This window comes from Balaenoptera musculus, chromosome 5 (assembly GCF_009873245.2).
Source record: "Balaenoptera musculus isolate JJ_BM4_2016_0621 chromosome 5, mBalMus1.pri.v3, whole genome shotgun sequence".
Classification (NCBI taxonomy): Eukaryota; Metazoa; Chordata; class Mammalia; order Artiodactyla; family Balaenopteridae; genus Balaenoptera; species Balaenoptera musculus.
In genome coordinates, this window is record NC_045789.1 from 88808428 (window position 1) to 88880516 (window position 72089).

The following is a 72089-nucleotide window of genomic DNA, read 5'->3' on the forward strand; positions in this document are numbered from 1 at the left end:
TCTTTTTGAAATTCAAACCTGATGATGTCACTCTCTTGCCACTAAGCTGCCCTGTCTTCCTGTTGTTCTTAGAATGATGACAAATATGTATGGCATCAAACATGTACCAAGCACTGTTCTCAAGTTTTACACACACCATATTAATTAATTTAATCCTGCCATTAATATCGTCATATTTCACATGAGAAAACAGAGAGATAAAGTAACACAGCTAATAAGTGATAGAATGGAGGGACTTCCCTGGTGGTCCAGTGGGTAATACTCCATGCACCCAATGCAGGGGGCCCGGGTTCGAGCCCTGGTTGGGGAACTAGATCCCACATGCATGCTGCAACTGAGTCCACATGCCACAACTAAGAAGTCCACATGCCGCAGCTAAAGATCCTGCATGCCACAACTGAGAGTGGGAGCAGCCAAGATAAATAAATAAATAGTAAAAAAAAAAAGTGATGGAGTGGAGACTTGAACCCAAGAAAATAGGCTCCAGAATCCGGACTCTTACTAGGCCACTGTTCTGGACAATGGTCTAGTGAATTTTGAAACCCTCCATGATGCCCTTGCCATCTTGCTAGCCTCCTCACTCCCTGCCCTTCAGTGACACTGGCCTGCTTCCACTCCCTTGTACCCCTCCTGCTCTCACTCACCACAGGGCCTTTGCACACACATTGCTCTGCTGAGCATGCTCTTCTTTTCTCTCTTAGAGGAAGCAACTCTTCCCAGACCATGTTTCAGGAAGGCCATCCAAGATCTCCCCCAGTAGATCCAATCCCCCTAGATGGGCTTTCAGGGCATTGTGAACTTCTCTGCACAGCACATACCCACTTCTACCTCTTGTTGGTTTGGGTGATTACTAGATAATGCCCCTGCCTCCCTTCTTCCCACCTCCTCCAACCCATGGGTGAACTCCATGAGGACAGAATTCCCTTCAGGACCCAGCATGGGGTCTGGCTCACAGTATTTGCAGAAGAAGGAGATGGATGAGGAGGATGTTGATGAATCAATGATACCTGATACCAGGTTGTAAAAGAAGTCCTTATGATGCAGATTATAGAAAAGCTAACCAGAGACGGAGAGGACTAACCACGTGGTTTTGTTGTACAGTCATGGTACTAATTCTAGTTCTCAGTGTAAGCTGCAGTTGTTGGTCTTGATACACAGAGCAGTGAGCTAGTGGGCTGTCATGGTGAGAGCTTGGTCTTGGGACCAGAAAGACCTTGAAATGAAGCCCTTCCTCAGGGCTGATGTTCTGTCATATTTCTGTATATTTCAGATGTTCTTTTTTCCTTTCAAATTTTAGTGTTTTTGAAAGCACAATTGATCTTACAACAGAGCTGTACATTTAACGAAGTGTGTTTTTTGTGGGTCCCTGTAAAGCAGTTATGAAATCAATGGTGAGTCCCATGTCAATGGCATTTTGGAATTGAGGTAATCTATTTGTGGCCTTGGGTAAAGTCTTTGCTCTTCCGAGTCCTAATTTCCTTATCTAAAAGGGCAGGGCTGTCGTAAATATTGGAGATGTAAAGCATGGCCTCAGCACAGCGGCTGGTAGCTTTAATTCATCAACAGGAAGTTTATTAGGAGTTTCATAAAATATGTGTCAGATTAGTGTTTTGCTAGAATAACCCACATCCTTGCATGATCAGTCACATATTTGGCTACTCAAAAATTTAAAAAGGAAACAAGAGAGAAGATTTTAGAAGCTCTTTCATCTTTACATTTTAATTAATGCTGTACAAAAACTCTTTCTAGTATACTATTAGTATTCTACTTCTAGTAAGGCTTCACCAGCTCCAGCCGCGGAGAGAGAGGCACAGTTTAACCAGTCACTAGGGTGTGCTCGTAAAGCTCAGTTTTTTCCTCTCCTCCACGTTCTAAAGATTCCACAAATATTCTCCATAGGACCTTGCTTCTCCCTCACATTAAAAATTATCTGAAAGTTGACTCATCGATGAAGCACATTTTTTTTTTGACTCAGAGCAATTACTCGTTCTATTTCTACAGCTAATGCTCTTCCTAGTTTATTCTTGGTGAGCATTAGTCAGTACAGCATATATTTTGTTAAAGGATTCTATTTGCTTCAAGCCAGTAACTGGAGTATAATCTCAGTAAAATCCTCTAAAATCTTCATTTACGTCACTGTTTGTCATACACCAACTTGAGCCAGGACACAACGATATAAATTAAGCCTTCAGATGATTCTGTGAAAAATTATGCCTTTATGAAGGACCTCCCTTTACCCTTAAAAAGAGTCAGAGGACCAATAAATAGCTGTCTTGACCATATTTAACTTGGCAGATGAATATGTACTAAGAATAAACAAGAAAACATGTATTTGGATTAAAAACAGAAAAAAACAACTGCTGAGTGAGGGCAGAGAAGAGTGTGAAGTAGACTGAGCAGATTTTTCAAGTACAGAGACCCAAATCCCTCTTCTGCTGATTGGAAGAGTCAGCCGTTGTGAAAGACTGTTCAAAGCACAACTTTTCCATTGACCAACTTTTGTGGATGTTGGCAAATCACTTTTCCCCTCTATTTATGCTGCTATGATAAGGTTTTCCATTATTTGCTGTGGAACACATTGCTTATCTTTCAGAGTTGATTTAATTTTTGGCAACAGCAAAGAACACTGAGAGCTAAGCTGAGTGAAGGAAGTTGATGATCAAGCAGGGTAATGAATGTGTGTGTGTGTAAGAGATTTTCCTAATTGACTATAAAGCAATGAAGCTAGTTGTGGTGGGTTAAATGGTGCCCCTCCCAGAGAAAGTATGTATTTGAGGAAAATACATAATTCCACTGGTAATTTGAGGAAACTGTGAATGTGACCTTATTTAGAAAAAAGTCTTTGCAGAGGTAATTAATGTTCTCAAGATGAGAGCATCCTTGAATATTTGGGTAGGCTTTGAATCCAATGATAAGTGTCTTATGAGAAAGAGGCAGAGGGAGATAGGAGACAGCAAAGAGGAGGAGACATTGTGAAAACAGAGGCAGAGATTGGAGTGATGCAGCCCTGTGCCAGGGGCTGCCTGGAGCCCGTAGAATCTGGAGCTAACAAAGAATTCTCTCTTAGTTCCTTCAGATGCAGCACTGCCCTGTTGCCACCTTGATTTCAGATTTCTGGTTCACAGAACTAAGAAAATAAATTAATTTTCTTGTAAGCCACCATGTTTGTGGTTATTTGTTGCAGCAGCTCCAGAAAATTCATACTCTGGTTTTATTTTTGGGGCTTGAAAACTTGGTTTTAAGACAATCCCCAAAGAGAAAGGAATTTCCGAGCTAATTTGAGCAGTGACAGTATCGCTGAAATGTGTCTCTTTTCCCCCAAAGTCTACTTAAAATAATTCCTCCCCATCTCTATCAATCAGGGCCTAACTAGGGAAAGATAAATCACTTTGGGTATTTATAGAGAGGGAATTGAATGCAGGAATTTGTTATACCACTGGGAGAGAAGTCCAAAGGAGACAGGGCGGTAACCCCGAGATTAGCAGCAACAGCAGGAAGCTATGATCGCCTGTAGGGAGGGAGTCAGGATCACCTAGAAGAAGCTGGAACCATGGTGGGGTTATGTGGGAGGAGCTTGGGCCGCAGGAGACACGATCTGAGGTGGAGAGGGAGGGAAGAATTACACGCGCTTCTCCCTTCCTCCACCCTCCCATCCCACTCAGCCCCTCTCATGGGCTGAACTCAGTCAGCAGCTCCCTGGCACAGAAGCCCAGAAACTGCCTCTAGGGGACAGAGCAGGGGAAGGCCAAGGCACAGACTGAAGACAAATCTGCCCAGGACCTGGAGCCTGTCATGGAGATACACGTCAAGAAAAATGCTCTAGAGGGTGGAATGGCATTCTACTTATTTCCTAGAAGATTTGGAGTCACTCCTCTCTCTTTTTTGTTTTATTTTCCTCTCTGTGGCAGACAGGGTAACAGTCTCCCAAAGACGTGCACATCCTAATCCCTGGAACCTGTCGATATGTTACCTCTTTTGACAAATGATGTGATCAAGATGTGATCTAGGTGTGATTAAGCTGAGGATTTGGAGATGGGGAGATCATGCTGGATTACCCGGGCTGGCCCAATGTCATCACAAGGGACCTTATACGAGGAAGACAGGAGGGTCAGAGCCTAAAAAGGAGATGTGATGATGGAAGCAGAGGTTGGAGTGATGTGCTTTGAAGATGAAGGCAGAGGCCACCAGCCGCGGGATACAGGCAGCCTCTAGAAGCTGGAGAAGGCAGGGAAAAGGATTCTCCCCGAGGTCCTCCAGAAAGGAACGGAGCCCTGCCAACACCTCACCTTAGCCCGTGAGACTGATTTCAGGCTTCTGAACTCCAGAACTGTAAGATACTAAATTTATGCTGTCTTAAGCCACTGAGTTGTGGTCATTTCTTACCGAAGCAAAGAAAAATTAAGCTTTTTAACCTTCTACTTCAAATAGTAAGATGAAAACATACAACGTTATTATCTCTCCAGCTGTCACACCCTACTTTTTCCACTCACTTCTCAATATACCTCTTCACCAGGAAAGTTCAGAGTAAAGTGAAAGAGAATGTAAAGTTAAAGGCAAGAGAATAATTGCAGTGATTTCATGCAATCCAAAGGATTACAAACCATAGTTTTTCTAGTAAATGATGTTACAATTATTTTGTGTCAAAGTTGGATTTACATCTATAGGGTGGTATTTAATCCAATACCTGTACTCAACAGGTAATTACATTGCATTCTGACAAATGCCCTTTTTCAACACTTGGGCATAATCCCTTTACTTTGGTGGTTGGTTAGCATTACTTGGTGATATTTATTAAAGCTATAAAATGTCTTCTGCTATCACTTTAGTGTCTTCATTAAATTAAACAGGCTTGATTCTGATAAATTAAGTGGGAAAGGATATTTTCTAAAATAATAGCTCATGCATCTGCAAGAATTTTTACAACCTAATTAATGGCAGAGCCCATGCCACCGACATTATTTCCTTTCTTCTTTCTCCATTCTAGGGGGAAACAGAGAAAGAAAAAGGGAATAATAAGGAGCAAGATTCTTTTCAGACCAAGTGATAGACTAATAATGATGTAGCAATAGCAATAATAATTCAATTTAATTACATAGAATCTATGAAGGAGTGATTTTGCATACTCTTTATTTATTTATTTTAATTTAGAGGTTCTTTTTTAAAAAATATATTTATTTATTTATCTTTGGCTGTGTTGCGTCTTCATTGCTGCCCAAGGGCTTTCTCCAGTTGCGGCGAGCGGGGGCTACTCTTCGCTGCGGTGCGCGGGCCTCTTATTGGGGTGGCCTCTCTTGCTGTGGAGCACAGGCTCTAGGCACGTGGGCTTCAGCAGCTGTGGCACATGGGCTTCAGCAGTTGTGGCTCGCAAGCTCTGGAGCACAAGCTCAGTAGTTGTGGCTCATGGGCCTAGCCGATCCGTGGCATGTGGGATCCTCCCGGCCCAGGGATCGAACCCGTGTCCCCTGCATTGGCAGGTGGAGTCCTAACCACTGCACCACCAGGGAAGCCCTGCATACTCATTTAATTTAGCTCTCACGACCTAATGAAAGAAGTATGATTAGCCACATTTCACAGCTGAAGCAGTTGAGTCTCGGTAGACCAAGGTCATCCAGGTAGTTAAGCATCCAAACTGGAACTCCTGAGTCAAACTTTTTAAGTGATATATTCAGGTTTTTTATATTTTCCCCCCACCTTAGCTTTCTGTTATTTGGAAAGGGGAGAATGCCTCAGCTCAACAGTAATTTATACATGGTATGCAGTTGTTAAATATTTATCACATTCATATATGAATAAATGAATGAAAATTGTCCACCCAGACACTGCACACCTCCAGGCAAGCTATATGCTAATCCTATTCCTGAGCAATGTGTTAAAAAAGAGTCAAGGCTGCTTCTGGTTGAGAAAAGAGTGAATGGCTTGAGTTTGTTCATTCATTCATTCATTCATTCATTCATTCTTTGCCCCATTGAACAGACATCACTGAAGACTTACCCAAAGCCAAGTACTATGCTGGCTGGTGGGAGTTACAGGTGAAGATGACAGTTTCTTCTCTTAGGGATGTTCCGTGGCCTCTTCTTAGCGCCAGGAACCTCTGCCCACTCTGATAACTTGGACACCACTGACTCATGAAGCCTAGACCGGAAAGGAAATGTGGAAGGCATCTTCATGTGAAAGAGGAATCAGCTGACCAGCTGGACTGTAGCAGAGGGTCAGATAGGTCTGGCTTCACGTCCTGGGTCAGTTACTTACCAGCTAGACCTCATTTGCTGCACTTGCCCACTTGGGGATATTAGTACATCTGCTGGGGAATTGGTTCCAGAACTTCCTGAGAATACCAAAATCCCAGGGTGCTCAAGTCTCTTATATAAAATGGCATAGTATTTGCATATAACCTACGCATATCCTCCCGTATACTTTGAATCATCTCTTGATTACTTATAATACCTAATACAATGTAAATGCTAGGTAAATATTTGCCAGTGCATGGTAAATTCAAGTTTCATTTTTTGGAACTTTCTGGAATTAAAAAATATATATTTTCTATCTGCAGTTGGTTGAAACTGCGGGTGCAGAACCCGTGGATGCAGAACACACAGATACAGAGGGCCAGCTGTACACACCCCGGAGGGTTGAGCTGAAGTTCATATGAGATGATATCCAGTGCTTAGCTCAGGATTTCCCCATAGGAAGCTCTCAACACATGTTTATATGTCACTGTCTCTGCCATGCTTTGAGTCTGTATGCACTGCCTCCTGCCATTATTGAATATTTAATGTCTGTGTGTCATATCTGCTTATCTATATTATAAGTGCCTTCCAGATTGGTTAAACAACGTGCGAATATAAAGTGATGAGACTGAATATTTTGGTAACTATTTAAAATAGAGAGGAACTTATGTACAAAACAGAAATAGACCCACAGACATAGAAAACAAACTTATGGTTACCAAAGGAAAAAGAGGGGGAGGGATAAATCAGGAGTTTGGAGCGTATACACACTACTATATATACACACTACTATATATAAAATAGATAACCAGCAAGGACCTACTGTATAGCACAGGGAACTCTACTCAATATTTTGTAATAACCTATAAGGGAAAAGAATCTGAAAAAGAATATATATACATATGTATAACGGCATTGCTTTTCTGTACAACTGAAACTAACATAATATTGTAAATCAACTATACTTCAACAAAAAAATAAATTAAATAAAAATAAAAAATCTAAAGTTTCAAAAAAAAAAATATAGAGATTCCAGACCTCAAACCTCCTGGTACCACGACTTGTCCAAGCCCCCGTCACATCTTGCAGGGACCCTTCTACAGCCTGCGCCCCCTCTCACTTGCTATGTCCAGTCTCTTCTTTACATGCTAGATCTGGGCGCTTCCTGCCTTCCAGTGAGTGCCCATTGCAGTTAAAATGAACCCAAGCTTCCTACCGTGGGCTGCGAGGCCCCTACTGACTCCTCTGCCTTCAAGCCAGCCCGTTCCCACTTTGCTGCCTCTGTGCTGGCCACCCGACCTCCCTTCTGCTCCTGAACACATGAAGCCCTTTCCTGCCCCAAAGCCTTTTGCCTTCTGTCCCCTCTACTTAGAATGACCTTCGCAACCGTCCCTCAGCTGACCCTCCCATATTAAATGCCACCTCCTCAAAGGCAGCGCTCCTTCCCTAACTCTCCAGCCCTTGTCTGGTTGTATGTCCTTCCTGGTACTCATCCCCGGGTTTTTTCTTGTTTATCGTCTGCCTTCTGCACAGGAAGGGAAGCTCCAAGAGCACAGTCTGCCTCACTCCCCGCTGCATCCCCCCGGCCTAAGACACAGGTTGGCGTGTAGCAAGTGTTCAATAAATATCTGTTGCATGAATGATTAAATCTCTCACGAGAGTGACTTTTCCAATTTGGGAAAACACACTTTTGTAATTCAATAACAAATGATTAATATCTAATTTTTCTATTGTGCATGATTGAGTCATGACCACTTAACAACAACAACAAAAGTAATAGATACTTATAATTCTTCCCTCCCATTGCCCTTTGGGCCACACTGGACAGAGTAGCAGGAAGATACATGTTTATGGACAACATTCCCAATACACCAATGAGGAGAGCGTGTCCTTAAGGCCCATGACTGCCTGGGAAAAGTCCAGGAGGTCAGAACAAACCAGGAAGAGTGCCAGCACCAAGGAAATAAATTCCAAGCCAGAAAGGGCAGCTTCTATAACTTTTAAAAGACGTACAGGATGTGTCATATTCAACATACACAAGGACGTGGCTCAGCTGTCTTCAAATCTGCCCCCATGTTTCCTGGACCCTTGAAGAAGTGATTTGGGAGAAAAGTGGCTTGTTCAGTGGGTTCTTAGCACTGATGGTTTGTTTGCCTCTGAAACTTTGATTCAATGGATGATAGAGAAAGATGATATAGGATGGTACAGATCATGCATTCTCAATGTGAAAATTGGTTCTTGGATGATAAAAAAAATCTTATCGTTTTTATGTATAAAGCACAGACATAAATACACATTTCATGGTGAGGGGTGATTAGGAAAAAAACTGTCTAAATGTTACATGTAATTCACCTAGCAACAACCCCTGTGAGGTTAGGACTCTTTAGACCGCTTTAGAAACGAAGACACTGGTTCTCGGATAGAGTGAATGGTGAGCTCAGGTTCACCCTACTGTAAATGGGGAAGCAGAGACAGGAAGCTCCAAAGTGCCATGTTGTTCCAGAAAAAAAAAATTTCTCATAAAAACCCTAGAAGGTGCTTAGGTTCACTCAGTGCTACTGGAATACTCTGTTAACAGAGCAGGAAACAAAACTGGGAGCTGGGTGTCCTTCCAACTTCCCATCAAGAAGCTCTCTGATGTCTCAAGGGTTCCAGAGCCTTTCATTAGGGACTAGTTTGTAAACACATCTGAGACTCAACACTTATGTCATCAGTGTTCACAGGTCTTCCTATGAGAACACAAGGTAGTGAGGCCTGGAGGAGTTAGACTGACAGAACAAAGCACTCAGGGAAGCTAGAAAGGAAAGCAAGAAAGAAATGCAAAAAGAAAAACCATTAGGCTTCAGAGATTTCTGAGCCTATGAAGGACAGTGAAGCCCAGCTCTGTCCCCTGTGCGCTGTGTGAGCTGGGCAAGTTACTTAACCTCTCTGAGCCTCACTTTCCCCATCCAGGAGAAGAGTGTGAGGACTCGTGAGATCTTCTATGAGGATGGCCTCCCAGTCTCTGCTGGAGAAAGAGATACATCTCCCTGCCCAGCCTGCCATCCTCCAGGACACATGGTTTCCTTTCCCCAGGGTTCCTCCACTTCACTCTGAATCTTGGTATGTCCCAAATAATCCACCGGGTGGTGGGACGAACCCCACTGAGCCCCAGTGTAAGTTTTCAAATGGATCCACCTTCTGTGGGTTCCACAAAGGGCCATCGGTGACCACAAAACTGCTGGTTGGGTAAAGAGCAAATCCAGGGAGAATGCTAAAGTCATGTAAAACCTTAAATTGTTTTCAATACTCTCCAATACTTTACTCTCCCCTGTTTACCTGCAATTGACATAATTTCTAATTATTCTTCCCACTCATTAAAGCACATCTCTTAAGAGCCTTTACTTAGTCCCCCTTTTTTAGTTCTTTTCACCCCACGTACATGAATGTAATCAATTTCCAATTTTTGATGCACTGGAAATAAAAACCTCCCTGTTATACTTTGCACTTTGACATTGTCATTCCACAGCCTGATTTACCATTTTCCTGGCTTTCCTGCTTTATCTAGTTCTTACGTGTCTTGTGCTTAGGAGGCAGTGTGGACTGTTGGAAATGCCACCCCCATTGGAGTCAGAAAGAAATGGGGGTGAACCTAGTGTTGCTACTTCCTGGCTGGGTGACCTTGGGAACGTTACTTCACTTCTTGTAGCCTCAGTTTCCTCATCTTTTGAATGGAAACGGAGATTCCTGACATGAGAAATAAATGAGATCTTGTTTCTTGTTAGCATTCTTAGTAGCAAGTGGCAGAAAACTCAGCTCAAATTGGCAAAAACCAAAAAAAAAAAGAATTTATTGGCTCATGGAACAACAACAACAAAAAATCCAGGGATATATAACGTCAGAGATTGGACTGATATGACAGCAAGGGACACCCCTCACACATGCAGTGGGACAAAAAGGAGGGGCCATGACGGACCTGGGTTACTGAGTCTTCACCACTTTTCACATATTCCTTCAGGAGCAAAGACCTGCTGGGTGTTTGCACTCTGCAAACATCAAAGGAAAATGAGTCTTTTGGTACTCATTTCAACTATTAGAAAACTTTAAAGTGTGTTTTGAAAAACTTGGATAGGTGAATCTGTTTTTCAACTGGAAATTTTATGAACTCTAAATACAGATAAAGTATTTGGGATGAAAATGTAATGCTATAAGTATAAACTATTATAAAATATACTACTGTATACTATACTCTAAGTATAAAATTCAACACTAAATTTCAGTCTTAATATGAAAAGTCAAAATACCTCAATAATTTGTATATTGATTACATGATGAAATGATATTTTAAATATTTTGATGTTATAGGTTGAATTGTGTCCCCCCAAGATTCACATGTTGAAGTGCTAATCCTCAGTACCTCAGAATGTGACTTTATTTGGAAACAGATCCATTGCAGATGTAATTAGTTAAGATGAGGGCATACTGAAACAGGGGTGTTTCTAATTAAATATGACTGGGGTTCTTATAAAAAGAACACCAGGTAAAGATAAAGAGACACATACAGTGGGAAGACAATGTGAAGACCCAAGGAGAATGTCATCTACAAGCCAAGGAACACCGAAGATTTGCAGCTAACCATCAGAAGCTAGGAGAGAGGCATGGAACAGATTCTCCCCTCATGGTGCTCAGAAGGAACCCACCTGGCTGACACCTTGATTTCAGACATCTGGCCTCCAGAAATATGAGACAATACATTTCTGATGTGCAACCCATGCAGTTTGTGTTACTTTGTTGTGGCAGCCCTAGGAAACTAATACACTGGGGTTGAGTAAAATATATTGTCAAAGTTAATTTCCCCTTTTTTCGTCTTTTAGTTTTTAAAAATGTGGTTACTAGAAAGTTAAAAATTACATCAATAGTTTGCATAATCTTTCTATTGGGCAGCTCTTCCTAGAAGAAAATTACAGGTGTTCTAAGCATATAAGACAGCGGTGGGGTGAGTCCTGACCTATTGAGGGAGCTCAGGAAAATCTTCCCTGAAGAAGCCATGTTTGGGCTACGAAATAGAGGGTCATTAGGGCTTAATTAAGTGAGGGAGAGGGCGAGTGGGAGGTGGAAGGGCAGAGAGCTCCAGGCAGAGGGGATAGTTTTTGCAGACATTCAGGCAGAAAAAAGCACAGCTCTTGCGCGAACCCTCCGCAGTCACAATATGCCAAAAGTTGTCCAAATGAAACACTCTTCTGGTGAAAGTCATTCAACCCTATGGGGTAAATTACTCCCTGCAATCCCATCCTTGGCTGCTGATGGGCGCTGTAGAACAAAATCATGGACATGGAATAGTAAAGAAGAATCAAAAAAAAAGTCAACAATTTAGGGGGGAACACCGCATATCAATGAAAGCATAGGATAAATAATTCGTCTAATAAACACGGATGTAAACAATTCAGGCACACTGGGAAGGTGAGATGAACCTCTTACCAAATTTAATGATTTCAAGTTACTAAAACTTTCCCTAGCCACCACTCAAATGACGCAGCTCCACTGTACCCCTTGACACTCCTCACAGCAGGCAATGGGACCAGTTTTTAGTGGGTTATCAGAGATAACAATCGCAACAACTCCACAAGGATTTCTTTGAGTAGAAGCCAAGCAGGATCCACCAGATTCTAATCTCTGTGCCCAGAAGAGGTACCTGTCCTCCATCCAGTCCGATGATGTGAACCCAACACCCTGAGCTGAGGACACGGAAGAGGTGAGAACTTTACCCAAGAAGATGACAGAAAGAAAGGAAGGGGAGAGAGAAGCAGATTCACATATTGATTTCCAGGCCAAGCCCCCCTGCCTTTAAACATATCTATTTCTTAACTTGTGAAGAAATTTCCTTTACACTTTGAAAACTGGGAATGTAGATGGTGAGTACTCGAAGCACATCTTTGAGGCCATCTAATTTTGCACGCGATCTAATCCCCTTCCACCTCCATACTCCACTGAAAGTTCCTACAGCATCATGTTACCATTCATTCACTCATTCATTCAAATAACCATTTACGGAGCCCAGAGGAGCTGTTAGGCAATTAAAGTCCCAGAGCCAGTTAGTGAGAGAGCCTGTCACTTTTGGCTGAAGTATCACTGCTCTCACGAGCACAGCATTTGAGAAGCCGGCCTTCACACTGCATGACCTCCTCATCTTACACCAGACCTCCAGATGACTCCAGGGGTCTAGAGCATCTTTGGCGCCTGACTTCCCTTTGTACAGTGTTTCCTGTTCATTAGTCCCACTCCAGGCGCTCCAAATCCCAATGCTGTTCAGGACACTTCCTCAGTTACCCTACGGGGATGCTGGGATGGACATTGGTCCTTCTTTCCTTCTTTCACTTACTCATCCAACAAATATTTGAAAGTCTGTGATGTGTCAGAGACTGCGCTAGGCAATGCGACTAGAAAGGTAAACCAAACGAGATGCCGTCTGCCCTTGGTCTCCCCCAGAAACGCACCGCCTCAATGCCGTCCCCTCGTCCGCCCATTCTCCACTATTCATCAAGGGACTATTCACTGCCGGGGGCTCTTCTAGGCCTTCCAGAGACAGCAGAGAACAGGCCAGGCAAGGCCTCCGCCTTCATGGAGGTCACATTCTAATGAGAAAAACAGTATTAAACAAATAAACCAGCCAGTGAATATACACTCTGTCAGGCAATGGGAACTGCTTACAAAGAAAAAGCTGCATGAACTGACGGAGGGTGATGGAGGGTCCGTTTTAGATGGGCTGGGGGCAGGGGTGGCCTTGCTGAAGACGAGACACCTGAGAGAAGATCCGAATGAAGTGAGGGGTGAGCCTTTGCCGAGTGGAGATGAGTGATGGGTTATTATTCTTCCCACCGGCAGAACCGACAATGAAGGGAGCCCACATGGGCTCTGGCTCTGTGGCCTCTGAGCGGGGGAGGGGGTTTTGGAGAAGTGGGGGGTCTTCCCAGCCTCCCTTGGTCTGCCCCACCCACACTGGGCTCATGAATTTGTGTCTGAAGTTGCCCAGTGACAGCGAAACCAGGGGACTGTGGAGAGTCAGCTGGGATAGTCAAAGTCAGAGGGGCACAAAGGAGACACACCGCGTGAAATCGCATGCCTCCTGCCTCCTGGGACTTTTTCATCCGTTCAGGAGAGGGGAAGGCATCATTTCCCAGAACTGCTTGATCAGAACCTAATTATCCCTGGAGCCATGAGTTTGAGCAGTGGGGTTTTTGTCACCTGGCTTTGGGAAATGGGTCAGCAGCCAGGACAGACTGTGCCACCCTCACCAAGTGGGCAGCCTTGCCAACATGCACATCAGGACACAGCTTCGGTACAGGGACACTTTCCCAATGGAGCACGCTTAGGCTCAGCACCTTTTACAAAAAGGAATTGTGGACACAATCTCCCAGACAGAAGAAGGGCACTCACCCTCCCCAAGGGCACTGCCCCTCACCGCACCCACAGCAACTCTAAGTCCACAACCTTCTCCGTCTCCACACCTGACAGCACAGGCGGTTGCCTCCCTGTGACTCCCCTCTTTGCACACAGGACATGCAGCTCTTTGTGGTGTTCCTACCTTCTGCCAACCTTCCTGAAAGCCCACAGGCGTCATCAGTTGGAAAGCTCTGGGGTCCTGGGGTCTGGTGCTCACATATGGGGACAGGAGACCCAGGGGCGCTCTGCTGATTTATCCAACGCCCGACAATTGCCTCAGGGCAGAGCCAGGCCCCATGCCCTGTCTGCCCAATGTCACTCCAGCCTTTCTCTAGTCTGCCCTTTGACTTGCCCTTTACTGGATTTGGTCTCCGCTGCAGCTTCTTCAGTGGCTGAAGTGCCATCCTCAGCGTGTTTTCTCTTGGCCATGGCCCCCTTGCTCTGTGGAGAACTTGACAGATTTGACTTGAATCTCCAGCCTGTGAAAGGCCGGAGCCCCACCCATGGTTTCTACGAATTCCTGGGGCTTCGGTTGTCAGGGTCCCTCCTCCTTGGGCCTCTGCTGCAAGCAGACAGACTCTGTTGGACTCAGTGTGGGTCTGACATGAAAGGCTCCTTTGCTGGCTTACACACACACACACACACACACACACACACACACACACACACAATCACTCATTGTGAGCATGTGTGCTTTTGGCAGTTTTCCCAAAGACTGGGCAGCGGTGAGGAAGGGCTCATAGCTAGCAGAGCCCCCCTCCTGTCTCTGTGTCTGTCCTTCCTGCTCTCTCCCTGTCTCTCTAGCCCACTCTCACCCCCAACAGAGCATATGCTGCTCCTCTTCCTCTGCAAACAAGGCACTTAGCCAACCTCAGACCCACTGCTCCCCTTGGTACATAAACAGGTCTCCGCCTCCTAACACAGCAATATCCTCTCCCCATGTCTCTCCCAGACCCTTTTCCAACGCCAGTCTTTTGTCTGCATTTCAGATGCAAATTTCCACCTGGCCCTTCGGCATGTCCACCTGGATGTTCCACAGACAACCCAGGGCTGGACCCACTGTCCTTCCCTAGAATCCTCCCTCCTTCTCCTCCTCATCCTGCTCTGTGCCCTCCCTGGCCACCGGTGTCATTAGTCTCCAATTTACCCATGTTAGGGGACAGCGTAGGGTTGAGAATTGACTTGCAGGTCAGATGACCTGACTTAGACTCTTGAATCAGCTACTGCTTATGCAACCTTGGACAAATTACTTAACCTTTCTGAGACTCAGACTCTTCTCCTGTATGCTGGGGATATAAACACCTCCTTGGCAGAGATGTTTCAAGTCCTAAGTAAAATAAACTTATACGAAGTGCCTAACACAAATAGGTATTAGAAAAGTGTTAGCTACTATCCTTGCTGTCGTTCTTAATCGGTAGCTTTGCTCCTTTTATTTCCTCCATGCAGAATGTCCCCCTCTGTATCTGTCTTCTCAGATCCTACCCATCCGTCAGGGCCCAGTGAGAGTAGGCCTGGGAAGGCTTACAAGTTAGAAGAAATCACTCCCTTTTCTGTACATTTATGGCACTCTGTGTTATTAACTCCTGTTAAGCAGTGAATTTAGAAGAAGAAATCACTGCTAATAGTGTCTTGGGTCCAGAAAGACCTGAAGATCTTCTGTAACAACTTTTACCGTGTTCCTCTCAGTTTTTGTCAACTGATCAAGCCCCAAAAGCTTTTCTTTTCAATAGCGATTGTATGATCTCTTACATTTCTTTAGTTATTTATCTGCTGCTTAAGTGCCAGCTCTTTGAGCGCAGGGCTTAAGCCTCAGGAATATTTGTAGCCTCAGTCCTTCACTCCAGTTGCCATATTCAAGGACCTCAATAGATAAATATTGAAAGTGCTCAATAGATGCTTATTGAATCAACCAGTGAAATATGAAAGCATGGAATTCAATGAGCAGCAGTTATCAGCTCCTCTTAAGCAGTACGTTTCTCAGAAGAAATCACTGCTAATATTCTCTTGGGTTCAGAAAGGCCTAGAGATCTTCTGTAACAGCTTTTACCAAGTTCCTCTCAGTTCATGTCAACTGGCAAAGCCCAAATATCTTTTTCACTATTTTTAGCAGACCCAGAGAATCACAACTCAGATGTCTCTTCGTCAAAGGCCTGGTTCTCCAGCGGCCAGGGGTGGGCTTAGCTGACAGTCTCCAGCTGCCAGCTCCTTCTAGATCCTTCTCAGCTTGCAAGCCGAGCTCACTCTTCTCTCAGGGAAAGTCTGCACTATGACTGAGCAAAGTGGTGGTACAAGGGCTGGCCATTTCTACTGGAAGTTGGACCCCTTTACCAGGCAGCAAGGTTGGCTGAGCTTGGTGGGGTCTGTATTGCAGTCTGATACTCCCCTGCCCCGACCTGCTTCTCCCTGTTTTCTTTTATAGGCATTCCTCCCTAATAGAGCTTTTGCAATTTCAACTTCAGCTCAGCCTCTGCTTCCTCCAGATCCCAAATAGCACACCACTGCAGACCAGTGTCCCAAAAGAGCCTAGAAAGAGCCAGAAGGAAGACTGACCTCATCTTCCAGGAGAGATGCACACTTATGGCAGGTGAGGAAATACAGAATATTGAGCTGATCTGACAGTATCAATATTGGCCATACTCTGACCATTGGAAGCCTTTTCCAGTGGCCTGCCCAGATACCACAAAGGACACCAAGGGATCTTTGGTTTTTATGGGGAAATCCAACTATAATTACATTGTCCAAAATATTATAGTGAAATCGATCAGAAAGAATGCCATCCTCATGGCACATTTTCTGATTTCCCAAGCGAGTCTAAAAACAAGACATTATTGATGAATTCTATTATTCCTCTCAGAGGACAAAAGATAAAAATAAATAGCGCTGTCTGGATTGTACACTCCAGGGAACTGCCTCAGCTTGTACTGGGATGGAGAAGAGTGTGGAGGGTCGCTGGGGGCAGTTTTCTCAGCTGGCCCTTTTTTGGTCTGGAGGCTCCAGGATTATTCATGATCTACAAAGGTGACTATGCCTTTTCCTCTCTCTGCCCTTGTCACCCTTCAGCAACTCTCTCTTGGTTCCTGGGGATTTTTGCCTCAAGCCAGGCCTCATATGCATCAAGGGGAAATTTGTAGAGGGCCTTCATTCTGCCTTCATTCTTGTAGGTCACGTATGCCTAAACATCATCAAGACCCACCCTCTGAGGGCTTGAGGAACGGTTATATTTAACATTGCTTTTGGACAATAGTCCAACATAGAGATATGCCTTCATCATCGGACACTTAGATGGTTTCCATATCTTGGCTATTATAAATAATGCTGCAATGAACATGGGACTGCAGATATCCCTTCAAGATCCTGATTTCATTTTCCTTTGGATATATACCCAATAGTGGGACTACTGGATCATATGGAGCTCTATTTTAAGTTTTCAAGGAACCTCCACACCATTTTCCATAATGACTGCACCAATTTATATTCCCATCAACAGTATGTGGGGTGGCGGGAAGGGGGGGAGAAGATATACTTTCAAATAACGGGGGGGCAAGATGGAGAAAGGAATGCCAGGGCTTCTGTTTTCTAGAATACTGTGAAAGGCATTGATATGTACTTTTTCCCCAACTTATCCCTAACACTCTCCCCAATACCCTCCAGCAGGATTGTGATGGGATAGGACAACTCCGTCCACTGCACTCTTTGACACCCTGACGTTGGCTGCCTGATCTTGGTCAGGACACTTAACCTGTCCACGCCTCAGTTTCTTCCTCTGAAAATGCCTTCTGTTCATGAGGCTGCAATTGAGATCATGGAGTGTGAAAAGGCTTTGTAAGCTGTGAAACTGCTGTGTGAATGTCAGATCCTATCACTGCACCCTCTTTTTTTTAACGTCTTTTATTGAATTTGTTATGATATTGCTTTCGTTTTATGCTTTGGTTTTTTGGTGGGGAGGCACGTGGGATCTTAGCTCCCCAATCAGGGATCCAACCCGCACCCCTTGCATTGGAAGGCGAAGTCTTAACCGCTGGACAGCCAGAGAAGTCCCCTATCACTGCACCCTTAAGAGGTACTTTACTTCTCCTGCCTGGGAAGGTAAATATCCCTACACAGGGATGCTTGAGTTAGAAACACTTGCAGACCTTTTTTTTCAACAGAGGGCAAGCCTTTGTCTGACATGAGCTAAGGTGGCCTGCTGAGGACAAACTTGGGATTTACTACTGCCCTCTTCCCGAAATGACTGCCCCTGTGGGTCAGCATTCGTGCCAGTGGATACACCCCCTTGCCTTCCTTAAATGATGGATCCCCTGTTCTCCTACCAAATTAGCAGTCTTCAGGAGCCACATAAATTCTAAGCTTCAATGTCATCCTAACGATCGAGAACAAGGAGTCATGAGGTTTAAGGGATGCGAATTTATCTCAGCGCAGTGGCAGGTCTGGTCTTGCCCTGGTCTTGCCCTAGTGTAATGTGAGTGTGTGTGTCAGGGAGGGGAACAGTGTACTGGAGTCACCACCATCTTGCCCTTTGGCCAGGCTCCTGAGATTCTGCCCAGTTGCCTGGGGGCTGCTAACCCAGGCACGCAGGACACCCTCCCAGATTTACTGCATGTGCAGGGCCGGCCGAGGGCAGTGGGAACCCACAGCTGGACCACATCTGCCTTGTCCACCACTGTAGTCCCAGGGTCTAGCACAGTTTCTGCTCAATAAATATTTATTGGCCAATTAAACTAAGTTTTCCAGCTTTCAGATAAATGCACAGATTCTGTCTCTTGGGATGTGGAAAGAAAGTGGTGGGGAAGAACTAAGACCCTTCTGAGTACCAGCAGGCTTTTTTGACATAGAAAAGTCTTATTTCTTTGGGTTTGTTTTAAGCTCCCTGAGGAGAATCTATTTATATTTAAATCTATATCTATCCATATCTATATCAATTTTTATTCATATCTAAAGCTGTATCTTAACCTATTGTGATTTGTGGCTCTCAGTGAACAGGTAGAGACCAACTAGCTAACCATGTAATTAACCATGTAATTAACTAACTTCCAATATGAAGAATTTTCATATTCTTCAACTGATTTCATCCTTCAAGCAATCCAGGGTGATGTGCATCGTCCTCTCCCATTTGCTGAAGAAGAAATCAAGGCCCTTTGAAGATGAGACCTGCCCAGGTTTCAATGGTGATAAATGGTGAAACTGGGATCCATATCAGGACCCCTGACAACACATTCCATGATGGTCCCTCTTCACCAGTGGGTCATAGTACTAGATTCTGAAGACCTCAGGAAGGAAGTCATGAGGGAGGACTCTGAAGATAAGTTCTGGAAACTCTTCTTCAGAGCAACTCTTCCTATAAGACATGGGTGCGTTGAAGAGGGGAGACTCATAGCCAGGTCTGCAGGTAGCAGTGGAAGACTTAGTCCGTTTTCTGATTTCAGGGAGTCTGTCTGAAATTCTTCTCTTGGTGTTGAGCTTACTCCTGAAAGCTATGTTCAAACACAAACATCCCTGGGAAGGGCAGTCCAGTGAATTAATAACCATTGGGATTAAATGTGGATGCATTTCAGATACTTCCCTCAGAACATATTTTGATGTGGGCTGGGGTGGTTTGAGCAGAGGGCGTAAGATCACAGAATAACTCAGATTCTATTGAATGAAAAAAAAAATAAGCCCCAAATATCTTTAATTTAGTCTTATTTAAAATTAAGTTGAGACCAGAGGCCACAGGCTTCAACAGCAAGAAACTTAAGAGGCTCTATGTCCTTAGAGAATGCAAAGCTTTGAATTAGCCATGGTTTATGGATTAGAGAAGAGCTTAGAGGATATTTAAAGACCCATTATTATACATTGAAGTTAAATCCGTACTCATTTTGTAACTTGTTCTCCTAAAGTAGAATTTCTAAGTCTGTTTGCTAAGAAGAGTGAAGCGATTTCCCATAAAATTATTATATTGACTTGTAAATTTGAGACTGGGAAAGTTGGTTATATAGAAAACCGTCCTTGTCTTAGGAGATTGACTTTACTCACAGACCCACTGTCTGTGACTCACAGATGTACTTCTAATCAACTCAACCCAGCTAAAAGGTCGGGGACCTTCTCCTAGAACTAGGAACATAGTTAAAGGCATTCTGATATAAATATAAATAAAGTGATGTATTCATCAAAGTTCTCCAGAAAAACAGAACCAATAAGATATAGATGAGAGGATTTATTATAGGAATTGGCTGATTGCAGTTATGGAGGCTGAGAAGCTCCATGATCTGCTGTCTGTAGACTGGAGACCCAGAAACACTGACAGTGTACTTTAGTTTAATCCAAAAGCCTGAGAACTGGGGAGGGGTGGATGGGTAGGGCACGGACGTGATGATGTAAGTCCTGGTTTGACTCCTCTAACCTGAGAAACAGGAGCACCAATGTCTGAGGGCAGGAGAAGACAGATGTCTTAGCTCAAGCAGCGACAGCAAATTCACCCTTGATCCACCTTTTTGTTCTATTCAGGCCCTCAATGGCTTGGATGACGCCTGCTTGCACTGGTGAGGCTGGTGAGGGTGATCTTCTTTCCTCAGTCTACCAATTCAAAAGCTTACTTCTTCCTGAAACCCCCTCACAGACACACCCAGAAATCATGTTTTACCAGCTAGCTGGGCATCCCATGGTCCAGTCAAGTTGACACATAAAATTAACCATCACAAGTGACTCTTGTAAAATAAAGTGACTTGTAAACTAACGTTATTCTGATTAACTTTTTTTAAAAAGGTGCAAAATTTCAGAATAAGTAGTAGAAAACAGATGAAAAAGATTAAAATGTAGTAATGACATAGAGAACAAAGATCAAATAGAAAAAAATCAACAAAGGCATAACTTGATTCCTTGAGAAAACTAATAAAATAGACGGAATTCTGGCAGTATTGACGAGAAGAAGAAAAATGACAAAAAAAGTATAGAATTTCAAAATTTCCCTGACAAAGGGGAGGGAAAGGACATCACAAAATTGGGGAAAGAGCAAAACTGGGGAAAGAGGGAAAAGAGTTTTTAGAGGCAAAGCTGGGGACACTTACTGAGTCTTACCTGCTTCTCAGTTTCATCTTGAAGGTGCTATGTATTGTCTCTGATGTCTGCATGGACTAATGATGTCTGAATGAACTAGTGATGTCTGGATGGACGAGGCAGGATTCATCTTGTTGCAATAAACCAAAACCCATACTCCGACTAGTTAAACAAAAAAGGGAAGTTATTATCTCACAAAACTGCAGAATTTAATGGGTGACTTGATCTGAGACCCAAACGATACCATCAGGATTCCTCTCCTGGGCGGGCGGTGGGGGCACCTTCTCAGGAACCTGTGTGGGTTTCCAGGCTCACACCACCCCAACTCCTCGGCCAGTGGAAGAGTGAGACTGCTTTCCCATATGTCAAGCATAGGTCCTGTCAAGCAGTTTTGTTAGCCCTGATTGCTCCAGTTGGATGAGGTATTCACCACAAAACCAGTCACTGTGGCTGGGAGAGTGGAATGTTCCGGAATGCTCTAGTCTAGAGCCATGTGCCATGGGAAATGGGAGTATTCATCAAGTGAGCCACATGGATTGTATGTTGGGAAGGAATGATTCCCTCCAAAGCAAAATTGTGTCCTGTTGTCACGAGAAGGGGTGGCTCACGCTGGGCAGCAAATCTCCCACAGGTGTCCGTCACGCTGGTGGTGGGGAGGAGGTGGCAGAGATCACCAGATACCACGGCCAGCGTCTTGAGGGCCTTTCAGCTGATTTAGGAAACTGCGTGAAATATCCACAGGCAGCGCTTCAAGAACATGACTGAATTCAAGAGGCCAATCTGAGGCAGATTCAGAATGAATTCCAGACTTGTGACACCCACTGAGTTTATGAAGCAAAGAAACGATGGGAAGCCAGAAACGGCATCTACATTTGACCAGCAGCCAACCACAAGAGTGGTATATTAGGGTGATGTGGTCAAAGAGGGATTGGCAAACTCTTTGATTAAAAAAAAGAGAGAGACAAGACTGTGTTTTGTGTTTTTTGGGTTTTTTTTCACCAGAGAATCCAATTTGTAGCCATTCAAACCAAGTGCCTTTGAGGTTTGGATGAATAAGTTTTCTTCGGTTGTTACAGCAAGCATCAGAGCCACTTAGATGTTAGTGAAGGCTTTCCAAAGCTTAGAGCTCTGGTGAGAATACCAGCAAGGTGGGAGAGGGGTGGGTGGCGCGGTGGGGGTTATTTGAAAAATGGGGGAAGGGGATGAGAAGCATGATGAGGTCTCTGAGATTCTTACACGATTTACAGTTTGGTTTAGAATTTGAAGATTATGCTTGGTTTAAAAATAGATCCCCAAACTGCAGTATTCTTAGATTTGCACTCTTCTGCAAGATTTCTGTGATTCCTTGCTGATTGCACCTGAGAGATATTTTCTCTTGAATGTCTTTAGTGTTCTTATGTACAAAATATCTTTCATTCATCTTCTCATTCATTCATTCAATCAACCAACATTACATTGAGAGCTTACTGAGGGAGAATCAAGGTTTCATCCTGAAGATTTCCTACCCAGCACCCCCATATCCTCCTTACCATTCCCACTGGTCATCTAGCTGCCAACTCAGCATTGGCATGTGGATGGCTCATGGGCATTTCAGAGTCAACACCTCCAATACCAAACCGTTGATACCTCTCTCCCAGCCAAACCTTCTTCTCTTCTAGGCTTTCTCTTCTAAAGGAATGGTGCTTCCATCTACCCACTGGCTCCAGTCAAAACCTGGGAGGAGGCATTTTCGACTTTTCCTTCAACTTCATGCCTAAATCCAACCCAGCACCTAGTAGGCTCTGAATCAATACTCACCTAATGACAGGTGGTTGAATGCAAAGTGAATGAATGAACAATGCTTTGAGCTGCCTACACATGCTACTCCAGCCTGTGTCATTTCACCTCCCATAGGAATGTGTGCTCCTGCCATGGAGATACAGCATGAGTAAGTGTACATCCGAACAAGGATTTTTACATTTTGAAAAACTTGCTATTTCCTGGAAACAGATTGTGTCTCTCTGATTGTCTATTAAGTTTTTTTTTTTTAACCACTGAAGATCTTGGAATCAAACCAAAGTAATCTGCATTTCCATTTTTATATCTTAATTTATAAACTGCACCTTATAATTTACAAGCATTCACTTAGTGTCTCTAACGGAGCCGAAACAAATACCAACCGTGCCAACTATACCACCCAAGTCTTCTCTCTGCACCCTTCCTATCAGGAACTTTCTAGTTTTTCAGGTTGGAGGGAATGGTTTGGAGCTAGACCTAGCTTGGGGAGGGTAAGGATAGAAGTAATAATGATATGTCACATTTATTTAGGGAAGAAAGAGGAAGGTCTCATTATACCCATTTTATAGATGATAAAATATAGGCTGGAGATGGGAGCGACATGACCAAGAAGGTTTGCTTATGAGTGATGGAGCCAGGCCTAGAATCTGCATCTCTGGAATTCTTCATGCCAAGGGTCTTTCTAGGATACGAGATTAGGATCTCTCCACTTTGGCACTGGTGGTATTTTGGGCTGGATCATGCTTTGTTGTGCCTTGCAGGATGTTTAACAGCATCTCTGGCCTCTACTTATTAGATGTCAGTATCACCCACCCCACTGCAACAATCAAAACTGTCCCCAGATGTTGTCAAGTGTCACCTCTGATTGAGAACCACTGTGCTAGCCTGTGTCCTTGTCCTTGATTAAAATGGAGGCACAAAGGTTAGGAAAATTCATCTCCTTTCACTGCCTCTCACACCCCACCCACCACCCATTCCCTCCAATCCCAGGGTTTATCTGAGAATTGCCCTGCCCACAATATCACACAGATCTCTGAACAAATACCTAGTACCTCTTGTGTGGCATTGGGTCCTTTAAAGTTTTGCTCACATTTAGCTCCCAAAGGTGTATACAACTATCCCATTTTACAGGTGAGGAAACTGAGGCATTGAGAGGTCATAATTGCCCACAATTACACAGTTAGTTAGTAAGTGGCAGGCTGGGTTGCAAACCCACAGCTGTCTAGCTCTGGGGACAGAGAGTTTACCTTCCCCACCCTTTTTTCCTTGCTCCACTTCAACACAGCTGAGAACCTTTTCCTGGGTGAGCAGGAAGGCACTGTGTTTGAGAATCCCTGCCCCCTCCTCTCTATAAAGCAGTAGCCCATCTCACTTAAGGCAGACATCTTTCAGGATGTGCAGGACACACACCCATGACTGTGGGTCCATGTGCCTATCACCCTCTCCAGACCGTGGTCTGCGGCCTCAGTGCCAGCACCGGGCCTTGCTGAGTAAGGCATGTGGGCAATGCGTGTCCACACAGCAGTGAGGGCTACGCACAGCAGCCAGTTCTGGAGTAGGATTCTCCTGGCTGTGTCCTGTGTGACCCTGGGCAAGAGAAAAAACATCTCTGAGCTCAGTTTTCCCATCTATAAGATGGGAAGACCCATTTCTCAGGGCAGATGTGAATTGTGTGATGATAAATGTTCACCGGTTCCCATGGATGCTAGGTGCTGGCTAAATGGTGACCTGTAACGAATGTCAACTCCCTCCATGAAGTTACCTGCAACAAACTGACTTTCGATTCCTGAACCCCTTTTGGTCAATCTGTGACCCCCATGTAGCCACGTGGAGTTACTTCTTCAGCGCTATCTGCCAGCTAGACTTCAAGCTCCCTGAGGAGCTTTGTTCCCCCGCCCCCTCCAACCAGTGGCCAGCCACATGTGCTCCAAATGACTGCTGAAGGAGTCTAGTATTGGTGATTCCTACAGTAATAATAACCTTTTGCATTGGTCACTGCCTTTTCGGGGTATAGCTTAACATATGAAATGGTTTTCCTTGGTTAGTAGCCGGATGATGGGCCCTTGATTCCCCACTCTGAGCAGCCCTGGTTTTTAGCAATTTTGATTCTGCTTTGGCCATTTTCTTTGATTTCTCCAGTTCACACTACCTTGTGGTAAGATTCAAGCTCATTGCACCAAAGGTGCGGAGAGAAGAGGGGCCCAGGAGGGTCTGGTTACCAATCCCCAGCCCAGGCTCTCATCCCCATCTCTCCCCAGCCATTTACTCCTTGATCACCGGCCAGTTACTGATGCTTTCGGTGCCTCAGTTTCCTAATCCGTAGATTAGGACCTGGCTCAAAGGGTTAGAAGATTACATATACAGAGCCTAGAATGTATCACACCATTGATCTCTACTAACAGTTGCCCCCTGTCCTTTAACTGGGGTGGGTGCGGTGCCTAGTGAGCCGCTGAGGGAGGGAGAAGTGGTACGGGCGTTTGAGCTCTGCGGCAAGCCGGCGGCAGGCCCCAGAGCAGCCGGGCGTGCACTGCTGTAGCAGCTTTGCTTGCCTACATGCCTTCAGGAGGGAAAGGGGGCTGGCTTCAGTGAGCCCAGCGCGCTGTGGGAAGGGAGCCAGCCCCATCGCGCACCGCAAAAGACAAGCAAAGCCATGCCCGCTGAACTCAATGGCAGCATTCACGTCTTTTAAACATCAATAAAGGCTGCTCAAAATTCCGTACTCTTCAAAGACCCGGGACAAAGTCTCCCTTCCCAGTCATGAAGCCAGTTCCCCAGGCTCTACTCTTTCCGCCGCCAACCCCTCACGTTTTGGCCCGGCTAAAAGGAGCCCAGTGTCTCCCCAAAATTATTTCGAGTCGGTGGAGGGACTGCGGGCATCTGATCCCCAACCGCTCGGCCGTGTCCACAGAGGGGCTCCGTCCAGGCCGGCTCCTCCCCTAAGGTCACCCAACTTTCTCCTCTCTCCGCAGCTCCTGGGAAGGGTCCGGGAGGGGCCGGCGGGGCGCGGCGGGGGGCGGCGCGAGGCCCCCTCCCCCGCGGGCGGGCGCCCGCCCCGCATTATTCATTGGCCAGAGCGGGCTGCGGGCTCGGGTGCTGATGTCAGGCGGGCGCGGGCGAGGCCCGGGCGCCGGTGGGGGGGCGCCGAGTGGGGGTGACGGCCAGCATGCTGCTCGGCTGCGGCTCGGCCTCCCACACCCGCGGCGCCCTCGTCCTAGCCAGCAGCGGCGGCGGCGGCGGCGGCGGAGCAGCGAGCGGCGCCCGCGTCTGCAGCGGCGCGGAGTCCGAGCGCGCGGCGCGGCAGCGGGGGTCGCGGCCGGGGCGGGGACCGGGGACGCGGCATGGCGCTGCGGCGGGGCGGCGGCGGGGCGCCGGGACGGCTGCTGTTGCTGCTGGGAGCCGCGTGCCTGATCCCGCCGAGCGCGCAGGTGAGGCGGCTGGCGCGCTGCCCCGCCACTTGCAGCTGTACCAAGGAGTCCATCATCTGCGTGGGCTCCTCCTGGGTGCCCAGGATCGTGCCGGGCGACATCAGCTCCCTGTGAGTGAGTGGGACCCCGGCAGCCCCTGCCCCGTCCTGCCCCACCCGGCGCCCGCCGCCGCCGGGGAGTTGCCTCTGGTGCCGGGACAGCGCGACCCTGACCCCACTTCCCCGGCCCCTTCCTTTGCGTTTGGGTTGGGGCGCGCGGTGGGACGTGGGTTGGAGTCTCGGGGCCCGGGGAGGATGAGGGGAACCCGAGATCCAGAGTCTGGGAAGCCAGACGAGTCCCTGGGGCAGTGTTTCTCAAAGTCTGGCCCGCGGGCCACCTGCATCAGATCTACCTTGGGGGGCTTGTGTCAATGCAGATTCCGGGGCCCGCACCGAATGATGCAGGGTCTGAGAGTGGAGCCTTGGAGTCTGCGTTTGGCCTCCCCAGGTGATTCTGGGGCGCATTAAAGTTTGAGAGGATGTGTGTTGGGGGTGGGGAGGTTGTGTGGGGGGCATGTGTATGCAGCCGAGCATGACTGGAGCGCTTGCAGAGGGATGAGGCCTCACCGTCCCTCCTGAGGTCTGAGGCTGTGGTTTACACGGTGCCCTCCTCTGGACCTGTCCACACGGCAGGTGGGGCAGAACCTGGGAGAAGGCATGTCACCTCTAGAAGTGGAGATGCCGCCGCATGTGGCCCGGAAGAGGGAAGCACAGAGGACCTGGCGGAGCATTGGGGAATGTGGGCATCCAGCCCAGTGGGCAAGTGCTGGGAGTCAGCCGGACTCCTTGCCCTGAGTTCATAAGGGCTTCTTGCCCCCCTCCTCACCGCGCGTTGTGCTGGCTGCTTATTCAGTGCTGGAGGAACGGACAGGAAAGGGCTCCCCATTATTGGTCCACCTGCTCAGGAGCTTTCAGCCTGGCCTCACACAGCCACTCAAGCCACATGGCCAGCTCTCATAATGGCTGTGGAAGGGGCTACTGGGCAATGTCTTCACTGCCGGGAAATGTTTCCTGCTGAAATGACTCCCACATCCAGGCCAAGGTGCTGGGTGATGCCCACGCAGTCGTAGAGGCAGGGATCCCCATGGGGGGCAGGGGGTTGCTCTCACTTGCTCTTGTGCTCTACTTCCGCGTCTCCACCCCAGGCAAGGCGCTGGGGCCTGGACCCAGGAGTGAAGGGCTTCCTGTTCGCATGTATCGGAAGTCAGGAGAGTCTGGCTGAGCAGGAACAGAGGGCCTGTTTGACGCCTAATATTGCTAAGTCGGGTGACCTGGAGCATTCCAGAAATGAGAATTCCCCTGGTTAAATCCCTTAGACCAGCAGCTGCTTAACGGATCTGCATATTAACTGAAATAATTCTGCAATGATGTATTGAGGTCCTACTGCGGCCAGAAAGGATAGGGGCCCTGGTAGCTAAAATAGTCAGGTTCCTTGTTCTGATTGGCCGTTAACTCTGGCAGATGGCGTGGCCTCCCACCACACGTTCAAGTTCAGGTGTCTCTGGGTTGTTTCCCAAGGCTTTCACAGTGCATTTAATCAGAAGTGCTCTGAGCGACTTTCAGAGATGTGCTCCCAAGGGGAACGCTTAATCCTACCCTTGAGTTTCGTCGGCCAACACTAATGCTGTGTCTACACGAACAGAATCATGGGCAGAGGTGAAGGAATTATCCATCTTCAGCTGGGGCCTCCTGTAGTTAAGAAAAGGAAGTGAGGGTTTATTGATATAAACCGTCTGAGATAATGTCTATGCAAGGAGCTAGACTGATAGTAACGGTTTCTATTATTCAGTCCAGTTTTCCTATTGATCCAGTTCATTGGAAAATGGCTGGACTCATCTTGTTCTTACCCCTGAGAAGACCCTGGCCAACCATTTGAAGTCTCATTCCTGAGTGGAGGAGTTTAAAGCACAGGTAGAGGATAAAGCCTCTCGTCCATCTTGCCCGGCACTTCCTCAAAGCAAACTAGTCCTTGTTTTGTTTCTCTCTTGCCCGTAGGAGCCTGGTAAATGGAACGTTCTCGGAAATCAAGGACCGAATGTTTTCTCATCTGCCTTCCCTGCAGCTGCTGTGAGTATGGGAAGTCCTCTCTGGAAAGGGCGGGCCTGGAGGTGCGGTCCTGGGAAGAGCCATCTCTGTCTCTTGGGTATCAGTCCTTCCCAAGATACCCAAGCTCCACAAGTAACCTGTGGCTGGCTCTTGGTGTTTACTTGACCCGTTGTGTCCCCACTGAGCTGAGTCCCCAGTGTTCAGTGTCTTTTCCTTCTTTCAGCACGTGTTTTTCTCAAGGACTTTATTTATTTATTTATTTTACCATCTTTATTGGAGTATAATTGCTTTACATTGTTGTGTTAGTTTCTGCTTTATAACAAAGTGAATCAGCTATATGTATACATATATCCCCATATCTCTTCCCTCTTGCGTCTCCCTCCCTCCCTCCCTATCTCACCCCTCTAGGTGGACACAAAACACCCAGCTGATCTCCCTGTGCTATTCGGCTGTTTCCCACTAGCTGTCTATTTTACATTTGGTAGTGTATATATGTCAGTGCTACTCTCTCACTTCTTCCCAGCTTACCCTTTCCCCTCCCCGTGTCCTCAAGTCCATTCTCTACACCTGCATCTTTATTCCTGTCAAGGACTTTATTGTAGATGCCATCTCCCATATCCAGCAACTGGGGACAAGATTACATTGAATTATGACCTGAATTTCACGTAAACGTACCATTTTCCAAACACCTCACTTTAAAAGAGAACCTCCATTTTTAACCTCTAAATGTTATTATGGAAATAGGAGCTCTCAGATCATATTTACTGAGACCCGTAGGGAAGAAAGGTGAAGTAATGGGGGTGACCAGAAAATCTGGCCAAAGGGAATCCACTTGCCATTGTCCATCAGTGTCTGTGAGTCAGGTCGCACACCGAATGGGCCAGTTTTACACTGAGAAGAGCCCATGTTTGCCCACAGATCAGAACATAACAAAAGAAACAGAAATGGCTTCACCGTGTGACTCAAATTTTACACTTCTGCATTGAAACCTAATGTCTCTTATTTTCAGATTGCTGAATTCTAACTCATTCACAGTCATCCGGGACGATGCTTTTGCTGGACTTTTTCATCTTGAATACCTGTAAGTTTTGTGCTTTGTCTATTTGCTGAGTGTTTGGCATGCCAGTGGAATGGCTGTATTGCTTTCCAAGCTGGAACAGCATCTCTTAGAGAGCTTAAGGGTGGAGAAAATTCAGAAAAGCCCATTCTGTTTTCAGCGCTGACCTTTTATAGTTTACTTGTGTATAAACATGCTGAGACAGGAGGAGGTTGGAGACAAAGAGGGGGAACGGAAACAAAGAAGGAAAGGTATCCATTCATTCTCTGCTGACATTTAATTTGTCATGTCATAAGCACAATTGGAAATTACATTGGATATTTTTACCTCTCAAAACTAGACGTGGATTTGCTGGTCAGCCAGAAATAAAGCTGAAGGATTCTGAGGGTTACATATTTTTAAGAAAGTCTCCCTATTTGGGGATACAGCTTCATGTTTTTAGTTTACCTGTCCTATATCCCGTTTGCAGTGTCTCCTGTGAGCTGCAGCTGAGGGTCTAATTTTGTTTTTTCTCCTTTAAAATAAAGGTTATTTTTCCCTTTTCAGTTGTGCATATTTCCCACCACCACCCCCCCACCCCAGCAATGCCTGGCTCTGATTTCTGCCTCTTCACACTTTCACGTCGTCTTTTTTCCCCTTAAGTTCTTCCACCCTTGTCTTCTGTCACTTTGTAATAATATTAATCCTGCTATCAGATGGGATTTCCTTACTTAGCATTCAGGGAGATTTTTTAAATCCATGTCTCTGCTTTCTTATCTGAGGTTAACAGGTAGATGTTTGAATTCTAAATACATCCTGGGTCTAAGAAAGCTCTCTGCTGATTTCCTGTCCTCAGGAAAGATGTCTCTGGAGAAATTCTTTCTTCAGAGGATACATAATATAGGTACTCTCATAATACTTGATAGTCTAGGTAACCTGGGAGGAGTGGTCAGGCTGAAGTGCTAGGCCAACTAGGTTCTCTCAAAGCACATCAACAGCCGATGGAGGTGGTGAACAAAGAGCCATCCATTCTCTCTTTCAAGCAGCACATCTTCCTGTCAAGGTTACTGAGGAGGAAGTTCGCTTCTCAGCTTATACTGAAGTCTATTACTGAATAGACCCCTGATTTTTAAAAAAACCAGGCACCAGATCATTCTCAGTGTACGAATCAAGAACTGTTTCACTAACAAAAAACATCATGTTGCAAAGTCTCCCTTGGACCATCTCATCAGAGACTTTCTTACATTTGAAGAAATGTGATGCCGTAAACTAAAATTTAGTTCACTGTGGCCCTAGGGAATAGTCGTAGTGCATTCACTTCATGTATTTCCCATTTTAAAGCATGGCTGAAGTTATTACTGCAAGGTCCTGTGTACAAGCCCTAAGACATCTTAGCACAGAGAAAGAAGTTTGGCCCATGCTCAACTTCCTTATACTTTCTATTTCCAAGTAGCCTAGAGATCTTGAGAATATCCTTGCCTTGTCACCCACTTGTTCAGAGGTGACACTGTGTAGGACATGATGAACTCAAGCTTGCCGGAAGCCAAGCTTAATGGAATTCTCCCTGGGCAAAGACTTTAATATGAAGATGTAAAACAATGGGCTCCCCTCAAGGGGCAATGATATTAACAGAAGTATTAATAGCTAGGCACTGTGAAATGTAAGAAGGTTGGAGGGGGGAAGATGTTTGGAAGCGTTCCAGTCTTGCGGAATTTGAGAATATCTTGCCTTTGTGTAGGGCTTTCTTCTCTTTTTTCCCCCCAAGATGTTCTTACCCATGCTGCCAATTCTGACTTTGAAGACTTCCAGGCTGCTTCTGGAAGGAGTGCAAAAAGCACATTTGTGTGGAGGCACTCTTGCACACACACCCAGCTCCCACTTGGAATCTGGTATAGCTGACCTAGCCTTTGGAGATGAATTTCTGAAATTCATAAATGCTTTTAGATTTCATCCTGAAAGCATCCCAATATCGTTTTTTTGAGATATTAAGCAGAGAAAATTCAGTTTAATTATATGGCTGTTCTCCTTAGGTTCATTGAAGGGAACAAAATAGAAACCATTTCAAGAAACGCCTTCCGTGGCCTTCGTGACCTGACTCACCTGTAAGTCCTGTGAAAAGTGTTGTAAGTCCTATTTAATGTGTAGAGTGAGGGTCACTTCCCAGTGCCTATCTCTTTCTTGACTGTTTTGTACATATTGTAATAGCTTCTGAAGGAAATTCATTGCCAGATTGCCCGAGCGGTTTCTGTATTGTTGATCAGACACCAGCCCATTGTGATCGCTCACACACTCGACTTTTTTATCTTCTCTGTCCTCCCGCATTGCCGTTATGGTCCACATGACTGCATGTGAAGTCAGGAGCACTCTGAGCTAGGAGTGATGGGCGAGGTGGGAAGGAATGGAACATGTATCATATACCTACTCTGTGCCAGGCCCTGGGCTGAGTGCTTAGTGAGCCTTCTCTTCTTTATATTTCACCGTAATCTGTGAATCCCCATTGTACAGATTTGGGAACTGAGGCTTACCTGTCTCACTGAAGAATGTTTGTTGAATGGAGGATCAACATTAGGATGAAGTAGAATAGAGACATTTTTGTGGTTCGTTTAATTTGGATGCAAATAGCTTTTTTTTTTAATGTTGGATTACTCTGTGGTTTAAGCTCAGCTCTCTGGGTTCTTTAATAGCCTTCTGGAGAAAAAAATTAAACAAATTGATTTGAATTGGCATATCAAATAAAGCAAGCACACACACTTAGCAAATTTAGAAAACTGGAAAAATAGTGCCTGTGCTTATGAAAATGTGAACATCGTCATTGTCTTGGCAGGAGCAATTTATTAACCAGGAACCAGTCCCATTTGCACGCTAGAAACTTTGTGTTTGAGTAGGATAACATGTCCCATCTCCATAGTCAGCTTATCTGTGGTAAAAAGACAATTGAGGAAGTTAGAGGGCTTTGAGTAGGGGTATTAGGCAGGGTGGCAATACCTCCAGGGTGTGTAACCGTAACCGATACAGCATCTAAGGAGATAATCATTCACATCAGACCCTGATAGAGGCAAAGGTGTCTGTCGATAGGCTCAGTAAGCACTTGATTCTGGAATCCTACCAATCAGAAGTCCTGCCTAAGTTACAGCTCGTAGAGTAAGGAGATGAGGGAGTGGAAATGGGAGTCTAAACATCTGGAGCCGCACAGCCCATCCTGGACAGCATCAGACTCTTATTGGCATTATTCCTCCATGTTTTCTTTCCTTGCTATAAAAGTCTTGATTGGTTTTTCAGATTCAATCTAGATGCCAAATCCCCACGTTCTTGTAGAGGCGAAGACAATGGGCTTTGAGTCACAATAGACTTGAGTGCAAATCTCAAGGCCACCATTTGTTAGCATTACTTAGCCTTTTTCGAGCCTCACTTTTCTCATCCTTAAAAATGGGGATGATTACACAGACCTCATAAGATTGCCGCACGTAGTGGGTTAGTGCTTGCTTGCAAAGCATCCGGCCCATTATCCACGGCAAATGTTCAAGGTCTGATTGGCGTTTTTATCATCATCGTCGTCATCGTTCACAACAATAGCATCATTCCCTCCCTCTGCTAATGAAGAAGCCTCAGTTTTTTCCAGGGGCTGCTGAGTAGCCTTAGCAGTTTGGGTGGCTAGACAGGGTCTGCTAGGAAGACAACTGTGGGTGTCTGGAGAAGAACAGCTGTGGCAAGACAAATCCAGTTCCCAGAAGTCAGGAATGAGGCCTTTGTTTTTGAGCAAAGGCTCTGGGCAGATTATGCACCTAAAGCAAAGCCTGTGTGACTGGTTGAGTTCGCCCAGATGTCAGCTTTCATCTGACCAGTTGGCTGTGGGTCCTTGGTCTGAAAACAGATGTAAATATGCAGGTATTGTGCATATGTATTTGCATATCTTTGTGCATGTGGGCCCTTGGGTACATGGACTTCTATTCATGTGTGCACATAACTGTGTGTGTGTGCTTGCACATTTGTACATACAACCACATGCTGTGTATTACCCATATGTGTGCAAGAGGCACCTCCTTGTCTGTGTGACATGCAGGGGGCACACACAGAGGGAACAAAGGAGTCCTTTGTTTGGGTCCAGAGCGCATCTGATGCATTAGAGGAGATGTAAGCCCATCCAGCGTGGGTTCCCATCCCACAGTCAAGCCTATGGGGCCCTCCTCCCCCCAGCTCTCCAGCTCATTTCCCTGAATGTACTCACAACACTGGGCTCTCAGGGCGCCCCTGTGCACACCCAATTCACCCCGTTACTGGGCCTTTCCCTTACATCCTTTCCCTTGCCCAGGATACGGTTTCTTCTGCCCACGATCTCCTGGAATCTGCCTTTTCTTTCACAGTCCAGATTAAGTTCTGTCTTTTCCTTGGAGCCATTCCTGATCTCCCCTCCACACCTCTTGCAGCCCTCCCAGCTGACTCCACACAACCGGCACTTTGCTGTAGACACTGGCCGTATTGGTTGGTGCCGTTTCACGGATGTTAGTTTCATCTCCCCAGCTGTGTTGAAAGCTCCCTGAGGGCAGGGCCCCTGCGGATCTTCCATTAGCTCTGCTCTTCCCCCAGGGTCTAACACAGGACTAAGCCAGCAGGACATTCTTTCTGATTCACTGACTGACCAATGAGCTACTAAGCTGGGTTTTCCATATGTGCTCTACTGCAGGGCAAGTCTTATGACTTTTAAAGTTGACTCCTCTGGACTGGAGATGTACGTAGTAATAAAAACATTTAATACACTGTTGAAAGAATGAACTGATCCTCCCAGCCTACCCCATCCCCTTTTTTTGTAAACTTCTAAGCAAGAAGAACACATCAGCTCTCTAAAGTTCACTCCTGTGCTTAAGGAAGTGACTATCTGGAAGTTGCTTGCTTAAGTATCTGCTTTTTACCTTTATGAACTTTTCCAACACCTGCAGACTCACATCCATGCGTAAAGAAACATAGATCAGGTTTCAAAGCATTGAAGGAGCAGTGCCAATCTGTAACTAAAATCTAGGACATTTGTTTTCCAGCGGTCCCACAAAGCCCAAGGGACCAGTTGCTGTTAAGTAGTTTTAGAAATGAAGTGCCATGAACTTGTACACAAAATGAAGTGGAAAGTGAGATGTTATGCACAGAGTCTGGGCGGGGTAGGGGTGGACAGTCCATCTAAATATTTCAGCTTTCTGAAATCTAAATTGAACACTTGGAACAGTTACTAAACATTCTGCTTTTTTTTTTTTGGCCTTGACCTTTCTGTATATGCTTATCACTTCAATCCAATGCATTTCAATTCACTAAAAATGTTTAGCTAAACTACTAACCTTTAATTAGCTAAAAAAATTGTACTTTACTTTCCAGAAAAAGTGACTAGCAGCCAGGAAAAAAAAATCAAAACTGTCTCCTTTTTAAATTTCAAGAAGCTACTTCTAGAGAATGTTCAGTCTGATTACAGTCTGTAGTCTATAATCTACAGTCTGTAGTTACGATTTCAATCTGTTCAGCCTGTTTTCCAACATCTTTAAAATTGTACCAATAAATCATTTAGGAAAGGAAGGTAAAATAATACATGAAATTGTATTTTAATCCATTCGTGGTTAACTGGATGGGAAAAGACATAATTTAGAAACTATATAGGTCTCCCTGTATTCCGTTGCTATCGTGCAGCAAGAATGTTTGGATTTAAAATGGGCACAAAGCTTTCTACCCTAGCTGACTCTAAGGAGGAACACCCTTTCATTCCTACTTCTGGGATGGGTCATTTTGATGCTACAAAAGATTAATTTCATATATATTTTTAAAGAGGTTGGTGCTGAATTACCTACCTGTGGATTATCATTTATATGTTTTGCTGTTTGTATGCTCAAATGTATAAAAGAAAACAAAAGTAAGCATCAGTTTTTTGGCTGACTCCCATTAGGGCATGATGCCTGGGAGAGATCAGACTTGATGTACGTCATTTCAACACCTATCATCTTTCTACGTCAACAGCCCAGCACCATGTACATTCATCTTCAGCAGGATGACAGGGCACTGCATAATCCTGAATCATCAGAGAAAGCATTGGTGGTGTTTGTTCAAGTCTGCTTCCTGGAGATGGGGGTGTAGATTAGGACATTTTAGAAGGATCGTCAACACTAAGAGCAAAAATACAAAATATGGTTTCTGGTCAACCTTAATTAATGCGAAAATGAAATTGATCACAATCAGTCATTCCGTAAACATTGTGGTTCACTGAGATTTTCTATTATCATTTGGGTTAGAGCTGAGATTCTTTATGCAAAAGAATATTTACATAAAGTAAATACTATTTTTTAATAGTCACAAGTAATAAAATTCACTTAGATGCCCCATTAGGGAACTTCTTAGGATAAGACTGTACATCTGTCTTTTTATCATTCTCATTTTAGTGCTTAAATCATCCATTCAGAAAGACTTTACTGAGTACCCACTATGTGCCAGGCACTGTTCTAGATGCAAGGGATACAGATGTGGACAGACAAAAATCTCTGTCCTCATGTTGCTTATGTATAGGGAGAACACAGAGTCAGTAAACAAATAGATAGATAATTAATATATATTGTATGCTAAGTGACAGTTGTGCAGTGAAGATCAACAGAGCATGGGAAGGAGTTGTGTAGAGATCAGGGAAGGTGGTGAAAGTGGAGGACAGACCTAAAGGAGGTGATGGATGAACCACACCTAGGGGAAGAGCGTCAGGCAGATGAACACCAAGTTCAGAGAACTTGAGCTGGGAGTGTGACTAGCCTGTGTGAGGAATAGCAAAGGAACCAGTGTGGGTGATCTGAATCACCAGAGGTTCAGTCCCACAGGTAAGGGAGAATGGAGGTAACTAGACAATGGAGGGCCTTGGGTGCCATCAAAGGGACTTTGACTTTTATTCTGAGAAACGTGAGATGCCATCTGAGGATTAACATGTATATCAAGAGCTTAATAAATGCTTGTTTTAAAAACAAAACAAAAAACTGACATTGTATACTCCAGCATCTATAATGTTATCTTTGTGTAACTAAACTCATTTCTTTATCTCAGTATCAATGACCAAAGCCAGAAATTGAACTACCTTTTGCTAAAGAGGTTTAGAGCTCTGTTTTAAATCACTTGCTTTATTTAAGGGACTTCAGAGGGATAGGGCATGAAGATAATAACCACATTAAAATGTGACTTTTTGTTCTAGTTCTTTGGCCAATAATCACATAAAAGCACTCCCAAGGGATGTCTTCAGTGATTTAGACTCTCTGATTGAACTGTAAGTAATGAAAATTAAGTTTATGTGTGCTTGTCTTGAAATCCCCTCTCCCCCTATACTGCATTTTTTTTATGTTGTAGCTAAAAATCTATGACAAAGTAGCGAATACTGGGAAACAGCATATAGTTTGTATCGTGTTAGCTTTGCCATTTTGGAATATACTTAGTAGCATTAGGCCAATGGTAATTCGGCATGCTGGGTCGGGGAGGGGGGGTGGGGGGGGTGGGGGGGTGGGGCGGGGGCTTCCTTTCTTCCAGAGAGCAGTAGTGTATCCACCTGCATTGTCTTCTAGTACTTGTCACTCCTTGCTGGGCAAAGTTTAACAAGATCTTAAAGTTTCAATTGTGTTTGTCAAAACTGTCTTCCTGTAATGTCCTGTTTTTGCTTGTGAGAACCTATGCTGGGTGGTGTTCTTCTATCACCCCTCCCCCATTTCCACCATGGCGTGGTGACAGTTTCAAGAGGATTTGGAAAAATGGTGCTGTGTCAACTCTGAGCACTCTCTGTGTGCTATACGGTTAAAATCATGGGCACTGAAGAGTGTTAAATAAAGTCAGTGGTACGTAAAAGACATCGGATGTATTAAATACAAAATTTTTAAAAAATTCCATTTTGGGGAGTTATTAAATATGTCAGGATATCAGGATTTCTGGAGTTTCATGTTAGGGCCAAAATATTTCCGACATGTCTGTTTCTCTGTGTCTGTGTTTGTTTTGTTTTTTAGAGATTTAAGGGGCAATAAGTTTGAATGTGACTGCAAAGCCAAGTGGTTGTATCTGTGGTTGAAGATGACAAATTCCACTGTTTCTGATGTCCTGTGTATCGGTCCACCAGAATATCAGGAAAAGAAGCTGAATGACGTGACCAGCTTTGACTACGAATGCACAACTACAGGTATTCAGAACCTCTATCATCAAAGTCTGATATTTAGAATAATCGTTTGTTTTTCTTTTAGACTGTCAACAGGGAGTGGGGAAACATGGGGGTAAAAGTTTTCTATCAAAATTATTTTAGGGGAAATTTAAGCATTCTCAAAGAAATGATTTGATGTGGCAAGGAAAATATCTCAACAGTTTGGAAGGATTTTTGTTAACTGCACTGGCTTTACTTTTGATTCTTTACAAAATTCAAATTTGTCTAAAGATTCTTCTTTTTAAGGTCAAAGGTGAGTTTGGCATGAGAACATTTTCAAAGCAGTCTAGGTTTCATATAAAGACAGTACAGAGAGACCTAAGTCACTGTTCTCTTGATTGAATACTATGAAATTTATAGGACATTTAACTAATAAATACCAGACTTTATAATTTATAAATTGCTTTTGTAGTTCCATGTAAAATGAGATAACTAGGCATCCTAATCAATGGCAAAGTAGGAATATAAGTTAACAACTAGTTATCAAAAGGAAAAATTCACATTGAGGAAAAAATGTCAAGAAAGTTTGATTTTGTTTTCCAGAGTCTGCCTCAGGGTTTCAGTTTATACATTTTCAGGTTATAAGATAAAACTAAAATACTAACTGCCTCAACTGTCATATCTTGTAGAGAGCCCAAGAGTATCTCCATATGAAAGGCTTAGATGGAGTTTCTATAGCTTCTAAAAGCCAGATTTTAAAGGAGAGCGGATCAATCCACAGTATGAAACCTGCTTACCAGACTTATAAAAATAAACACTTAGGCTGAGAGTTGGTATCTACAAAGCCTCAGGTCATGTCAGTAGGAGCAGCAGGAATGAGAACTCAGAAAATAGTTATGGAAACTCAAAAGACAAAAAAACTTTAAGAACAAAATATCACATTTAGGCTAGTCCTACTGCTATCCCCTGATCAAATAAACAAAAAACTCAAAAGTAAAAATTATTTCTAGATATCTTTGTAAATAAGGGACCTGACAAGTTCTGTTCTTTTCTGAGAGGAAACCTGAAGTCTTATGGAAATGACCTTGCCTTTCATCACTGAACAGGGACTTATTCAGCTGTGTAATTGGCAGGTGCCCTTTAGCCAGCTGAGGCCACTGGGGGGTTATTTATTGTACTGTAGAGCAGTGCAATATATCAGAGGTCACGGTCAGTGACATTTGCACCAAAAGGTGGCATTCAAGGCCATGCCGTATGAAATGTGAAACCACAGCTCGCTGGGGCTCCTCTCTGCCTCTTCTCATTTTTCTAGAGAGTTCTCTAAACCCCATGCTGAAGTGAGCAACTTTTCCATTGTTCTCTTCACACCCGGCCCTAGTGTGTGACAACGTTGCCAATCTCAGAGAGAAATGGCTTGGGCTATAGAGGGCCTTGGAAACTAGGAATCTGTCCTAAACACAGAATCTCTGGGGCAGCATGAGCCCCTTAACACATTTGGGGGCATTCTCTTATAGATATTTATCTTTGCTAACAAGCTTTTTGCTAAAATTTAGAAAGTCAGCCCCCCTGCCTGGAAACAGGGAGATGATGATTCTGTCTTTGCTCTTGTTTTATCCCTTTAAGGCTCATGAACTGATGAGCTCTCACTCACGGTGTCTTCCATCACGAAAAAATGGTGCCACCAAGTTGTGACCCCTCCCCCCAGATATAGTCCCTGCCTTGTAAGAACTAGGTCGATAAAGTATGAGTTTTGGGGGTTCCTATCTTCTGGCTCAGATCAAGCCTCATACGCTGGTGCTCTATTTAAGGCCAGGGAGGAGATAGGTGAGGATGGATGGAAGTTGGAAAGCCAAGTCTAAGACTCATGGTACCATTACCGCATCCTCACTCGAGTTTGGGGAAGAAGCACATTTTCTGAGTGCACTGATTTCCTCTTAGCTCGGGGTTTTAGCAAAGGAGTAAATTCTTCCGGTAGATGTCTCACCTTGTTCTTCCCAGGGAGAGGAGGGTATGATTACCATCCTGTTCCTCAGCACAGGGGTGTAATTAACACCACAAAGCCACCCCTGGCCGGTTTCAGCTCTCCAGATTAATCAGTCCCTCCATAACCCTCTGCTTCAAGTCTATTTTTAACCACCTCAAAAATCCCTGTTACCTACTCATAATTCCCCATGTTAGGTGGATAATTCACTAAATTCCTTAGAGGGAGTGAATTTTGCATCCTAATTGTCCCGTTAGTTTCCCTATTTCAAGGCTGATGAAAATGCAGAGAGAAATAATGCATTAATGTGCAGTTTCTCTCCCAATAGGATCAGCGTCATGTATAATTTATTTTCTGCAAGTGCTATAAATAGGTATGTAAAAATCTGTTGATTCCAGTGGGAGCAAGGCCTAAATTGTAAGAGTCCCACTGACATCATGAACTTAATCCAATGTGAATGGAAGTGGAAGTGCTTTTTGCAGAGGAGGCCATTAATACTTTAACACTAGTAAATTGATGTCATATCAGTATGTGGATTGTTTGAGATCTTTCCACAATGAATGTGCTTTTGCCGTTTGTGAGAAATAACTTAAGATGGGGATGGGGAAGATGTTTAAATTCCCCGAGTCCTCTCCCCCATTCACACAAACACACATTCATCAATCATATTGTTTCACCGCTTTCTTCCCTTCTTCCTTCTTTCTCTTCTCCTTTTTTTTTGGACAGGAGCGGCGAAAGGGGAGAAGGAGTCTCCTCTTAAGAATTAGATTTATAATTCGAATGATTTAACAGTCTGTGCTGTGCCAGATAGCCAGTATATAGAAAATATTATGAAACCAATGTTTGGGGAAAATCAATGAAAATAGGACCATTAAAGGCTAGATTTGTAAAATGCTCTCTATTTTCTTTTTTTAAATAAAATTAAAATTCTGGAATTTTTTTAAAAGAGAAAACTGAAACTTTTGGGTCTGCACTTTAAATGGGCTGCATTTTTAAGCTCACAAGTGCTCATGTTTCTGAGAATTCAGAGTGTAGTCAGGAAGCTCTGAGCGCAAGGAGACGGGGTTACAAGCGTCAGGAGTGTTGGGAACCTTGGGCAGACTTGGATGAGGCAAGGCAACCGGAGATGCTGGAGGAGGTTATAGACGTCTTGGTGGTAATTAAAAGAACGCAGCTGTATTCTCTGAGTCCTCTTCTGCCTCCAGGAAAGAAAGCAGACTGTGACTGCTCCCATTTCCCTTTTCCCATTTACCAGCCTGTGAACACGGAAGCCTTTTGCAGCGTTTTCCGACTTCTACACTGGGGCCACCAGGGCCCACAGGAATGAACCAGGGGTTTTTCAGTTTTTAGTCTTTGACCAAGCAACGCTGTTATTTTGGGGGACTTGATAGAGGAGGGGGAACTAGGATCCACGGTGACTCTTCCCTAAGTCTTCACGCAGGCAGCTTCACGCTGTCACTGTTACGCAAGTAGAACTCCGGAGGGATCACCGCAGCCGAGGCTGGGCGCTGACACTTAATCCTCCCCCTCCCATTTGGCCTCACAGCAACCCTGTGAAATAGACGTCACCCCCATTTTACTCCTGGGGAACCTGAAGCTCTTGCCCGAGCTCCTGGAGCTGCAAGCGCAGGCGGGGTGGAAACCAGTCTGTCTCACCTGCCCCAGCTCTTCCGAATGTTCCAGAAGGGGGGGTACCTCCCCCACTCTTGCCGCCTCTCCCCACTGTCCCTCGGCCACCTCTTGCTGTCGGGTGCAGAGGCAGCTTCCTCTTTGCTTCTCCCTCTTCTCCCTGTACCTGCAAGCGTCCTTCATTCAGCCCCATCCTCTCCCCGCCACGGTCAGGGGCGAGGCCAGCCCTCCCACACTCGCCAAGCCAGCAAGCATTTACTCAGCAGCTCCTGTCCACTGAGAACGAGAGGGGCCCCTCCAAAAGGTAACATGTATTGAGCACGCACCTTGTGCAAAGCACTGTTCTACGTGAGTATGAATCATAACAGACGATGAAGAGACTGAGGCAGAGAGAGGTTGGGTAGCTTCCCTAAGGTCACTCAGCAAAAAGGCAGAGTCAGCGCTCCGGCACTTTATCTTAGATGCCATTAAAATGAACACTCTCCCCAAGAGATGGCCCAGTGGTGACCAGGACTGGAGGGGGACTGTCCTTGCTTGGATCTCAATTCCATATTTATCAGTCGCCTATCGTGTGCTGAGCCTGAGGTCGGCATGTCCACCACATTCCCCAGTCTCTTCCTGCCATCGAGCTTGGATCATTGCCCCCATACTGCAGATGAGTAAACCGAGGCCTCGTAAGGGGAGGTGCGCACGCAGCCCAGGGATTCAAACACAGGAATTGGTTTCAGGTGGTCTGACTCCAGGCACGGCGCTCTTTCCAATGCCTCACGCCGCCCTTACTCCTCAGCTTTACCTTCTGCCCGCTGACTGGCACCTGCTCTTCCCGCCCCGGCTCCACGCTTCCCACCTTAACACTCGCTCAGCTGCTCTGCCCCCTTACCTGCCTCTAGTCCTTTTGCACTGGCCCTCCTTACTCACTACCTGGTACCTGCCCTTTTAATGCCTTTCTCAGTTGACATCTTTCATGAGGCTTCTGAGTCAATTATTTCTTGAGTGGCTGCTGTGGGCTTGGGTCATTGGAGCTCCGAGAAGTGTAGGACCTTCCTTAGGAAGCCCTTGGTTCAGGAGACACACCACGCTGGCTGTGTGTCCATGGCCGGGCACACACCCTCTCTGAGCTTCAGCTTCTGGCTCTAAGATCTCTCCCATTTCTTCAAATCTGACCCTGATGTCTCTGTGTTGGAGACTCAGTCCTAGTAAATAATAAGATGTAAACAACATTGCCTGATTATGAGTCCAGCAAGTTAGGAAGTGTCCCTGATTGGACCGGTCAGGGCAGCTTTGCAGAGGAGATGGGACTTCAGGGGGCATGGATAAGGATTGGGTGGGGAAGAGGTGGGCAAAGCCAGGATTTTCTCATAGGAACTACTTTCCTAAGCCAGACGTCCACCCTCATTTTACCCTGGGCACTTTTAGCCTGCTGAGAAGCAGTGCACCCTGAAAGATCTCTGGCCAAAGAAATAAACTTTATTAGTATTTTGTTTTTTTAGAAAAACTTCTTTCGTCATTGTTTCTCTAGCTACTGCACACACTAACTGTTCTTGCATCCGAGGGCATGCTAACCCTGTTTCTTGGTAAGACTGTACATTCCCTACCAAGATTTCACACAGTGAGTCATTGTAGCTCAGGGAGCGACACAGATGATGGGTATTGACTCGCCACTAAGTGTAAGAGCAGAATGCGTGCTTAAATAGGACGGCGTCTATGTTGCTGGAAAATCTAATAGATCTCCTGTAACTGCTCCCTGAGCTGCAGAGCACTGCCCAGATCCCAGGCACGGCCGTACTTAGCACTGCTACGAGTCCAGTAACCAGTAAACACACTTAGGTTAACTTCCCCGCACAGTGGGCTTTATAAACCTCCAAGACCTTGTCAAAGAGTTTGGTTTGGTTTCCAAAACTGCAGCATGTCCTTTGGGGAATTTACTTTTAGTTTTCTTTATTACCTGGACTATTCTGAGAGAGCTAAAAATAACAGCATTCCCCAAAGGAATTTGACCACAGCAGCCCTTCTTCATAGAGTAAATTTCACGATAGTTTCAGGAATGTTGCCCTGCGGTATCCTTTCTGTCCTGTCTTTCTGAAAGCCAGGTCTCACCAAATTTGTTTAAAACTTTGAGATCCTCTAGCCAGACTTGTGAGCTATTTATCTCAAGGAAGCTGTATTAGAAGCTGTGCGTTCAGTCTGCTAATTCTGCACAAGCCAGAACCCTCTGGACTCACCCAGAGTGAAACACGCCATGATGTGTGTTGCTTCTCTCCTGCCCTCCCCCCTCCCCAGTCCTCTTTGGAACTGATGAGAGAAAGGATAGAAGGGGAATGGCGGTCCATAATGCTCACAGGAGAGCTCACAGAGACTTTTTTTTAAACACCTCTTCCCAGATTTTGTTGTTCATCAGACTCTGCCCTACCAGTCGGTTTCAGTGGATACGTTCAACTCCAAGAATGATGTGTACGTGGCCATCGCTCAGCCCAGCATGGAGAACTGCATGGTGCTGGAGTGGGACCACATCGAAATGAATTTCCGGAGCTATGACAATATTACAGGTGTGTTATGGCTTTGACTGGATGTACTGACCTCATTTCAGCGTGGCCTAAAGCCCGGGAGAGAAGAAATGTTCCCTGTCATCCCGAGAGGGAGCTTGGCTCTCTGGCTTGGTTTGATTTGGGAACACATTCCAGCCCACCCTCTTCCCTCCAACTTTTTCTGGACATGGTCAGTTACTGGTGAGAGCAGAAACCTTAGGTGGTGATTCTATTTATTGTTGGTGATCCTTTTGTAAAGGGAGAGGGTGATGGGGGCCTGTGGTGGGAAGCATTTTCCTGAAATGGTGAGAAGTCACTCCCAGAATCCCTTGATTTTGAGCAGTTATGACAGCCTCAGACTGCATGAGCGTTTTAGCAGCTAAATGAATCCTTTGACTTTTGTAAGCTCTTAACTAATATGCTAATGCACACATGCACACACACGCGTGCTCATGCACACACATGCAATGTGCTCACGTACACACATGCACACACTCACGAACACACACACACTATAGCTGTTTCTGTTGCCCCCTTGCCAAGTCCTGGTGATCACTACTTCCTTTTAATAAGTCCATACAAAATAAGCATAAATGGCTTCCTAATTCAAGCCTTTGGAATAAGACTTAGTTAGAGCTTCATTTGGGGCCATCATTGAATCCCAGTGTCTTAGTGCTACTAAAAATGGACTGTCTACTTGCTTTTTAAATAAGTGGATAAAGTCAAAATAATCTTTCAAAGACTTCTCATTTATCAAAGTGCAATCTGATAATAATACTGACGTTACAAGCAGCACCACGTGGCCTAACTGTTGCCCCATGTGAGGGTTTCCTTCAGTGATTCCTGCTCTGGTTCAAGCAGTGTCTTGCTGGGGCAGAGAGAAGCATATCCAGGTAGCATTTCCAGATACGGAGGTTCTGGCCTTGCAGCAGGTGCAGGGATGCAGGGAGAGCGTCGTTCACCCTTGGGGAGCAGAGCTGCTAATGAGGCTGATCTGGCAGCCCGGAGAGGTCTCTGAGACGTATATCCTGACGCCCCGACATGCCACCTGGCCTCCCAGTGCTGAGCCCACATTCCCGGGAGCAGCCCCGCTCGCTCCAAGCGCAGACTCAGCACAGAGCAGTGCAGGTGGACCTGTGGAGGGGAGCCCAGGCCTCAGGACCCTAAAGCCGGTCCATGTTAGAGGAAACGAGGCGAGAGAGGAACTCACCACCCGCATGGTTTTGTGCTTCCATCTCTTCTCTGACCTGGAAGATCGGTGAGGGCTGAATGAGCAGGCCCCTCTGCCTTCTCTCCTCCCTCTCACACGAGGAGGTGGGAGCAGAGTGAAGCCGGGCTCTCGTGCAGGGAGTTCTGATGCCAGTGCTTGCTGCCGGTGCTGATTGTGGGCTTGCAGAGAGCCAGGTTCGGGTTAGTCTCGTTGGGGCTCATAACAGCTGTTTGAGGTGTTATTGCGGGTTCCCTGCCCGTAGGTAGAGGACAAGCGACCTCTCTTCAAGAGAGAGGAGGCATATGGGCTATAAAGAGCTCAGGTTTTGAAAACCTATGAACATGGATTCTACTCCTGACTCTGCCATGTGCTAGGAAGTAGCTGGGGCCTTTGAGCCTCTGTTTTCTCATCCGTGAAATGGGCAGGAGATGTACCTCCCATGGATGTTGTGAGAATTGGATGAGTGCCAGGCACAGAGCAGGCAGTTCTTTTTTTTTTTTTTTTTAAGTGTTTCCTCTTTCTCTTTTTTTTTTACTTAAAAAAAATTTATTTATTTTATTGATTTTTGGCTGCGTTCAGTCTTCATTGCTGCGCGTGGGCTTTCTCTAGTTGCAGAGAGCTGGGGCTACTCTTCGTTGCTGTGCGTGGGCTTCTCATTGCGGTGGCTTCTCTTGTTGCGGAGCACGGGCTCTAGAGCACAGGCTCAGTAGCTGTGGCGCACGGGTTTAATTGCTCTGCGGCATGTGGGATCTTCCCAGACCAGGGCTCGAACCCGTGTCCCCTGCATTGGCAGGCAGATTCGTAACCACTGCGCCACCAGGGAAGTCCCAAGCAGGCAGTTCTTAATGCCTGCTTCCTCCTCACCTTTCCGAACGAAGAGATGAAGGCTCAGGCATGTTGAATCACTCCACTGTTACTTCCAAGGCAGAGCCCGGGACCTGTCACTGCTGCATCCCACCCTTTCCTTCTCCCAGGTTGACCTTGGTAGGAAGGGACAGCGTTGCCCTCCACCTGCCCTTCCTACATACAGCAGCTGGTCACACCCCTAGGTTCATCAAGTCATTCATTCATTTTTTCATTTGTTCGCAAAGATTTCTTGAGCGCTTACTCTGAGCCAGGCCCAGTCTAGGTGCTGGGGCCGTAGCAGTGAACAAGTCACAAGAAAACCTCCACCCTCAAGGAGTCTGTGTTATAATGGGAGAGAGAGAGACAATAAAATAAGACAAATAATTGTAATACATACAACACATTAGATGGCAGCATGCTAAGAAGGGAAAAGGTGGCAGGGAGGAAAGATTTGAAGTGTTGGCATGAGAGGACTGAAATTTTAGATAGAGTGTCTGGTAGAGGCCTCATTAAGAAGGTGTTTGAATAAAACTTGTGGGACACGAGGGCTTGATGCGCATGGAGAGTGGGGACGGTGGGGAGAACATTCCAGACAGGGAAGAGTGAGTGCAGCAGTCCAGAGGCAGGAGGGTATTTTTCCTGTTTGATGAACAGGCAGGTGGCTGGTTTGGCTTGGACAGAATGATCCAGGGGCAGTTGTAGGAGACAGAGTCAGAGAGGTAAGAGGGCTGATCATGGGGGCCTTGCAGGTCCTACGAAGGGCTTGGGCTTTTACCTTTGTTCAGAGGTCAGCCAGGCTGCACAGAAGATGCAGGTGCCTGCTACAGAATGCTGGGTTGTGTCCAGCTGCTGGGTTGAGAGTAGTCCGTGTGTGGGGAGGGGACCAAAGTGGAATCAGAGCAAGTAGTTGAGAGGCTATTGCAAGGATTCAGGCAAGTGTTAATGGCCTGGACCCAGCGGAGGCTGCAGAGCTTGGGGTAGGAAGTGGTCAGTGAGAGCAGAGTGGGTGTGGCCAGAGCCAGGGCTGGAGCTTACTGGTTTCCAGGGATTCCTTGGCCTCTCAGTGTTGAAGTCTGAATCTTCTGAGAGGTGGGCAGCTGGGCATGCAGCCCACTGGGATCCTCTTCACAGCCAAGCCCAAGAAGTGAGCTACAAAATTGTGTTCGTTAAGTTTATGAACTCCAACGTCACACTGGTTTTTCACAAATCTGGCTCTAGATCTTTCTAGCTGGTGACCTTGGCCAAGTTTTAATTTCCATGAGCCCCTTTCATCTGTAAAGTGGGAATTCCATCTGTAAAATGGTATCATCATAGTATTGGGCCCATGGGAATTTAACTGGGTAGCTTATATAACACTTAGCATGGGGCCTGGCGTATAGTAAGTTCTCAACAAGTGTTGGGATATCAGTTGCGGATAAAAAATAGATATTTGATTATTATTCCTTGCTACCACCGCTAGGGAAATCCACCAGGTTTGGATCTTTTACTCTTCTTAATTCATGAAAGCACACAGATTTCATACATTAGGGTCCCAACACACATTTCTGAATACATATTGCCAATTTCCTGTCAGTTATTGATTTCTGATCACATCTTACAATTCAACCACCCCTCTTTTGTTTCTCCCTTCACCTGGGTTTCCAGGCTTAAATGCAGCCTCCTACAGGAAGCATTTCTTGTTGACCGGATTGGAATGAAGTCTGCCTTCTCTGCTCCCTTATTACATGAATTTCCATTAAACACAAATCTCGTCACATAATTTTTCACTTAGAGGAAGGCAACTCACATTTACATACTCAGTGATTTATAAGCTGTTTCTTTCGTCAGCTACACAACCTCATAATGTGTACTTATTGTCTCTATTTTATAGTGAAAAAACAAAAAATAGGAGCAGCCCTCCTTCTCCCATAGACCCTAACTCTTCGACTTCAATAAAATTGTCTCCACAACTTTCAAAAGCATAGGAGTGCCAGGACCAGCAGAGCATGGCCTGAGGGAGGCTGGGAAACAGGGTGGTTACAGAAGTAGGGGCCTTGCTCGCTCTGTGGAGGAAAGAGTGTGGCTCGCTGGAATTCAGCCTGGTGTGAAGGAAAGCCCTGCAGCTCACACAAGCTGGGCAGATGACAAATGGATGAGCAAGGGCACAGCCCCAGAACCACTTGCCTCGAACAAGACCAAGGTAAATGTGGACCGTTCTCTCCTCATGGGGCTGTGCATGCCTCATTTATCATCTCGTTTGATCACAGGGTGATCCCAGAGTCAGCAAGAGCTGGGCAGGATTTTCTCCATCCATGGCCGGCAAATCTGGGGCTCCGAGGAATGGGAGGGACACATGCTTCCCCCTCTGTGGCCCTGCTGGGCATTGTGCAAAAGGGACATCCATCCTTTAGTGGGAGAGGGAGACCCAGGGTCATGAGCCGCCCCCCCCAGCCCCCCAAGTTTTGCTCCTTATGTCTTCTCCTTTTTCTCTCTACATCTCTTCTCAGCTCTCCTGTTTTTGATTAATTTTGTTTGCCTTTTGATTTCTGCCCACTAAGTATGTTGCAGCATCTCTCCTCCTAGATTAAAACACACACACACACACACACACACACGAGGATTTCTGCTGCTGCTGACAACTCCATAAGCTACAACTCCACAGGCTACACCTGGAAAGAGGATGCTTTATGGGGCATCTCCAAGAAAGGAATTCTTTCTTTCTCACACGGCCCCTCGGCTGAGACCAGTAAAGCTGCAGGATGCTTCTGGGTAGAAGGGACCTCCGTAGCCAGGGACTCAGGAGGAACATGCATCTCAGTTAGTGCTGTCAGGGGGGAGTCAGTGCAGTTTCTGAGGAGCAGTTTGGTAGTTTAAACCCAGAAGCCTTAACAACGTGCACAATGTCTACCCCGCAATCTCTCCATTTAAGAACACTACCAGATGGTTTTCAAACACAGATTTCTCTACAGGGAAGCCTATTACTTACAATAATGAAAAGCTGGAAATAAGTGCAATGTCCAGCAGTAGGGGATTAAATAAAATATGGTGCCTCCATGCAATGGAATACCATGTAGTGTTAAAAAATCAAGTTGTAGAAGATGCAATAACATGGGAAAATGTTCCCGACATAGTAGTCAAGGGAAAAAAGCAGGTTATAAAAAAATCCATGTACACTATAAGCCCAGATCTAATTTAAAAAGCACATTTGAATATGTGCAGAGATTGGCAATTAAAGAAATATATCAAGATATTAAGTGTTATTTCAGCATTTGCAGTTCAAGTGATTTTGATTTTCTTCTTTGTACTTTTTGGTACATTGGTGGTGGAGTGTAGACTGGAGCCAGACTACCTGGATTTGGATCCCAGGCTCCATCAGATTGTAGCTGTGTGACCTTGTATAAGTTACTTAATTTCTCTGTGCCTTTATAAAACGGGGTACAATATTAAGTGTATGCTAAGTATATAATAAGCATGTAAAGTGCTTAGTATAGTGCCTTTATGTGTTACCTATTATTATTTTCAAAATTTGCTTTGATGAACATTAAAAACCTTTATACTCAGAAAAAATGCAATAATTAGTTTTAAACAAAGGAAAGAGACCAGGTTCTTGCAGGAAAGCCAAAGCAGTGGAAGAGAAAAGTAAATACCACCCTAAAATCCACCCACCGTCTGCCCCCAATGTTAATACTGAGGACAGAAATTGGGTAATTATCCTTGTAATTTACAGACCAAATTCACTTTGGTCCAAACTGCCTAGAAAATTAGGGGAAAGAAATAACTTTTAACTGAATGACCTAGATGACGGGTCAATACTCTTTGAGATGTGGTTGGTCTTACTGCTGTCTGGCTGGAACGGTGAGGGTGGGGGGTCTGGGTGCAGATAGGGAGAAGGTGATGGGAGGTGACCCAGACAGGGGAGTCACGACTGAAAATGTTCCCCTTTTCCTGCAAAGTTCTGGTTTGGTGCCGCCTGAGCTAGATCACTCAGATCATGGCTCGTGATCGCAGTTGCCTCAATGATCCAATAATGAGAGCGACTAGTTACTGATCACTTCCTGTGTGTGCAAGCTCTCTACTAAAAACCCTGAGCGTGAAATTTCTCAGGTGGTCTTTACGGCGGCTGTGTAAGGTCAGGGCTGGCAGCATCCTTAGTCTCGTCTGGTAGGGGAGGAGCCTGAGGAACTGCCACAGGGTCAGAAAGCTTAGGAGGTGCTTGGCCGTGTGGTCTAGAGTCACAGGGTTTAACACTGGTCTATTCTGCCTCCGCTCAGCTTCAGAAATCAGAAAAGGTCAAATGTCCTCAAGAGCTCTCATTACATTTTTTTTTTTCCTGCCTCTAAGTCCTGACTCCTAGCTTTTTACCCCCCAAGAGAAGAAACCCGTTTAAATGCCTCATTCTGCCCTATGGAGTCGGGCATAGCATGCAGACAATTCGCTTGGTGTCTTAGTGAATTTCCTGAATTATACGCCTGCCTCTAAAGACGCCAGAGGCCCAGGTGACCAACACTTACCTATTTTGATGGAGGTACATTTAAAACTATTTTTTTTAATTGTGGGGAAATACACATAACATAACATTTACCGTCTTAACTGTGTTTATGTGTGGTTCAATAAATGCATCCATCCCCAGAACTCTTCATCTTGAAAAACTGAAACTCGGTACCCATTAAACTGTAATTCCCCATTCTCCCTTCCTCTCAGACCCTGGCAACCACCCTTCTGCTTTCTATCTCTATGAATCTGACTCCTCTAGGTACCTCATATGAGTGGAATCATACACTATTTGTCTTTTTGTGACTGCGTATATCACTTAGCATAATGTTTTCAACATTCATCCATGACACAGCATGTGTCGGAATTTCCTTCCTTTTTAAGGTGTAACAATAATCCATTGTGTGTATATACCACATTTTGTTTATCCATTCATCCATCAGTGGGCACTTGGGTTGTTTCCACCTTTTGGCTATTGTGAATAATGCTGCTATGAACCTGGCGTACACATATCTCTTCAAAACCCTGCTTTCAGTTCTTTGGGTACAGACCCAGAAGTGGAATTGCTGGATCATATGGTAATTCTTTGTTAAATTTTCTGATGAATCGCCATACTGTTTTTCACAGTGGCTGAACATGTTATATTTCTCACCAGCAGTTCATAAGGGTTCCAGTTTCACTGTGGACGGGCATTTTTTTTTTTATTTACCTAAAGATTTTATTATTGTTTTGTACCAATTAGATTTACATAAAGATTTATCCTTTTCATTCTCTTGATTAAACGCAAAAATATTCTGATTGTTTAATATATTATTATTCAATACAGTTAATTTACCTAAAGAAATTTTTGTTATATATAGTTTAGATTTACATAAACAAATATTTACTCTGTTCATTGTTCTTTGTTATTTCTTTTTTTAAAAAAAATGAACTATAGTTGATTTACAATATTGTGTTAGTTTCAGGTGTACAGCAAAGTGATTCCATTTTATATACATATATATGTGTGTGTGTATATATATATTTCAGATTATTTTCCATTATAGATTATTACAAGGTATTGGATATAGTTCCCTGTGCCATGCAGTAGGTCCTCGTTGTTTATCTGTTTTACATATAGTAGTGTGTATCTCTTAACCCCATACTCCTGATTTATCCACCCCCTTTTCCCTTTGGTAACCGTAAGTTTACTTTCTCTGTCTGTGAGTCTGCTTCTGTTTTATAAGTAAGTTCACCTGTTTTATTTTGAGATTCCACATATGAGTGGTATCATGTAATATTTGTCTCTCTCTGACTCTGGACGAGTGCTTGTCACAGTGGCTGCCCTAACCCCGTCTCCCCTCTTCTGGAGCGCAGGTCAGTCCATCGTGGGCTGTAAGCCCATCCTCATCGACGACCAGGTCTTTGTGGTGGTGGCCCAGCTCTTCGGCGGCTCTCACATTTACAGATACGACGAGAGCTGGACCAAGTTTGTCAAATTCCAGGACATAGAAGTCTCTCGCATTTCCAAGCCCAACGACATCGAGCTGTTTCAGATCGAGGACGAGAAGTTCTTTGTCATCGCAGACAGCTCCAAAGCCGGTCTGTCGACCGTGTACAAATGGAACAGCAAAGGATTCTACTCGTACCAGTCTCTGCACGAGTGGTTCAGGGACACGGACGCCGAGTTTGTTGAAATAGACGGCAAATCACACCTGATCCTATCCAGCCGCTCCCAGGTCCCCATCATCCTCCAGTGGAATAAAAGCTCTAAGAAGTTTGTCCCCCACAGCGACATCCCCAACATGGAAGATGTGCTGGCCGTAAAGAGCTTCAGGATGCAGAACGCCCTCTACCTTTCCCTCACCCGCTTCATCGGGGACTCTAGGGTCATGCGGTGGAATAGCAAGCAGTTTGTGGAGATCCAGGCTCTCCCATCCCGGGGGGCCATGACCCTGCAGCCCTTTTCTTTTAAAGAGAATCACTACCTGGCCCTGGGGAGTGACTATACGTTCTCCCAGATATACCAGTGGGATAAAGAGAAGCAGCTCTTCAAAAAATTCAAGGAGATTTATGTGCAGGCGCCTCGTTCCTTCACAGCCGTCTCCACTGACAGGAGAGATTTCTTCTTTGCATCCAGTTTCAAAGGGAAAACAAAGATTTTTGAACACATAGTTGTTGACTTAAGTTTATGAAGGTGTGATTGGTGAATTTAAAAGACGCGTAGCTTTAGCTGTCACAAGAGAGGACCAAGGGGGGAAAAAAAAGCCAAGTTCACAGGTCTGAAATTACAAATGCACTGGGGAAATAGTTAGAAGTTTTCAAACTTTTAGAACTCATATTTTAATCAGGGATTGCATTTATTGGCTAACTGCATGACATGTCCATTCTCCCACTTAAAAAGACATCTGAAAGCCTGTAATTACTGAGAAAGGAGTACAACGTTAACTCTTACCATCTAGGGAAATAATGCTCCTTTTTTTCTTTTTAATGAGGAAGGAGAAAATCGGGTAAGATGGGACAGCTCTTATAATGAAATAAAAGCAAAAAAAAAAGACCAAACACACTATGGGCCCTTCTCATTCCATTTTAGCAATCTAGTGGGTAAGAACGCTTAAAGCCAAAGTCAGCTGAAAAGATTTGCTGATGATTAGTTTAAAAATCTGATAACACTCAGCAGTGCTATTTTGAGCCTTCCCTGTTTCCTGAATCCCCCCTAATAGCAGAGCCTTGACTGTTTCATTGGCTCATATAGATGGCTGTTCATCACGGGTGTGTTAACAAAATAACGTTTAACGTTGCTTCCTCTGCTACAGAAAAAATATTCTGCTGACACACGTATTGGTCCATCACAGGCTGTGGGCCCAGGAGTGAGACAAAGAAGTTTCCCCCTCTTCTTGTGGCTCAGAGCTGACCCCCATGGTGGCCAGAGCAATTGTGCTTGTTTGATGCTCTCCATGGCTCATCTGCTCCTCTGGACCCATGCTTTGAGTTTGTGGGTAACCAGCAGACAGGCCAAAGACTGAATGGTGCTTTTTATTCTGTCCTTTAGAGCGATAGAACAGGTATGTTCATCTGTGGAGCATTTGGTAGGATTTCTGAAGTAAGGTTTTGTGGAGTCAGAGAGGGCTTTTTTATACAAGTCTTGATGTTCTTTGAAACCTAGAGATGATTCTGTGATGGATGCGTGTCTTTGTCCTCTGGGCTACTTAATATTTCAAGTAACTGCATGCCAGCCTACCTACCTGCCCACCTGCCTCCCCGCCCACTCACGTCACCGTCCTGCTTTGTCTACTTGCTGATATTGCTGCTGCCAGTCCAATCCTCCTGAAGGTGCTGAGGCACCACATCGCAGAACCCCGGGTGTCCGTGACGGCAGTGCCCCTTCCTCTCCCAGGACGCTCGCAGAGGAGACCCATGCCTTTACACAGGGTGACGTGCTGGCAGGGGCTCATCCGGTACAGGCTGGGGCTGGGGGGTGGGAAGGGTCTCAGGTTGATCCAGAGGGACCAGATTTGGAGCCAGACATACTGAATCCCCGTCCACACGCAGGGGACAAGATGGCCTCTCTGGTGTGGCCCATTTAGGAAGCTCATGGGGTCTGGTTTCGTGGAGGGTTCCAGGTAGATAGTCTGCCTGGTTAGCTGGTTCTCTTCAGAGAATATGAAATGAGTGCTTTCAAGAGCGGCTCTCAAAGAGAAATCCAACAAGTTCTCTTGTGGCTGTGAAAGTACAGTCACCTTGTATTGCTGTTTTTTTTGTTTGTTTGTTTTGTTTATTTTATTTATTTATCTTTGGCTGTGTTGGGTCTTCATTGCTGAGCACGGGCTTTCTCTAGTTGCGGCGAGCAGGGACTACTCTTCGTTGTGGTGCGCGGGCTTCTCATTGCGGTGGCTTCTCTTGTTGCAGAGCACAGGCTCTAGGTGCGTGGGCTTCAGTAGTTGTGGCACGTGGGCTCAGTAGTTGTGGCTCGCGGGCTCTAGAGCGCAGGCTCAGTAGTTGTGGCTCGCGGGCTCTAGAGCGCAGGCTCAGTAGTTGCGGCACACGGGCTTAGTTGCTCCATGGCATGTGGGATCTTCCCGGACCAGGGCTCGAACCCGTGTCCCCTGCATTGGCAGGCGGATTCTTAACCACAGTGCCACCAGGGAAGCCCTGTATTGCTGTTTTTTAATGATTGTTTGCCAAGTCATGAGTAGGTAGATGTTCTGTCACAAATATGGATGTGTTTGTTGTTTCCAGACTTTGAGCAGTGCAGATGGAGGCAATAAGCAGCACTCAGAGAACGATGTGGCCATGTCACAGCAGCACGCTTGGGAACACTGTGGGACCGCAGGCTCAGGGCTTCCCGCCGAACTAATTCACCCACACATAGTAGCGCTGCTGCTCGAAACTTTCCTACTAACCATGGAGCAAACAAGAAAAAAAGCGGTTTGTTTTCCTTTTTAAGCACAAATCACTCTTTCTTCCATGTTCTTTTGCCTTCCTGGTTTATTTGAATTGACTAGAAATACCCAGATCCTCACATCGGAGGCTGACCTGCCTTTCCTCTGACTGTCAAGACGGGCAAGCTATGCTTTCTGGCGCATGGAGCCCCTCAGGCAACAAGCCTGGGTGGGAAAACGTGCACTTGGCAAGGAGTGTAAGAGACACTTAGACCGTCCTAGCACTTGTGCCGGGTTGAAATGTAGAGGAGACAGCGGGAGCACCTTTTCCCAGTGCTGCCTCCACGGAGCAGTGGCCCCCTTCCCAGCCTTACCTCTGAGGGCGGAGTTAGGGGCCGCCCTCTACACTCACCACGCTGGGAACCGTGGCCTGGAATCTGGAAAACCAGGGAGCAAAGGGGGCGAGACTGGGAGTGGGGGGACTTGCTAAGTCCAGATGAGACACTGGAGAGCGAAAGGAAGATCTAAAGCAACTGGGGATGGGGAGGGGTGTGGGGATGAGAGGGTGGGAAACCCACTCGGCTACAATCAGTTTTTCTTTTTAAAAAATTGCAGACAACATCGGAGGCTGCAATGTACAGTCCCCGTGCTAAGGGAGGAGGTATTCTGGCCGACTTACCCAAACAGCATAGATGTTCTTGACGGGAGGCTGTGGAAGCTTTGCTTCATTAATCTTCCTGCTCCGTCCCAAGAACCCCAAGAAACAATTTCTGCAAGAAGCTTTCTTCCAGTAATAATGGAAGGCAAACAAACAAAAAAACCCCAAACAGCAGCAACAAAAACCCAAAGCAGAGAGGCATGTGGGCCCATCCTCTGTGGAGCTGGCCTTAGGAGAGTCTGCCTTTGCATCTCCATTCCTTCCCATTACCCCCATCTTCTCAGTTTGTTTCTTCTTTTTTTTTTTTTTTTTTTTTTTTTTTTGTTTCTTCTTTATAATCTCAGCGGCTAGGCTCCCAGATCGAGTCCCTCCACATGGCCATGTGGCCAAGCCACACAGCCTTAAACTGAGGACTTGTCCCCAAACTCCATGGGGTCAGGAATAGATCTCTCACGAACACTCTAAAAACGAGCCTTAGGTGTGAGTAGCACTGTGTTCCCAGGCAGTGGGTAATAAGACCACCCTGCGTTTTGGCAAAACTTTATATTTTTCAATGTACGTTTGTGTTCATCTCAGTTGTTCATAAATAGTTCTTCAGTTTTTGAAGGCATATTGGAGGGCAGATATTATTCTAATGTCAGAGAGAAGGAAATAGACACAGAAAACCTTAAGTCAATCGCTCAAGGTTATCCAGTTGTGAGTGGCAGAGCTAAAGCTTTCCCTCTGAACAGCAGGCTTTATATTTTCTTTCTGTGACACTGCCATGCCCTCCCAGTAGAGACTTTTTATCACAATTTTGAATATAGCAGCACTTTGAGATAAAATTAAAAATGCAACAAAATGTGCATAGACAGAGGGAAAATCATGCTGAACAGACACCATTCAATCAACCGGTCCATTTAACAATTAAACAGTACAGAACTGCTATTACAAGCAAGACCCTCTTAAAAGTCTGCCAGAAGTTACAGATAATTTTCTGTTCTAAGGAGGGTTTTTAGCTAGCATGATAGTTTCTCCCCAACCCCTTCCCCAGATAGCTATGGGAGGGATGTTAAAGTTGAGACACATCTGGTTCTTGTCACAATGTCCACAAGATAAACAAGAAGAGTTCCATGAGGGAAAAACTAAAACCTCCAATGCACGAGTGATGATGAATTGCTCCCGGGCCGTAATCAGCCTTTGGGGAGCGTGCTGGAAATGGCAGTGTTGCATTTTTCTTCCCCATGGAGTGAGAGGCTGTGTATTTTTAGGCAAGAAATCAGCGTGGGATGCTGGAGGTTTGGCTGCCAGGAACACTCACGATGGAAATTTCTCCGACCTGGGTATAATGAAAGAGAGATGAAGGTCTGCAGGAGGGGAGTCTATTTGCATGCCATCTAAAGAAAATGTCCTTAGCCAGCTTCCTGATTCTTCTGCAGAGGTATCAGGCCTTCACTCATGGTTTTGGAAGAGAATTCTTTAATTAGGCCGTGGCCAAAATTTCTGTTAAGCAGCATTCTGGAGTGGAATGCTATAATCTAGATGCTGATGCAGTGAGCAAGGTGGCCCAGACTTGGGGGATAATGGAATGGGCAGAAAAGCAGGGCAGATGGCTGTGGAGGAAACTCTCTTGGGAAAGTAGAAATAAAGTGGAAGAAAAGAAAAAGTAATAATGGTTTCTTTTGATTGAGCCGAGCAAGTAGAGGGTGGAAAGACCAGGCAAATTTAACAGCATCCCAATTATTAATGAAGAGAGCCAAGTGTAATGCAATTTAAAATAAGAATTATATTGTAAAGCTAGCTACTGAGATCTACACTGAGGCAGTCTTATCCTGACATCATTCCATTGCTTCTATCAGAATCTGCCTTTTTTCTAGTAGGAAACTATGCATTCCCTATCAATCTCTTTGACTATCAGGAATGTATAAGACCTGTGACAAATTGGCCAATATGCCATTTGGTACCATTTTTATGTATTTTAAATGCATAACTTAGGCCAAATAAGAATAGTTTATATGTATATGAAAGCAGATTTTGCAATCTACAATACAATGCAAGCTACCATGGATGAATTTTAAGGCTGAATATATATATATTTAGCTCTTGTTGGTAAATAGACTTAACGAATGACTTGCCTCTTACTTCAATATATTCTGTAAGCCTGTGAATAAAAAGTAACCCGTGCCTAATATGGCTTTGATTTCTGGTCTGCTTGAATCTGGATAGAGCCACTTGAGTCGTGGAGTTGAAGGGCTGCCCACAATGGGCTACTGAGGAAGGGCAGCATGTGCCCATTTCTCTTGGTGGCTTCCTCCCCGTTTACACGGAAGATAGGCATGGCAGGTGCCTCTTGCTGCTTCTACTTGCAAACTAAAAAGTCACTGAAGAACTTTTACAGTTATACCTTGGCCGGGTCAGCAGAATCGTAATCTTGACAGATTGACAAAGAACTCTAGGGATCTTTGGGTATTTTCTGATTCTGCTGGTGAGAAGGAGATGAGATTATAAGATCCCGTTGGCTGGGTTGAGCCATGATCAACTTCAGGTCAGGACTTCTGATTCGTTCTCTGCATGTCTGAGGTCTAACCTGGTACCCAGTAGTCATGCAGTCAAAGTCGGCCACCTAACTTTAATCTAAGACCCATGTGGTTTAGTTGAACAAATGAAGGGTCAAAACCTCAAATCACATATGACTGTGTCCCTACTGTGTGTCAGGTACTTTGATATGCTGTGGGGCTTTTTAAAAAGTACAAGACCAGAGTTCTTGCCCTCATTGGATTTACAATCCAGTGAAGAGGAAAAGTCATAATTGCATGAAGCTATAGTTACAATATGAGGTTTAAGGAATATTCTGCAAAGCAGTGTGTGACTATGCAATGAATGGGACAAGTAGGGGTGACAACCAAATATTTAACTATTGGTATGGCATGTGCCCTGAATTAGTTTAATAAATGACCACACATGTAGCGGCTTAAAAAGAAACACGTTCATCAGCTCCCAGTTCCTGTGGGTCAGAAGTCCTGGCCTGTCTCACCAGGTCCTCTGCTCAGGGCGTCACGAGGCTACAATCAGGTGTCGGCAAGACCACATCCTCATTTGGAGGCTCAGCTAGGAAAAGATCTGATTTCAAGCTCATTCTGATGGTTGGTAGAATTCATTTCTTTGTGATTATAGGACTGAGGGCCCATTTCTTGCTGGCTGTGGTTGGGGGGACACTTCCAGCTCCTCGAGGCCACTCACGGCTCCATGCCACTGACCTTCACCATAGTTGTCTTCACAACATGAACTGTTGGTTTCTTCATGGTCATCAGGAATCTTGGGCCTGACATTCCATCACCTTTGCCCTGTTATTGATTTGAAGCAGGTCCCACCCTCACTCGTAGCGAGGGAATTATAAAGAGCATGACTCCTGGAGACAGATCACCTTAGAGTGTGTCCAGAACAGGCACCAGCCAAATAGAACGGATGCCCTGCTGATCAGAGCAGATACTAGGCATGAACAACCTTGACCAGTGCATTCCAGTGGAACATGAGCTATAAATACAGATAATAAATTTGTAGGAGAAAAGGTCACTTCATGCCAGGGCAAGAACTCTTGACCAGGATAGAGGAGAGAAGGGCCTCGTTCCTTTTCATGATTGTTTTGTGTTAGTGGAGACGTGCAGGAAAGAACTGAATTTTTCCACACCTGCAAGTCAGAAGCTCACTCATCCCAGTCTCTCAGTGCATTTCATCTTGGAACTAAAATGCTCTGTGCAAATTGCCCGGTCCTGACCATGTGCCCATTAGCAAGGCAAGCACACTTATTTTCTCTGTTTCTCAGAGAGCTGATTGATGGGAGCTAACTGTCTAAAAAGAACTGAAGGCATAAGTAATGTGTTACTTGCACTGATCACCTATTCTTGCAATTGGTTTCTCTACCTACCTCCCAGACACTACAGCCCTTTACTAACCGTGTCTAATTGGCACAAATGACTTCTTCCAACAAATTGGTAGCAGAGCTGAGACTGAAGGCCTTTGGCGAACCGCACCTCTTGGTCTCTGCTCCAGGCAGCCTGTTGGTAAACCTGAGATTCTCCTTCAGCCAGACAACAAACCAAAACAACAGAGGCAGAGAGGTCCACAGTAATGGAGGAGCCACCCCAGAATCCATAGGCCTTTCTGAAATTGTATGTGAGCCCTGGAGAACATTCTCCTGCATACATCTCCAGGTTCTGCTCCAGAAAGTCTACTAGAAACCGGCCCCGCCCTCCAGACCCCACCTCCCCCCATCCAGCATCCCCAGAAATGGCCCAGAGCGCCAGTCGGCATCTCCAGCAGTAGGGCTGTGAGATTCCAGGTTGTGTCGGCAGCCTAGTTAGCTCTATTTGCTCTCAAGGGTCGTAGGCCTGAAGAGCATCTGAAAGTAAGGTTGTGGCCTCAGGAAAAAATAGCAGTCTTGACATTTTGCCTGGCCCCAAGTGCAACTCTGCTCACCCCTGGGGTGATTCGCTCCTAATCTCCTGCCTTTGTTTTTCCTGACCCATCTAAGAATTCTGGACACATTGCAACTCCAAAATATTTTCATTTCAAGTTTACCTTGTTCCTCTGTTCCTTTGGATTATAGCATCTTGGTTCATAAATTATGTGAAAATCCAAATGAACTTTTTTCACTTGATTCTTTTCGGATAATATTGAGTACCCACTATGTGAACAGTGCTGTGCTAGATACCAAGAATACAAAAGTCTTTAGTAAGAGGCAGAAGCATTTAAGAAGCTTTAAAAATAGTGTTTCCTTGCCATTTTACGTTCATGGTGAAAATTCTCAGGAAATGTGAATGTAACCCGGGTAAATAATGAGACCCATGTGATCCAGTCTCACCACAGTGTAGCACTTAATGAAGCAGCCCCAAATCAAAGAGTTAACACGAGTGATTCTGATCTCTACTTGTGTCCCTGAGAGGAGAGGAAAGCCTGTTCATAACCTTGCACTCACTGCTTCCTAAATCCAGTCTCCCTCAAGCCTTTCCCTCTCCAACAGCTTACCCCCAGCGGCAGCCCCGGTCCTGAGTCTCCACTGTTCCAAACACCTCCCCTCCATCACCTTGTCATCTGCTGCCTGGCCCTCTTTCCCATTTCTTCACCTCAGTTCTCCTGGGACAACAGTAGAGGGAAAGAAGCACTAATGCTCAAACATTAATATATTTTATTGCTGCTGTAGTAAATTCAGAAAATTTTAAGATTCTTCTTACTTTGCTTCTCTCTTTCTGCACCATGTTACTCATGGTGGTTTTAAAATATGTGTACAAATTCTTTGATTTCCCTCCCCCTCCCAGGAGCTGGAGCCTGATTTCACTCTCTGAGTGCAAGTTGTAGTTAGTGACTCGCTTCTAAGGAACAGAATGTAGTGGAAGTGTCAGTGTGTAACTTCTGAGAATAGGTCTTAAAAGGCATTGTGGCTTCCTTCTTGTTCTCTCTTGGACTACTTGCTCTGGGAAGCCAGCTGCCACGTTGTGAGGACACTTAAGCAGCCTGTTGAGAGGCCCACGTGGGAGGAACTGCGGCTTCCTGCCAACACCAGCACCACGTGAGTGAACCACCTTGGAGGTGGATCTGCCGACCTCAGTCAGGACTTCAGGTGACTGCAGACCTGGCCACCATCTTGACTCCAGCCTCATGAGAGGCCCTGTGCCGCTGAGCCACTCCTGCATTTCTGACCCATAGAAACTGAGATGATAAGTGTTATTATTTTAAGCTGCTGAGTTTGGGAGTAATTTGCTCTGCAGTACTGAATAGCTATATAATGTTTTTATTGGCTTATAGGAATGAGATTGTTGACAAGTGAATCCATTAATTTGAGGAAGTTTAGGAGCCAACATATACACATGCCACACAGCCCCACACATACATACCACATCACACACACACACACTACATGCACACACACCACACTATACCACACTCCACCACACACCATGCCACATCAGACACATTCATACAAACACACACACACACATACACACATTGTTTAAGGGACAGGTGCCATTTCCACAAATAGTTCATTCCTAGGTTGGTATATGCCTCCTGAGTAAACAGCTGTATTAAAATTAAAAGGCGAAAATATTCAGTTTAGCTAAAAAATTCAGGAGAGGTTACTTGAAGACATATTAGCAGAGTCTTGACTGGGAATTGAGTGTGGAAGAGGAATGCAATTGCCTTAGCTTCCTTAACCACTCCCAAGAAGAATTCTTAGTGACCGTGAGGCTTGTGGGTTGTGGTTGACCTAGAGAAAGATAGCAATGCTCTGAAGACCATCCAGGATACCTCAGAGACATCTTTGTCAACTCTTGGGCTTTGAGGTAAGCCTGTCACTAGCTGCTATGGACTGAATGTTTGTTTCCCCCTAAAATTCGTATGTTGAAGCCTAATCCCCAGTGGGATGATATTTGGAGGTGGGGCTTTTGGGGGGTGATTAGGTCATGAGGGCGGAGCCCTTAAGAATGGCATTAGTGCCCTTATAAAAGAGGAGGAGACACAGGATCTCTCCCTCTGCCACATGAGGATATAACAAGAAGACAGCCGTCTGCAAGCCAGGAAGTGGGTCCTCACCAGACACAAATCTGCCAGCACCTTGATCATAGACTTCCAGCCTCCAGAACTGCAAGAAATAAATGTGGTTTAAGCCACCCGGTCTATGGTATTCTGTCATAGCAGCCTGAACAGACTAAGACGCAAGCCCCTGTTCTCTGTCTGAAAGCTGTTCCCATTGAGAAATAGGAAAATGCCAGAATAGCACCTCTACAACTGATAAGGGTCACTTCAGAGACTGTGACTTATCTGCAGGCAAGTGGGCTTCTTAACACTGAACCCCAAAACAGACTGCCATAGCTGGTCACAGACTTACAGTTTGGAGGAGCAAGGGACACACTTGCTCTCTGCAGGCAGACCAGGAGGTAGAGGGTGCGACTGGGTTTAGCATGTCCAATTTCTCATCCTAAGTCACCAATTGCATTCGGACATCCCACCCCCCTTTCCAGGGTGGAGAGAGAAAGCCAACACATTGGTGCCAGGAATAAATGCTCCTGGGCTCCCTCCACGTGGAGGGCAACGTCAGGAGAAGGAAAGGAGCCTTTTCTCTGATACCATCAACAGCTCAGGATAAGGCAATGTTTCTTGATCCTTGAGTGGATCTGGGGAGCTCGGCTCCCTGTTCCTTAGCTCTGTTTGCAAGTCGTCCACAGAGGCCAGGGGAACATATTCTTAACCATTTGGAAAAGATCTTTTGGTATAAAATAGACCAGAAGAAAAGGGAAATTTGCCAGCACTGAGGGAGGATCCTCCCTGCAGGTGATGGGAGTAGATATGACTCAGTAAAGCTCTGTTCTCCCCACAATCCCTTTCTAATTTGTATTTGCTATTTTATCAGCTTTTCACACTGCATAGCACCAAATATAGTGAAATATAATGTCATTCCAGGGTCCTGAAAGAAGAAGCAGGTCAACTTTAATTGTCTTTCAGTAACATAGAAATTCAGGAGAATTTTCTGGCATTTCATATTTTCAGCAAAGTGGAGTATCTGCTCTACTTACTAAAAATGACACTCTCTCCCCACCGTTTCCATCTGCATTTACGTTCTGTGCGTACTGCTGAGGTAGCTTTTTGCCCTGATGTTTACTGCCAATGCATTTGCATTTTCTGTCACAATAAATAACCCTGTAAAACCCTCCAATGAGTAGGTTCTAGCCCTGGCTCTTTCTAAGCATGGAATCACAGACAATGATTTATAGTCATGATGGCCCAGAGGAAGGGACAAGTGGACATTTGTAAAGGAAAAATAAGTGAATTCAAACAAAAGCTCAATGGCTGTTAGGAAATTAAAGGCGTGGAACTTCTATAACCATTAAAGTCGTGGGTGGAGAAGGAGGCCGTGGCAGGAGGAAGCTCTCATTCCACGGGCTGTGTCTGTGGGTCACCAGTGTTTCCCCAGCACCCAGTATGTCACGAGCCTGTGAAGCAGACACTCTCGTATCCCCACCTCACAGACAAGAGAATCGAGTCACAAAGAGTTTGAGGGCTTCTCTGGGTCACACTGTTAAAGAGTGGCAAAGTCAGGTGACTTGTTCACGTTTGTTCAGCGATTAAGACCTGGGTTAAGAACACAATTACATAGTTCACCTCCAGACTAGGGTTAAAAATGCAGGATGCCCAGTTAGATTTGAATTTCAGATAGCAACAGTTTTTTTAAGCATAAGGATATCTATCCCAAATATTGCATGGGATATACTTATGCTAAAAAAATTATTCTTTGTTTTTCTGAAATTCAAATTTAACAGGTATAGTGTCCTGTACTTTTAAATTTGCTAAATCTGGCAACCCTAATCCAGAACCCACACTTTTAACCACTGCACTGCACTGTCTTCAAGATGCTCAAAGTGCAGCTGGGGAGAAGGATCCCCCCTGTCATTTTAGTTTGTATGTCTGGATAGTTTACGTCATACGTAAATGTTTGCATCTCATCTTCATAACCAATGTGCAGGGTCAATACTAAGAGGAATCTGAGACCCAAAGAGCTCATGTCTTTTGCCTTAAAATCACACAGAAAATGCTAATTACATCTATCCCTTACATGGCACTTGCCCAGTGCTGGGTGCTCTTTTAAGAGCTGTATACCTATTTTCTCACTTAGTCCTCACAAGTCCTGCAAGACAGTTCCAATCATTATTCCCATTTCACAGATGGAGCAACAGAGGCACAGAGAGGTTAAGGAACTTGTCTGGAGTCACACAGCCAGCAGGTGGAAGAGCCTGGCTTTGAACCCAGGAAAATCTGGCATCAAAGAGTATACTCTCATCCACTGTGCTACATTCACGCTTTAATTCACAAATACAAAAACAGCCTGCAGCTTTGTAAGTGCCGACTGCTGGTCCACATGTGTTTGACTCCACTCTAAGTAAAGCCTGTGTGTGTAGTATTGGATCGAGGAACACAAAGAGTGCTGCGTGGGGAACATGAAAAGCTGGAGACGTCATCCTTGTCCCCAGTCCTCACCACGGCAAGGACTCCCCTGATCAGCTCTGTCTGAGTTTGTAAATAAAGTTTTATTAGAACACAGCCATGCTCACCATTTATGTATCACCTGTGACTGCTTTTGTGCTTCAACCACAGAGCTGAATAGTTGTGACAGAGATTCCATGACCAGCAAAGCCTAAAATATTTACTCTCTGGACCTTTATAGAAAATGTTTGCTGGCCTCTGATCTAAAGAATACACACTCGTGATCATCATTTTACATGTGCAGAAACTGAAGCCCTCGAGGGCTAAATAAGTTGTTCAAGGTCAAATAGCTAGTGAGGAATAGCTCAGCTGGAATTCCAACCCAGAACCGTCTGAATCTCAAGCTTAGACCAAATAGTGCCTTTGATAAGCCAGGCTAGCATTGATGTTAAGTCATAAGTTGACTTGCACTCCAATTAAACATGCAAAAAATTAAGCTTCTGTATTTTTCCTCTAATTGACTTAGTATTTTTTTAATGCATCCCACCCCAGGGGTAATGAGTAAACTAAGTGCAGGCCAATCTAGTAAACTCAGTCTAACCCAGCAATTTAAATAGTCTCATTAGATCATTCAGGCTGTGGTGAGTCAAACACACAGTTTTTCCGATTTCCACCCTCTCGGCTTCTCCTTCAGGAGAGCTTTCCAAGGTCCTCGTGGCAGTGGGATTGGGGTAGGGAATGGTCCTCACGTACATGTGGAATTTTCTGGCCTCTGCCCTGCCCTGGTCCGGTCCCTGGCCCGGGACCGCTGAGGACTGGCTGATCCCATCTCTTCTCTCCGAGTGACCTTGGGCAGGTTCCCTCATCTGCAAAATTGTGATCGTAATAAAAGATCAGTGGCCTCCCTGCCCCCCTCGCAGGCCTCCCTGCCCCCCCTCGCAGGCCTGCCTGCCAGCCCTCTCAGCCTCTGCAGCTCTGCTCCCCAAGGTGCATAGACGTTGAGATCCCACGGGGCCAGAAGCTTCTCCGTCAGGGTCACCATCCCTCCCCTCGCGCCATGTTGGAAGAAGCCGCTCGGTGAGCTTCTCTTAGACCCTGCAGCCGCCACTGGGACGTGTAGAGAAGTGGGTCACTGGCTCTGCTGAGTTCTTGGCCCTCACCTTGACCTTTGCAACACATCCTGCACAGCCAGGACCTTGGCTGGTCCTTGGCTTCCCCTGCATCTTTCCCCTTTCCCATAATCTCCCGAAGTAGAAGAAATGGACTGCCCATCTTCCCTGCCTCATACCATGGCTTCTTTCTCCTCTGTCTTAAGGTAAAACTCTCTGTTCTAGTCAGCCAAGCTCTAACATGTAATCAAACTAGAGGAATTCAGACAGTGCCTTTTGACAGTGCCTGGCTGTGAAGACTATTGACTTGCTCAGGAGGTCAAGGAAGGGAGCTTAGAGACTCAAGCTGATGAATGGCCTCGTCCTTCCAGAGAGAACCTGCTCTTTTCCTTGCCTGGGGCAACTGGGGTTTATTATTATCCCCACTGGAGAAGCACCCCAGCAGACCCACTAGATGGGGATGTTGTAGAAGGGAACGGAGCCCAGACGTCTGGTTGGCCTAGAGGTCTCCAGGGGCCTTCCCAGATGGGGGCACCTGAGCCAGGCTTTTTGTTACGCCCTCAGGTATAGTGCAAGCCCAGACTGGGGGCTTCTCACAGCAGATACCGCCCCCCAACCCCCGAGAACCTATGTCAGGGACCACTTGACAGGGTGTTGAGACACACGCTTCCCATCACTCACCACACTCATGCTTTCCCAGCCTTGACAGATGGAACCAGCCACTGGAAACAGCAAAGGTGGGACGAAGAAAAATCTATGAAAATAAATAAATGTTTCTATCAAGGCACCATGAGAAAATGTCTGACTGAAGAGTCATAAAATGTGGGTGGTATGTTTGGAAAAGCCTGTTTTACAAGCTATGCTGGTATTATGTAAGTTGGGGGGGGTGTCCTCAAAGGAACAGACAAACATCCTCCAGAGGGGCTCAAACAGGTCTCAGCAGAGGCCCATGTGAAGACCACTTGGAGAAAGCATGCAGCGTAAACTAAGATGATGTAGATAAAGAACAGGTTACCGTTTCAACCATGAGCCACAAATTAAAGTTTAATTATACAGGTGCCACAGGCTGTATTTTCCAAATTTGGTCCCAGCAATAACTCCCATTTCAGTGTTTGAATCTGGGTGGGCTTATGGCTCACTTGGCCCCAGTGAAGTGCAGCAGAAATGATGCTGTGACTTCCAAGGCTGGATCAGAAAAGATGGGCTCAGCGTCTATGCCGCGTAGTCAATTACCACAAATACAGCAGCTAACCGCAATGCTCATTATGATCGCACACTCCCTGTGGGTCAGAAGTCCAGGCACGGCTTAGCTGGAGTCTCTGCTCAGGGTCTCCCAAGGATGAAATCAAGGCATTTGGCTGGACTGTGTTCTTGTCTGGAAGCTCAGCTAGGGAAGGAGCCACTTTCCAGCTCCCCTGGCATTCTGGCAGAATTTATTTCCTTGTGACTGTCCAATTCGTGGCAGCTGACTTGTTCAAGGCAGGGTCCTAGTTTGCTGGGGCTGCCATAACAAAACACCACAGCACCACGTGGCTTAAAGAACGCAAATTTATTTCCTCACAGTTCTGGAGGCTGGAAGTCTGAGATCAAGGTGTTGGCAAGTTTGGTTTCTTCTGAGGTTTCGCCCCTCTCTTTGGCTTGCGGATAGTTGCCTTCTCGCTGGGTCCTCACATGGTCCTTTCTCTGTGTGCGTGCATGCTGGGTGTCTCTTTGTGTGTCCTAACTTCCTTTTCTTATAAAGACACCAGTTGGGTTGGATTAGGGACCACTCTCATGGTCTCATTTTAACTTAATCACCTCTTTAAAGGCCCTGTCTCCAAACAGTCAGGTTCAGAGATATGGTGGGATGGGTTAGGACTTCAACATATGAATTTAGAGAGAACACAGTTCAGCCCATAACAGCAAGCAATGGACAGAGACGGTCTCTGCTTCTTGGAGTCCCTCACTTCTGGAAAGGCCTAGGCCTTCTTTTAGAGGGTACATGTGATTAGGTCAGGCCCATTCACGATCATCTCCTTTTATATTTACTCAAAGTCAACTGATTAGTAGCCTTAATTGCATCTGAAGAATCTTTACACTTTTCTCGTATAACGTAACCTAATCATGGGGGCGACAGTCTGTTGCCTTGGCCACATTCTTAGAATCAGGGCACAGTTCCTGCTACTTCAAGGCAAGGGGATTACACAGGGTGTAGACATTAGGACACAACAATCATGGGGGCCTCCCTAGGGAATGTCCACCGTGTCCACCCTAAAAGGTGTTACAATGTCCGTCTGGTTTGCTGGATGCTCACCTGGAGCTCTGTGCCATCATATGAAGGGTCTGATTGCAGTGCGGCCTCCATGCTGTGAGAAAGCTCAAACTACCTCACGTAGACAGACCTTCTGGAGAAACTCGGAGCTTCCATGAAGAGAGACAGATGTCCAGGAGGCTCCCAGCTGCTCCATCCCCCATCTGACTGCACTGCAGGAGAGACTCCGAGCCCAAACCACCTGGCTGTGCACTTCCCAAATTCCTAGACAACAGAAACAATGTGAGATGATGAAATAATGATTGTTTTAAGCCACTACACTTTGGGGCCTTTCTTTATGTAGCACTAGTGACTAGAACAGCAGGCATTCCAAATGAGAGCCTGCCCCTCGCAGACGATTCTGGGATGAGTATTATAAGGAATTTATTTATTTGGCAAACCTCCCTTGCCTCCTAACCTCCACATTCCTTAACCCTTTACTATCTGGCACACGCTATGGTTAGTTGTTTTCTTGCTGCCTATTCACCCACCCCCCACCCCCAGCTCCTCCCAAAATGTAAATTTCATAATGGCCAACTTTGTCTCACCTGTCAGTGCCTGGCAGGTATGCACGCTCAGTGCAAACTTTATCATTTCAGCTCTCGACGGTTGATCTAACAGCTGGAGGAAGGCCAGGCAAGAAAACGAGTGTTCAGGAAAGGTCAGAAGATCAGAAAGCCATATAGAAATAGAGCAGAACTGGTCCTTCACGAGCACACAGTTCAATGCCACACTTTATCCTTGAGGAAACGGATGCCCGGAGAAAAGGACTCGAATGACACAGGAGGTTAATGGCAGAGCTGACTGCTAAAGCCAGGTCCCCGACCCTCCTTCCAGGTTCTTCCCACCAGGTCACATTCATGGTGACTCCACAAGAAGGTGCTGGTACTTAGCCTGTTCATCTGGTCTTCTAGTAGGGTTTGGTCTGAACATGTACAAATTGAAAGACATTTTTTTTTTATTACTTCCTTTTATTTCTCCATTAAAATCCAGTTAGAACTCCATATTGATTCAAAAACAAAATACGTGTGGAGGTCGGTTATTATGAATGAATTTCACTTCAGGAGAGTCATGGGGATCGTCTCAGCCTGGGTCCCCAGAAAGCAGGGCCTGAGACAAAAGCTTTGGTTGCAAGGGGATTGTGACCCTTGGGAGTGAGGAGCACGAAGAGACAGGTTGGCCGGTGCTCTGGGGGCTGCTACCTGATCCCACTAGGGACATCTAAGTGGCCGTGTGACCTGAATTTCAGAGCCGCCTGCTGAGGGGATGGAAGTACTTCTCCATCAGCTGTCACTCCCCATTGGCCAAGCGTAGCCTTGCAGGCATTCACTGTTGCCCGCTTCTGGGTTGGGCAGCCTCTGGGGGTGCCCCGTACGATGGCATCAAGATGTATATGTCCTCCCAAGTAGGATTCCACACGATGTTTCCTGTTGCCCCTGGGCCAAGCTGGTCAGGGTCTGCCTGGAACTGGTCACTGCAGAAGCAGCTGAAACAAGAGGCAAGGTCCAGAGCGTTTTAAGGAGCATTCAGGAGGGGTCTGATCCCTAAACCTCAGTTCTTTCCCGTGCAGATGGATCTCAGCGTTCAGAAGAGGAAGGTGGCTCGGAGCTTCTGCTATGAGCCTGTGGCGTTTCCGGCTAATTACACGGCCTAGGTTTCTCATCGTGGAGTTCTCTAGGAAATTCCATCTGCAGCATCAAACTCATAGAAGTTCAATGTGCCCTTACATTGGGAAAGAACTGAAATAAAATCTCACCTCTGGGAATTTTGAGTTGCCTAATGTTTCCCACTTCCTTGATGCTGCAGTGGGTGTCATATTTGTCCCCAGATGGGCCCTGACTACACGGAGGTTAGCAAGCGAGTGGGGACTTATCCTGCCACGGAAGATGCCACAGGAAAATTAACCTGCACCGACATGGGACAGTTATCATTTGCTGAGATGATACCATTTCCAGGCACCAGGCTAAGCACATGAGAGCTGTTTTCTCATTTAATTCTCATGGCAAACCTTTGAGGTAAATATTATTCCCATTTTATAAAGTAGCAGGACTACCTACATCATTTGCAAGGCCCAGTGCAAAAGGAAAAGGCCGGGCTCCTTGTTCAAAAATTAAGAATTTCAAGATGGCGACAAGAAAGTAGGAAACAAAGTGGGGACCCTTCTAAGCAGAGTGGGCCCTGTGTGACCACAGCTTGCACGATCCAGAAGATGGTTCTGTAGAAGAGGAAACCAAAGCTCAGAGAGGTTACATGTCCTGCCTACAGTCACACAGCGGTTTAAGTGTTGCTGCAACGATTTGAATCCATGTTGTCTAAATCTATATACATTTCCTTAGGTTGAAGGCAGAGGGCTGAGCTGAAAAGTCCACTTCATTTGGAGTCAGAAGGCTGAGGTTTGAGCAACTCCTCACTTGTTAGGTTTCCCTACAAAGGTCTGGTTTTTGCCTTAGTTTCCACATCAGTAACTTCAACTCAAAAAGCCCAGCATCGTGGTAGCCTCTGGGAATGAGATGGGTGGAGACACTAAGAACTGTCTTGCATTTTGTCTGTGTCACAGAGGTGCAAAGGAAGTGCCTGATCTCAGATCGGCCATTCCTGCTGAGGAGTCCAGGGCTCTTGTGTCCTTTCTTGGGGAACTGGAGTTTAACAGAGACTTTGGAGGAGCACGACCTTCGCCAAGTCACAGCTGCGTATATTGGGCCTCTAGGTCGCAGGTCGTAGGTGCTGACTTGGGATGACTAAGCCAAAAAGGAGCTTACTAAAAGGCTACTGGGGCATAACCCATAGATCCCCCTCTCCAGTTTCTCTGAATTGAAGTCTCCCTTACATCAGTTTTATCGCCAGAGTCTCATGCTGGGAGGGGCCTGAGCATTTTTGTTTTCTGAGTTCTACTGTGGGGAAGCCCAAGTCTTAATATCAGAATTTCCCCAGACATACCGAGGATGCTCCGATGTTTGGGAAAAACTGAAAATGGGATAAATATCCACTGTATTGACTCCAAAAGGTAAAGATGATGATTGGTTAGTCTCATGTTCAGCTCATGTAACAGAAACCCAGCTGCAGGGGCCTAACCAAAAGAGGTGTCTGTTCTGCTTACATCACGAAGAGTCCAAGGGTGGGCAGTGCTGGGCTGGTGATGCTGCTCGGTGAACCAGTCTCTTTCCTCCTCCCACCATGCTTAGATTGTGACTGTCAACCTCATGGTTCCAAGAAGGCTGCTTTACCTCTAGACATTGTGTCTGCATTCCAGGCTGGAAAAGGGGTGAAGAGCAACGGTCAAAAGTCACATGTCAGCCAAATCCCCCTTTTCTCAGGTTAACGATATCTTTCCCAGATGCCCCATCCAGTAGACTTCCATTTGTACCTTTTGGGCAAGAACTAGGTTACATGGGAAGCTAAGGAAAAGAGTAGTTTTAACACAAGGCCATTCCAAACTCAATTAGGATATTGTTAGTACAGAGGAAACAGAATACAGATATTTGCTGGGCTGGCCCAGCCATGTGCCCCAGCAGCTCTGGGCACCACTATGGCTCCAAAACCCTCTACAACATCCCAATCCATATTGGCAATGCCCAATAAAAATATAACACAAACCACAAATGCAAGTTATGGGCTACTTTAACATTATCTCATAGCCACATTTTTAAAAGTAAAAAAGAAACAGGTGAAATTGAATTCATATATCTTATTGTATTTTTTGTTCATATATCTCATTTAACACAATATTTCCAAGGTATTATTATTTCATCATGTAATCAATATTACAAAATATTCATGAGATGCTTCAGGGTTTTTTCCATGCCAAGTCTTCAAAATCCAGTGTGTATTATTTTACACTCAGAGCACATCTCAATTCAAACTAGCTTCATTTCAACAGCCCCATCGTCACATGTGGCTGGGAGCTTCCATACTGGACAGTACATGCCTACACTCTAGCAGACGGATACTCACCTGGATATTTTAAGAAGTGCAGGGGGTTGGAATGTCATATGACTGAAAATGCACTCCCTGTGCTTGGTGGGCAGAGAAACTGAGGGTCCTACAAGAATCTTGACGTTCACACAATGCCCAGGATGGTCCCAAAGAGGATGAAGAAGTGTCCTGCCCAAGAGCTGAGAGTTCTCCTACTGAGACCCACTGCATGAATGGATTAATTAATTAATGCATGGAAAGTGCTCAGAGCAGTGCCTGACTCATAGTAAGCACTCAATGCAAGTTTATCATTATCATTATTATTATTAGGCAATCAAGTCCGGACTTCATCTCCTGGCATATAAAACCCTCTATAATCTGATCCCTATTACTGAGAAACTACACACACATGCACACACAATACTCATAATAATATATATGGGTAGTTGCTATATTTACTATATAAATTATACGTGTGTGTATCTATCTATCTCCATCTCTATCTGTCTACATCTAACTGTCTCTAGGTTCTTCAAATTTCTTTCCATCGGTCCTCAAATCTGCTTTGGGAATAGGAGAGTAAGTATGGTTTATCCCATTGTACAGATGAGAAAGCTAAGGCCAGAGAAGTTAAGTTGCTTTCTTAAGTACACACAGCTGATGAGGGCAAAGCCACGCCTTCAACTGTCTTTGTGAGAGATAATCCATAAATCTGGGAGCCATACCAAGACCAAGGCTACAAGCATCATGGCTGAAGTCAGTCCATCTTTCATTTCCAATGATCTGCCAAGCAAGCCCTTCCTTGGGCGACAACCAGAACAATCCTCCTCACCCTGGCCTCAGGCTCACCACACAGTTTCTCTACTGTCCTAGAAACGAGCTTGGAGCAGGCGACAGAGAAATATCCCAGTGCAATTGCAGCCCTGACAATGACAACTGATGAGGCAGAATAGCAGGATCTGGCCTGTAATCAGTCTCAAACGATACTCAGCTATTTAGGCGTCCATTCTGCTCGCCCCAGAGAGAGT

General features: G+C 45.5%; 1 protein-coding gene across 1 annotated transcript; it reads left to right on the forward strand.

Moving 5' to 3' along the window:
* Positions 1 to 25792: 25792 nt before the first annotated feature.
* On the forward strand, positions 25793 to 53537 carry LGI2 (leucine rich repeat LGI family member 2). The gene is made up of 8 exons (XM_036852078.1): positions 25793 to 25989; positions 27913 to 27984; positions 28973 to 29044; positions 31030 to 31101; positions 36195 to 36266; positions 36991 to 37160; positions 43110 to 43274; positions 51136 to 53537. Exons 1-8 carry the CDS (start codon positions 25793 to 25795, stop codon positions 51951 to 51953), a joined length of 1638 nt encoding a protein of 545 aa, XP_036707973.1. The 3' UTR covers positions 51954 to 53537.
* Positions 53538 to 72089: the final 18552 nt, after the last annotated feature.

What these genes read in the sequence shown, in the direction of transcription:
- LGI2 (XM_036852078.1), top strand. Translation starts at nt 25,793, where the DNA reads ATGGCGCTGCGGCGGGGCGGCGGCGGGGCGCCGGGACGGCTGCTGTTG. An exon ending in CTACGAATGCACAACTACAG is followed by an intron (nt 37,161 to 43,109) that starts GTATTCAGAACC and finishes ACCTCTTCCCAG; the next exon opens with ATTTTGTTGTTCATCAGACT. An exon ending in GAGCTATGACAATATTACAG is followed by an intron (nt 43,275 to 51,135) that starts GTGTGTTATGGC and finishes TCTGGAGCGCAG; the next exon opens with GTCAGTCCATCGTGGGCTGT.